Genomic DNA, 71,557 nt, shown 5'->3' on the forward strand with positions numbered 1-71,557 from the left:
TGAGTTATCAAAAACATCATCCACCACAAGTCGGCTATGTATCACAGAATCTCCTTTATGTTGAAATGGAGGATAGCTCTGAAACCCAGTTCATGAACGGCTTCCTTCTGCCGTATAGTTAGGCTTTTTAAACAGTTCAGGAACTCGGTTGGGGTCCGTCGACAGTAGAGATGGTCGAATTTCTTCCCCCTCGGCTTCCTTTTCTCTGCGTCTTCATGAGAGGTACTCGTCTCGGCCCTTTGCTCAGCCAATCTCTCCCTGAACTTTTGCGCAATCGCAATTGGAAGAACACCATCCACCACTTCGTCAATGTCCAACCTAGGTTGCTTCGCTGCTATCCAAAAATCAATAATGTATCACATTAATATTATATAATGCACACTACTAACTGTATAATGTACAAAAGGAAGCAAATAATGCACGAATGAATATAACATTATCTCAACCATTGACCTTTTACGAAACCGATTGATGTAACTTAAAACAAAAAACATAATGTACACCACTCCCTACAATAATGTACAAATGGCGGCAAATAATGCACAAATGAATATAACATTCACTCAATTACATGCATTTTATGAAACCGATTGATGTAACTTCAAACAAAAAACATAATGTACAACACTCCCTACAATAATGTACAAATACTCCAAGAATTCAAAAGGAAAATGCAAGAGATTGCTCACCTGCAGTCTGGGTGGGTTGGCTTTTGAAAGGTCGGCCTCTTTTCGTCATTCTGGATCTGTGAGTCGAACTAAAAATAAAAAACGAATAAGATTTTCTCTACCAAATCGCCCAATACACAATTGTAAACTATTAATTACCTAAACTTCAATAATGGACAGAACCCTAGCAAAAATGCACACGATTTCATGCTTTACAGAAAAATCGACAACATATGTTAAAAATCGTAAGAGTGTGTCGGATAACTAAAATCGACCAATACACACATCTAAAGCAACAATGAACTAAAAGGGATGAATAATGAAGAGAAATCTACAACAAATGAACAAGCTGTTATGATTTTACCAATCAAATCGACCAAATGTTTCCCAAAATAGTGACCGTGTTTAGTATAAAACTCTGAATCGTCAACTTTATGGTATTTTTACGACTAAAATCGACTATGGGACTGTTCTATTACCGAAAATCGAAACTTTGGAACCCTGCCTTGTTGTCGATTGCAAATCTGCCACTGATTAAAACGCTGATGCGCCGAACGAAGGGCGTTAATCCTGCAGAAATCGACTTTTCCAGTGAAGTTTCTCAGATTTTGCAGCGGCTAGGGTTTAGAAATGGGAGAGAAAGGGGTAGATCGTGGGTTAAGGGATGAGAGAGGTATTGTGAGAGAGAGAGAGTGATTGGATGGAAGGTCAATCGGTTTCAATGAATCCCCTATTTTGAAACGTGTGGAATCCCCTATTTATTTACAGTTATACCCTTATAATGTACAAAATTGAACTAATAATGCAACACGGGATCACATATCTCCTCTTAATATAGTGCATTCATTCCATCAATCTAATGGTTGATATTAAGTAGGAACTTAACACTAGGGGGACAATAGGACCTTAATACTCCCCTATAACACACACACACACACACACACACACATATATATATATATATATATATATATATATTATACCAATAAAAATAAAATTTAGTGGCTGATAATTAAAATTAAACATATCACAACTAACAATGATTTAAAAGTATAAAACTAAACACAAATTATTAATTTGTGTAGATGAAAAATTATAGATTTAATGTATAACAATAATTAATGTTCACAATATTTCATTCAAGATCATGTGATGGAGTCACAGAAATGTTGGTATCTTACCTAGAGGTCTAGGGTTCAATCCACTAGTCTCATATTTTAAACAAGCATTTTAAACATAAAAACCGGTTTTCGGTTCAACCGTTCTGACCGGCTGGTTCTGACGATTCAAGGCTGCCTAACATACTAACTGTTTTTGGAACCGGACCGGACCAACTGTCGGTTCGTGGTCCGACCGGTCGAATCGGACGTCCAGACCGATTTTTAAAACACTGGCTAAATCATTGGTCCATTTAGTTGTTAATTTTTATTGTATATTACTCCATCCATCCACGAAAAATAGAATACATTTAAAAAAGAAAAGTTTTCAACAACTTATCTCTTACTTTTTTTTCCTTCTCTCTTACTAATAATATAGACCACATATTCCACTAATACTATTTCTCTCTTACTTTACCAATTCCACATTAAAACTCGTGTCATTCACCATGTGTCCTATTTTTCGTGGACGGAGGGAGTACTAAATATTAAGTATTTAGTTTTAAATTCATTTTTTCGGTTAATTTAGTTATGCCGATCGTACCATATATAGTTTGCTATACAAATATAAACAATTTAACTGATTAAGTCATAAAATTTGAGTTAGTGTCACTTCATTTATTTTTTAATTCGTCATTTTATATCAATCTCTAATTCCATATATTAATTTAAATTATGATAAGTTTACGTTAAAAATAATTAAATTATAAAAATTATATAATTCAAATCTTATTTTTTGAAAAAATACATAATTAAAATAGTTGATATGATTGTTTGAACATTACTATGCATGAACATATTCTCATAGCCGATTATTTTTCACATAAACACTAAATTAGTTTGGTTCACATGTTAGCATTTCATAAGAAATTGTGTTGAGCAAGAAATGGTTTTCTTTTTCTTAAGTTACAAAAACTGCATTTCTTGTTTGGTTTCACATTTATCATTTCTTGAGTTTTAGTGTATGTTGTTCGCTATCCATGATACTACAAAGTGAGATAGAGAAATGACATTTTTATCCACGAGGAAGGAAAAGATCTAGGTTGAAAATAGGCAAAATTGGAGTTCTCGAGGTAATTTCCTAGATATGAATTCCTTTACTCACCTGTGCAGAAACGCAAAATCACCAATTTGGAAAGATTGGGTAACTAAAGAATGACTTATTTTTGCCGGACCTTATAGAAATGGAAAGTGACCAATCAAACATATGATAGTTAAAGATAAGACCGAGTTAGGGGCTCAATTAAATGACCAACCAAAACACCAATATCAGTGGATTCAAAAAAGTTCTGATTCTTCAACCAGGTGATTGTTTCCACTATCTCGGGACGGGGTTAGCTCAACTTCTTTTCTTGATGTTGGAAAAATAACTTTTAAGGACTCTTCAAAGTAGGTGAATTCATTTCCCATTTTTTATGGCTGCTTTATCCACTCTCTCATTCCAGTTATCTTATATTGATGGAAGAGACGACGATGAGAAAAGAGGGTGGGCAGGGCTGATGGAATTCAGAAATATACTAATGCATATGATCTTGAAAAGGGCTGAGGCATGTAAAAAGATGGTGTATTTTCTGATTAATCAAATTGATCGGTTTTAACTTATAACTACACAACTATTTACTTAACTGAATTCTTAATCGATTCAATTTTGATCACTTACTAGTGATGTTATTTATGCAATCAATCGATTCAATTATATTTAACACTAATATCAATCAAACTTCACTCAATATTTTCACAAAGTTACATTTCCTCTCTTACCACTAATTTTTAAACAATAAAAGCAACCAAACAGCACCTACTAAACGCGCGGGAAGATCCCAACTGAAATTTGAAAAACTTCACCCGAGACTAACTGTTAAACCCTCTGTTAAATCATCAATCAATCTTCTCCTTTCTCTCCCAAATTCTACCAAAATCCCCCAATCAATGCAATCACAATGGAAAATCCCCCAAAATTCTACGGCTTCCACACCTTCGCAGAGCCCGGCTGCCCCATCACCCTCACCGCCTCCTTCCGAGACAACATCCGCCACTTCCTCCAAGAATGCGCCTCCACCGAGGCTTCCCTTATCGACGGCATGCCTATTTGGCGCACGTTTCTCGTCTACGAGGCCAAATCCGCGGTTCTCCCCCTTTACACAGTCGAAGAAAACGCAGAGGATTCCGATCGCCCATTCTGCGATTACTGCCGCTGTGTTGGTTAGTTCAAATCTCATCTCCACCGAATTGGGGATTTTTTGTGAAATTCTTGATCGGTTAATTCATCGTTCCCGATTGCAGGATGGAGCCATCACTTTGTATTGAAGAGGAAATATCATCTGATTATCCCGGCGAATGATCAGTGGGATGATCCGATTGATGAACGCGTTTTTGACCTGCAAACACACCTCTTGCACGGCTTGATCCATTGCAATGGCTTCGGGCATTTGATTTGCATCAACGGGATTGAAGGCGGTTCCAAATTCATCTGTGGTAGAGAGACTATGGATCTATGGGATCGAATTTGTACTTCTCTTAGTGTTAGGTAAAACTATGTGTAAATTTTATTTTCTTTAATTTTTTTTGTTTCATGATTGATATATATTTGAATGAATGAAAATCTTCCAAAATTGATACCAACAGTATTTATTCCAAGGTGTTACACTTTGTTTGGATCTTTTCTGTGATATGTGATGAACATAATTTGTTGGAAATTATTAGGATAAAACACCTCAAATTTGTAGGAAATTAAAGAGAAAATAAAATGACTAGTTGCTTGTTTTTCGTAGGCAAATTACGGTGGAAGATTTGTCGAAGAAGCACAAAATGGAGCTCTGGTTGCTTCATGGAGTTGCGTACGGTCAATCCTGGTTCGGTATATGGAGGTACTGGTTCTGCCACGGGAGTTTTGGGGTAAATGAGCACAACTACAGAAGTGCGATTGATCTTCTAAGCTCGTTGGAGCTCGACCGAATAATTGTCGATTTCAGTTTTGTGAAGGCTTGCTTTGATATCAAACAGATGATTCAGTACTACAGAGACAAGAGTGGCAGCAATTTGACATACGACTACGGGCCATACGAGGGCTCCTTTGTGGAAGAGTCATTTGTCTGATGTTGGTTGTGCATAAGAATTGATGAAGTATTGACAACATTTTGTCAAATCAAGAAAGTGTAGCTGTATGTTTGTTTACAAAGAATTGAATGAATTCTACAAAACTATTGTGGTTGTATAAGTAAAAATTAGTTAGACCTTTTGAGATACTTGAATCCCATGGAGGAATCAAAGCAATCCAACTTATCTCTAAACAGATTCATTAGTTTGAGCAAATCAGTGAGTTTGTCCTTAAATCTCTCTCCACTCCCAATTTGAAGCGCAACCAAGAGCTTCTGAAAAGCACCAAGCTGCACTGCCTCAACCAGAGCACTCTCCTTCTCTCCCAAGCAGAGCTTCCAAAGAGTGGAGACGGCGAGCTCTGTCGCAGCGTCTGACACACGCAGAATCTTCTTCACGAGCAACGGGACCGTGAGGGCGTTCTCGTTGGCGCTCTCCCTCCCTTGCTCCGAGTTGCAGATGGCGTCCATCACAGCCAAGGCCTTTTCACAAACACTCTTGTCACCATCAACAAGGATTTCTAGAACGAATGGGATTAGCCCCAATTGGACTAATCTCAAAGCAGTGTTTTCATCCTTCTCAATCATGTAATTGATCACCACCAAACATGCCTTAGTGGCCTTAGGGCAAATCGGTACTTTCACAATCTGAAACAGAGCTTCCTCAACACCTTCAATCCCCATTACTCCATCAATCGCAATTCCACCTTGTTCCGCAGAGATGAGCTCTCGCAGCACACACACCGCGTTCTGCCTCGACGACAGATCGTCCTCGGCCTTCAACAGCCGCGCTATCGATCGCAGCGAAACCGCCGATTTCAGCCTCGAGATTCCGTCCTGATCGGCCGGAAACGACCACGTCAGCGCGGATAGGATCAATTTGATTAGGTTTTCGTTATCTCCGGCGGAAAATTGCGCCAAGGACTCGAACGATTCGGCCAGGGCCGATCCGAAGCCGTTGGCGGCGATGCACTGCTTGTTGTGCTCGCTCTCCTTAGCGGAGTTTCTAGTCCTGAGAATCAGGTCCTGCAACTTCGCGGCGTCGGCGCATCGCGCCGCCGCCACCAATCTGGCGCAGATCTCGGAGACCTCGTAGCGGGAGATCGGGATCCGCGGCGTGGGGATCCGCTCGACGCCGTGGGACTTGTTGGCGACGCACCAGTCCTGGATCATCCTCCTGATGGAGTGGTTGGGGATTAGGTCGAAATTGCGCAGCACCTGGTTGGTGACGGGGCAGGTGACCTTCCCGGCGTCGATCCACTTCTCGATGCTGTCGCGGTCGTAGGTGATCCCCGTCGAGAGCGTTACCGGATCCTTCATCAGATCGAGCGAGATCGGGCACCGGAAATGCGTGGGGATTGTGAGCTCGATTTCGTGGGCGATCGCCGTGATCTTCCCCCTCCTCCGCCTCCATGAAAACGTCATCGCTTTAGGGTTTTGTTTGTAAACCTTTTATTTTCTGTTTTAATTTGTTGCTTGAATTGAATTGGATTGGATTGGATTATGGGGTTTATATATATATATATACTATATGAGAGGTGATGGTCAAAGTGGAGGGAGTTAGGGAAATATTCAAATTGGTAGGAATTTGGAATATAGATTTGAATATTTGACCGTTGATTGCATAGCCGGCTTTGACTGGTAACGGGTCAGCGTGGGAAGTCGGTGATCAAATATCGATCATGACTTGCGTTTGGTAATCCCTGCGCTAATGTGCCACCATTTTTTTAATTATTTTATTTCACCTAATATATAATGAATTCATTAGAATCGTTCTACATAAATCGCTGTCCATGTTATACGGACTACTTTATTACAAATCTTTGTTTATTAACACCAATTTTAATTTTTCCTCTTTGTGGCCTAACAATTACAAAGTATTCTAAGAACAAAACGGAGAGAGTTTTGTTCAGAGAGGACAATGTTATACTGATGTGAGTTTAAGTGTGCATTGTCGAACCCTCACAGTAGTATCAAATCGAGATTTGGTGAATCTGTGTGGTCCAGGGTTTGATTGATTGCTTACACGTTGTTTAGTGTTTCTATGCGAACTCGATCAAAACCTATAATGACTTGAGATGTGTGTAGTCTTAATTGTTGGGGGTTCAAAGAATCCCACATCGGAGAATTATAAATAGTCAAGCAGTATGTGAGTGTAAATTTACTACATTAACATGAGCATAGTCCAAAACGGACAATATTATACTAATGGGGTTCGGGTGTATATCAATGAACTTGCGTTCTACAACGATGACAATATTAGTATTAATGGAGTTTGGGTGTGCATCACCCCACATCGAATGAGTGAGGTATATTGGAAGCTAGCATGTATTTTGCAATGCGGATAATATCATACAAATAGAGTTCGGGTGTGCATCATTCAACATCGGATAAGCAAGGGAGGTTGGAATCTAGCCTTTATGACTTGGGTTAGCATTCCACTAATGGTGGTTTATTATTGTAAAGAGTTTTAAGTCACCTCATCTATCCACATTTATTCCAATGATAGCTACCTTGCTTTGTTTTTCAATGTTTCTAATAATAATACAATTATAATTAATTCAATAATTTTGTTTAAGTAGCTTAAACACCAATATATCTTTATTTGAACCGAGAAAGTAGACAATTTTTTAATTCGGATATTATGGCACTACAAAAAAATCGCGATTTAATGGCGGAAATATACAACACTAATATTCGCCGCTAATATAGACATTTTTTGTGTGTGGTGCATAATAATGTTATCAATTTCATATTTATAGCAAAAGAATGTAACATGGATGACTAGATAAAATATTCTCTGATCATGACACACCAAGGTGCTAATGTGATTTGGTATGTCCAACCATTACATTTTTAACAAGTGGAAATAAATAAGGTGCCATTTACAACTAGATATATAAATTATGGAAACATCGTTAATTCTCCAAATAAAAAGGTATTATAGTCGACTATTGAAACTATACTAAAATGTTGGCAATCACATATATACATAATATATATCGTGAATTAATAAAAAAATTATAGTATCGTTCTACCCATTTAAAATTTGATAGAATTACTTTTTTTCTTAATTTATATAAAAATATAATCATAACTTAAGTTTTGTTAACTTTAATTATATTTTACATATGAATGATTGTATAGTGTAATTCTTATTTTATAATAAAATATAAATTGCAGTATATAATCATCATATATAAAATTTAATTTAAATTTAACAAAACACTTTCATCCATTTAATGCACTACATATATAAAATACTTAATTCAGAAAATAAAGCAATTTCATCAAATTTGGAATGGGGTAGAACTATATGATCATTTTTTTATTATTCACGATTATTTATATGCATATATATAATGTATATGTGGTTGCTAGTATTTTGGTAAAATTTCTAACTTTCTATAGTTGACATAATGCTTTTTTTATGGAAAATTAACTATATTTCCATAATTTATATATCTAGTTGGAAATAAAACTCTATTCATTTTTACTTGTTAAAAATGTAATGATAAGACATACCAAATCATATTGCCACCTTGGTATGCCATGACTACGGAATATTTTCTCAAAAAGATGAGACATTGTGTGTTGTCATAGAATATATTAATCACTTTAGATTCCTTGTATATAATTATATTTATAAGTATTAGTTAGGAATTAAGATCTAAATATATTAATACAGTGACATCTAAATATGTTCTGTTATTATTTTATTACTAAAATAATGAACATGACATATATGATACTGACACCCTTATCACAAGTGGAGAACCTTAAAAACCAAATAAAAATAAAAACAAAAATAAAAGATAAATAATGTGGATATAGTTGTAGTCAAATAAAATGGTCCACGTTCTGAACTGTATTTGTGTAAGCATACTTCAATTGACAGCTGGCTAATTTAGTAAAATAAATGGCAAACACCATGTGAGCCAGCCTAAATATTCACATGTTGCTTTCCTAACATAACTTCTTTTATATTTTCAAACCTCTCTCTTCACAAATTGACTGTACTTTTGATTTAGCAACGAATCAATGTCGGAGTTTCAAAATTTATGGCTAAAATTACATATATATGCAAGAAATAGAAATAGAAATAGAAATAGAAATAGAAATAGAAATAGAAATAGAAATAGAAATAGAAATAGAAATTGCAAGAAATAGAAATGCAAAACTGGCTTCTATGGAACTGGAGATATATATCAAACAATAAACACATAAATACAACAAAGCTACAAGCAACAAAAACTAGAGTTTCAGAGTGCTTTCAATGCCACTGCTGAAAATGAAATAATCTTCACATCCAAATAGAGTTTATAAAAAAAAATGGTAACAGACACAACTAAATTGGGGAAGGAATACAGAATAAACATGTAAAATTAGTTGCAACAACAAACAAAACGACACCGTATGTCAACCTTCTTGATCACCTTCCATCACAAGATGTGAACGACTCCGCGAATCCAAACGGCAGTGTCGGGATGCTCGTCTGCGTGCTGTCCAAGCTCGGAAGATAAGACGAGGACGACGAGTCCATGTGGCTCGTTGCTCCTTCGAACGCCTGCCACTTCTTAAGAGCCTGGGGCAACGACATCTCGAGATCGATGCCATACATGTCGTCAGGGCTCTGATCCGTCGGCTTCCACTGCTCCACCAGGGACGAGAGCACGTTCACGGCATGGCCCATGTCAGGCCTCTGGTACGGCTCCCTCGCGCAGCAGTGGCCAGCCAGCTCAGCAACGGTGCTGATGTTGGTCACGGTCTCTTCATCGAGCTCGATGGTCGGATCAATGGCCTTGCGGAAGGTCTCCTTGTTGAGGTGCATCCTTCTGAACCACGTCACGAGGTGCATGCTCTCCTCGGGCTGGCTCTCGTCGAGCGCCTTCCTTCCCGTGATCATCTCCATCAAGATCACACCGAAGCTGAAGACATCGACTTTGGTTGTCACTCTCCCTGTCACTGTAGATAGCATACAATAAGCGCATGGAACAATAGTTGAAGGTCCGTCCAAAAAAATAGACTAATTTTACTATTTTGGGCCGTCCACCAAAATTATACCAATTCTAAATATGGAAACTTTTAAACAGATACTAACTCTACACATCATTCTAAATGTGGACCCCACAATCCACTAACACTACTCCAACCATCTTTTTTCTCCTTCTCTCTCTTACTTTATGAATTACGCATTAAAACTCATGTCATTTACAACTTTTTTCTATTTTTCGTGGACGGAGATAGTACGTTGGATGCCTAACAACTAACTAATCATATCAAATGATCAACTCTAACAACTTATCAAGTTTTACTTAAGCATTGATTAAAACAATAATGATTGATGATAGTATTAGATTTTGAGTTATTTCAAACATATGCTCACATCAATCAGAAAAGTAAGAGAATTCAGCAATAGAAATATATTTAGGGAGATAAATTATACCTGCATATTCGGGTGCTAAGTACCCGAACGTTCCAGCTATTCTCGTCTCGATGGAGGCTTTTCCTTCAGGGGCAAGGCGCACGAGACCAAAATCGGCAACCTTGGCCCTCATATCATCTCCAAGAAGAATATTGGAAGGTTTGAGGTCCCTGTGTATGAAACTTTGGTGAGCTAATCCGTGGAGGTATTCGACGCCCCTGGCAACGTCCAAGGCTATTGTCAACCTCTTCTTCCACTCCAACGGCTTCAAGCCCTCCTCGCCCCAGTTGAAAAGATGGCTGCTCAGAGGTCCTTGGGGCATGTACTCGTAAACAAGGAGCTTCTCATTTCCATCGAGACAGTAGCCAAGAAGCGCGACTAGATGCCTATGTCGAACCTTTGTCAAGACAGCGATCTCAGACTTGAACTCAGCGATTCCTTTCCCTGCAATGACTCCACACTCCATTCTCTTCACGGCAATCTTGGTTCCATCGTGCAGCTCGCCTTTATAGACCGTGCCAAAACCTCCCCGCCCGAGTATGTTCTCTTCATTGAAATTATCAGTCACGGTTCTCAGCACTTGGATAGAGATCACCATGTTTCCAGCCTCGACCATCTGAATGTCGTTAGTCTCGCTGGCAGAGACGGTATGCGCTTCACTCACAGCACCCACACTAACGCTTGACCCTGCAACCGTGATCTTCACACTCTCGTTGTCTGATCCAGAATGGCGAGGATGGACCACCATAGCGTTCGGGCTCTGCACTCGGCTGAAACGCTTCTGCTTGCTCTTGTACAAACAGAAAGCAGCCACACCAATCAAACAAAGCACAAAAGCACCTCCAACTACAGAAAACACAACAACTCCAACAACGCTCTTCGACTTCCCATCATTCTTTCGCATAACATTATCCGAGCCAGGACCAGCACCAACTCCAGAAGTTCCACCCGGATCAACCCTATCCTTCCCAATATCCAGATTGCCATCGATTTTCACAATCATGTTACTTCTAAAAGAGGGAACTTTCCCATAAAGATGGTTGTTCGACACATCTAACTCGGCAAGCGCAGGCAGAGACGCAAGCTCCTCGGGGATGGTCCCAGTAAGATTGTTGTTCGCTAGAACCAGCCTCTGCAGAGACTTAAGCGAAGCAAAACCTGGCGAAATCGTCCCTGCAAGCCCCATATTCTCAAAGTTAACAATAGTGATATTCCCTTTGTTGCAATTGATCCCAAACCAATCAACACATGGATCATTCCCCTTCCAATTCTCAGCAAACTTTCTAGGGTAATCCATCAGCTTCACAATTGAGAGCAACACATCAACTCTAGCATCACAATCACCAGGCTTAGGCAAGCAGAAACTATTAGTATCCGAAGTCATGTCGACCGCAACAGAGCCCTTAAACTCAGGCATTGGCCCTTGTAGCAAATTATTAGTCAAATTAACAGATTTCAAAGATTCAAGCTTCACCAAAGACACAGGAACAGGCCCAGTAAACGAATTATCCCTCAAACTCAAAGCCTCCAAACTATTCAACCCAGAAAAGTCAGGCAATGGACCTGAGAATCCATTCCCATGTAACCAAACCTCTTTCAAGAATGTCATATTCTGCAACACATCAATCCTCCCACTAAGCTTCTGCCCATTCAGCCACAGAGACTCAATCTGAGAGCCAGAAAAAAACCCCGGCAGCTCCCCCTCCAAGCTATTCAGAGCCAAATGCAGATTAATCAAGCCAGGAAACGCATCTGGGCCCAAAAAAGACGGGATTTTTCCACTAACATTGGCTGAATTAGCTGAGAAATTGGTCAAAGTCGAAGCATTTCTAAGGCTATCAGGAATCTCCCAAGCGGAAAATGGATTATTATCGATCTCAACAGATAGCAGAGAAGACATCCCCTCAAAGAAATCAGGAGGAATCGATGTGAAGTGATTGTTGCTAAGCATTAGAACTTGCAAAGAATCCAATCCTTTCATAGAAGGCAAAGGGCCGGAGATGTTGTTCCATTGCAGCTCTAATCGCTCGAGCTCGGCCAGGGAAGAGAGTTCTTGAGGGAGCGTACCAGCGAGGTTTTGGTGGCCGATTTGGATCCGTTTGACCCGATTCTCGGCGCAGAAGACGCGGGCCCACTTGTAGGGATCCGGGTCGGACCAGGAGAGCTGATCCGGAGATGGGTTTAGGCTTTTCTTGAGCGCGAGCATGGCGGCGGCATCTTCTGAGGTGGGCTGCGGTTTTACGGAGAGAAATGCGGAGAATAGGAGAAGCCCATGTAAGAAGGGCAAAGATTGAATCTTTAGCCCTGAAGTGGGCTTCATTTGAAGGAAATCTGCAGAGATGAAGGGTGTCTGATGCTTTCTTTGTCAATGGCGAAAGATGAATTTTTTTCTTTGGTGGGAGAGAGAGAGAGGTTTGGACGAAAATGGAGGAAAACTGAAGTGTAAAGGAAAATGGAAATGGAAATGGAAATGGAAATAGAAATGGAGGCATAGAGAAAGGAGCTGGAGCACATGCAAAGGTGTCCCCACAAATTGCAGATAAATTTTGTGAATAAAGATGACAGACTTTAAAAGCTGTATAAACATGGACACTCTGCTCCTTTTTTAAGATAGATGAACAAACAAACTTAGAGCATCCGCAGCGGTGGCGAAAGTCGCCACCGCCGTCCGCGCCGTTGGCAAGGCGAAGGACCGCCGCCGCTGCCGCCGCGCCGCTGGCACGGCGCTGCTCGATGTATCGAACACGTCCGTGCCAGCGGACGCACACGTGTCGCGCTCCCATTCGTCAACGGCATAGCCGTTGTGTTTAAACTTTTTTTTATTTTTTTTTAAAAAATCGGTTTTTTATTAAAAAAATCGATAAAAAATAAAAAAAAAATTTCACTTCCCCAAAAAAATATATCCGTTTATGACCGTTTTTTACACCTTTTTAATTTTTTTTCATTTTTTTTACCCCAAAAATACACACTTTCATCTATAAATACCCCCAATTTCACCCCAAAAATTCACATCAAACTACACAACTCTCATCATCATTCTCCAATATCCATTCTCATCTCCATTCTCTCATATCCATTTTCATCTTCATTCTCTCATACCCTACAACATCACTATATCCGGCCAAGACGATAACCCTTCGGGCTCCCACGGTTGGAACCCCGAATGGTTCGGTTCACAACCGTTTCCTAGTCCGGAAACGGAATATTCGGCCCCTCCTCAAACCCAAGATTCGGCCGTTCCGGGTGGCTATCGTCCATACCCAATCGACGACCAAGGTGCCTCCGAAGAGCGCTACGGGTGGACACCGGAGCCTAGGCATCGCGCCCCTTCCCAAATGCCGATTCCTCCATCTCGCGCCGGTGTTCGCACACCGTACTCACCGGCGGAGATGGAAAGATTGTTCAAGGCGTACTTGGAAATCTCCGAAGATGCGGTGGTTGGAACGAACCAATCCGGCAATCACTTTTGGTGGAGCGTCTCTAGCCGGTACAATGCAAACCGGCCGCCCGGAACGATCGAGCGCAACGAGAGTATGGTGCGCAACTGCATCGGCCGAGCCAACGAAGAAATTGGCAAGTTCAACGGCTATTTCATCCAGGAGTCCCGGAATGCCGGGAGCGGCCGAAGCGAGGTCGACATCATCACCGCCGCGCTGAGCACCTACCAATCCATGAACGGTAAGTCGTTCAAATATCTTAACGTTTGGCAGGAGACGCGGACGCACCCGAAGTATAAGGGAGGCATAACATCCTCCTCTAGCGGCTCCTCCAAACGATCAAGGTCGGTAGCTCTATCCGACTCCGGCTCGGAAGAAGTGGCTAGCCAACTCGCCGGAGCTAACTTGGGTAGCCCCGACGCCGGACCGAGCGGTTCCCAACGCCGCCCCCAAGGAAGGAAGAAGGCGGCGGCCAACCGTCGTCGCGGCTCGGCTCCCGAAGCCACTCCTGAAGCCGCTCCCGCTCCCTATGTGCCACTTCCACCCCCGAACAACTCGCTGTGGATGCTCTTAAGCCAACTCAATATGGCTGATAGGTCATCTATGACCCCCACGCAACTTGAAACACACGAGACCATGATAAAAGGTCTCCAAAAACAATTGGGGTTGATCTCGCCGGATGCGTAGTCTTATTAGGAGTTTAATTATGTAATTTTTAATTTTTAGGATTTTATTTATGTAATTTTTAATTTTAAGGAGTTTAATTATGTAATTTTTAATTTTTAGGATTTTAATTATGTATTTTTTAATTTTATTTGTAATTTGTAATATTTATTATGGTTTTTAAATGAATTTTAATATTATGGAAATGTTATTGTTTAATTGAATTTTAAATTAATTGTGCTCGTCCTTGCGGAAGAGCACAGTTGTGGGTGTTGTGCTCTTGCCAGAGAGCAGGCATGAATAGTACCGTCCGGGCCCACAACCGTGCCGCTGGCAAGAGCACGGTTGTGGATGCTCTTAGTGTCTGTCCCTAATATACTGCCTCCGACCTAACCTTATCTAATTGAGACGTTTTTATTTTAGGGCACCCGCAACGCTGTGCCGTTGCGGTTCCTATGCCGTTCCGGCGGAACGGTTCCGTGGCGGCACGCGTTGCAGGCTCCGTTCCGTCGCCATTCCGTGCCCATGCCGTTCCTATGCCGTGTCGCGTTCCGTTCCGGAGGAACGCGGAACGAAACGTTCCGCCACGCGCCGAGGCGACGTGGCGGCCTCCCATTCGACGCGTGAAGCCCACTCGCTGCCCCGCGAGTGGGCTTCGTCCCGGTGACGCAATAATTCAATTTTTTTTTAAAATTCGAATTTAATAAAAAAAAAATTGCAACGGTAATGTGACCGTTTTTTTATATCCGTTTTGTATTTTTTTTATTTTTATTTATTTATTTACTCTATAAATACTCCTATTTCATACTCATTTTAATCACAAACACACATCTATTCCTCTCTATTTCCACCCCAATTTTCATCTCAAATCAACTCTGCTTTCCTTCTCCCAAATTTAATCAAACTAATGGATCCTTTTGAACAAATGCGTCAAATATTGCAACAATCACTTGAAGAAGATCGACGACGGGAGGCCGAAGAAGCCGCGCCGCCGCAACGACGCTCCCGTACGTACATCCATCGTAACCGGGAGGAAGCCGCTGCAAGGTTAGTACGCGACTACTTCTGCGATAACCCGGTTTGGGGAGATACGTACTTCCGTCGCCGTTTCCGCATGGGGAAACCTTTATTTCTCCACATCGCAAATTTTGGTGGATGAAATTATTAAAATTGTGTACTTTTATTTTTTTAGGATTTTAATTGTGTGCTTTTTATTTTTTTAGGATTTTAATTGTGTGCTTTTTATTTTTTTAAGTTTAAGTTGTAATTTTTTTTAATGTTGTGTGTTTTTTAATAAAGTGTGTTTGTTTTTTAATAAAGTGTGTTTTTTTAATTGAATTTAGTTGGAAATAAAAAAATGAAATTGAATGAATAGTAATTTAAGGAACGGTTAAGGAACGGAGGGTTGCAGGTTCCGTTCCTTAGTTAAGGAATGGAGTAAAAAAGTACAGTGGGGCCCTCAAATAGTAGTTTAAGGAACGGTATATGAACAGTATAGGAACAGCGTTGTGGATGGCCTTAGAGCATCCACCATAGTGGACGTCCGGATGCATGAGCGATCGGCTAGCAGCTCGTTCGTCGCGGACGTCCACTATTGCAGCCGGGGAATGGATGATGGACGAGCGCGGCGGACGAGAGGTTGTCCGTGATGGGAAGGCATTAGCCGGTCGCTCGTCCGTCTACTATTGTGGTCAGGCGACGGACGAGAGCATTTTTCAAAAAAAAAAATTAATGATATTATTATTGCACTTTCTCCGTCCATATTCATGTTGAAATTTTATTTGTGAATTTGTTATTATTGTGCTAGTATATTGGTTAATTCTAATGCTAGACTATTATTGTGCAGTGGGATGTCATAGTGACGTGGCAGGAGGTGTTTTGATGTCCTAATGCTAGGCTATTGGGATGTCCGTCCTACTGTTGATGCTCTTAGCACCGGAATTTAGGTAGAGTAGTTTTTAGTTGATTAAATTATTAATAGTATACTAATAAAAGATAGAATAAAATAAGAAAGAGCAAAAAAGAATAAAGTTAGGGAGAGGTAAAATAAGAAAGAGCAAAAAAGAATAAAGTTGGAGAGAGGAAGAAGTAAAAGAAATAAGAGGATAAAGTAGGAGATATGATTGAGTTAATTATTACTCCCTCCGTCCGTGAATAGGAGTCCCGTTTTACCATTTTAGTCCGTCCGCGAATAGGAGTCCCGGTTCACTTTTACCATAAGTCCCAGTTTACCATTTTAGTCCGTCCGCGAATAGGAGTCCCGGTTCACTTTTATCATAAATGATAATAGAGTCTCACCTTCTACTACCTCATTCCACTCACATTTCATTTAAAACTAATATATACAAGTGAGACTCATATTCCACTAAATTTTTTCCATCTATTTTTTTTAACATTTCTTAAAACTCGTGTCACTAAGGAGTATGACTCCTAATGGCGGACGGAGGGAGTACTTATACAAAAAGAAATGTCTTACTTAGATTAAGACATACTACTAAGAGAGAAACGTCTGGTTTAGACAAGAATGGAGTGAATACTTTGTGGGGGAAAATTGATTGGTCTTTTAAATTATTCCTTCAGAGATACAATTATGTACTTATAAACTACTATTACACGCCAAAATTGCAGAACCCAAGCAAATAGCTCGTGAGATGTTTGAATTACTACTACTAACTACTACTAAATACAATACATGAAAACAGTATAGAGTTAATTTGTTTCCTTAATGCTTGCGGCAACGAGCTTAGACATTATTGTAAAAGGTCCCGAGTTTGAGCCCTTTTAACATCAATTGTAATTTTCTCTTTTTTATAAGAGTTTATTTGTAATTACCTCCTTCTTAATATTGAGTTTAAAAATTATAAGAGTTTATTTGTAATTACCTCCTTCTTACTATTGAGTTTAAAAAAATAATTTGTTTGCTTAAATAAACTAACTAATTATTGTTGGAACTTGACTAATCTACATGGCCACTCTTATTACGGAGTAATTAATTATAACTCAAATAGAAAAGAACATTGTTCAATTTGGGCCTAAATTTGAAATTAAAAGGCAACGCGAAAATATAATGACCTCCAGAATTTATAAGACCAATCAAGCCCACCTATCGACTTTTAGATCAAACTTATTTGCATTGCATTTTTTTAAAGAGTGAACTACGATCTGATCTTTCACTTTCGCATATAAATGGTACCTGATCTTTTTTTATCATTTTTGGTACCCAGTGACAAAAATAACCTTATGTACCAAATATGTGATTTTTTTTATTATGGTGGATATTTTTGAAAATGTTCAATTAAATAGTACCAAACATGTTATTTCTTTTTTCTTCTTTAGTTTCTTCTTCTTTCTTTTTTCTTCATTTCTTCTTTCTTTTTAGCATTTTATCTTCATTTCTTCTTTCTTTTTTCTCCTTAGTTTATGTTTCCTTCTTTTCTCTTCTTTTTCTTCTTTATTTTTAGTGTTTTATACATACATCTAATTGCATTCATAATATAAATCAAGAACAAAGCACCTAATTAAATTAATTATCTAAACTAATTAAATTAATTGAATATTTTTAATTAAATTATTTTATACTCATTTTAGGATTGAAACACCTAACTAAAAATATTCAATTGTTTATATCATTATGAATACAATTCACAATTTTAAATTTTTATTAAGACTATATTGATTAGTTATTAATTTAATACTATAAAATAATAATAATAATAATAATAATAGTTATTATCATATAATATTATTATATGATTCATGATCAAAATAATCGTACTATAATTATTATTAAATACTACGTAGTTTTTAGTATTATAACAATAATATTATTATATTACTAATTAAATATAATTATAACTATAATTTTAATTAAGTATATTTGAATGATATTAAAAAATAAATTAATTTTAAATTTATAATATTAAAATAATAATATTAATATTGATTAATAATAATAATAATATAAAGAGTGAGGAGAATGAGAGAAGATATTATAATATCACTTTTGGTACTAGTTTTGTGTATGCCCAAAATATCCTTTATGACACGAATGGAAAAATGTATTTATTTAGAGGGCATTTAGGAATGAAAATCTCATCAGGTCTCAAAAATGTGATTTACAGGTACCAAAATGATATAAAATAAAGATCAGGTACCATTTGTGTGCGAAAGTGAAAGATCAAGTACCATTTATGTAGTTCACTCTTTTTAAAAATAAAATTGTTTTTCTTAAAATTTAAAACTTTCTATTACAATTTTTTTTCTTATAAGGAACGACTTATTTTTCATTAACAATACTTCAATCATTTTTTTTCTCCCTTTATTTGCCAACTATGCATTTAAACCAATAACATTTCAAAAGCTTCTATATTTAAAAGACGGAGGTAGTACATATTACTACCTCCGTCCACAATTATGTATCCTAAGTTGACTTGACACGAATTTTAAAAAATATAGAAACATCACTCTCTCTACTTTTTTTTATTTATTTTATATAATTTGTGATATAATATTACAAAAAAATAGATATTTAATAATAAAAAGTAACATAACACAAAGTGGTGCTACAAGTGGAAATCACATTGCAACAAAATAAAGGTAAAATCAAAGACAAACGACAAACTACAATAACTAAAATGAAAAACTTAATCTAATAATCCAGTAAATCAGAACCAGATCCTCCAATATTATCAAAGTACGAAGGATATGTTCTAGTTGAATCGTCATTTGGTTGTTCTTGTTGTGGAGCTCTTATTAGTAAAATGTGTGTTTTCTCGGTTTGAAAATAAGCACGACTATCAGAATCGAATATGGAGCTCAAGTCCATAGCCATGATTTTAATCTCTTCCCTCATAGTTTTGAGATCATGGCCATTCTTTTGTTGTTTCAAATACTTAGTCATATTATTGTTTGCTTGTTTCATGCCCTCATTAAATTGCTTTTTTGTTTTTCTAGAGCAGCAATAAGTGATATCGGTTATCAGAATGCTTTTCTTCAGTTTATCCTACTTTACTCCGCTGGGCCTTGATGAAGAAGAGCTACCAAGGATATGTTCCTCGCCATCATCACAGCTCATAGGAAATGAAGAAAAGGTTTGCGAGCCCTACAGAGTATGAACCTGACTTTCCTAATCAGAAGATTGCATCCCACGTGATGCTTGCTGTCTAGAGCTTCATGCAAAATCTTTAAATTTTTTAAGATTTTTAATAATTTCCCAAACATGAGCAAATTTCAACTTGATTTGTAGTTGAATCTATCTTGAGAATTCGCATAGCTTCAATCATCTACATATATTTATAATCAGTTAATCACATGTACAAAGAGAAAATGAATCATTAAAATATGATTAAGCACTAACTATGTCTACATTTGAAGCACCACCTTGATTTCTTGCTTCAGCTACTCGGATACATCCGTGGAATTTCTTTGTCTCTTTCTCAATAGTTTGAATACGAGCCTGCACAGATCTTTGCATACGCTCTGGCCAAGTCAGATCCCAACCTTCATTGAATCCATCTTCCACGCGCTGACAGAATCGTTGTTCTGATTGCGATATCCCTACCATGGGATCTTATGAAATTTGCATATAAACTTGACACAAAAGTATGTCTTCATTCTCTGTATAACTTTCTTTATGAATTGACATTTTGTGACGAAAAGATGAAGATGACAATTGAGATGAAGATCAGATGATTGTGGTGTTGTGGTTTCATGAATTTATAGATGTGAAATGATTATTCTGATTATTGAAATGGATGACTAGGATTTAAATCTAGTTTTACGATGAGTGACTACTATTAAAAGCATACGGATTTTGTTTTTTTTTTTTATTTCCAGATTTTGAATGAATGGCTACGATTTAAATCTACTATTACGATGAGTGACCACGATTGAAAGCACGCGGATTGTGCTTTTGTAAAATCATTATAAATTGAAGGCATGTTTTGATCATTTAATCATATCTTTTGAATCACTCAACTTTATCTATTTTCACAATGAATCCCAATTTTATTTCCAATAGTTATTCATCTTTTGATGAAGATGGTGAAAATTCTCATATGAATTATGACATGTACTTGCAACCAATATATGCAAGATATGCAACGTAGAAATTGACAACAAAAAGATGTTGATTCAATATCATCGTGACCATCAATGTCCACAAATATATTGTGGATCAGTTCCAGGGCATATTGTCATCAATCATGATTGAAAGGGTGCTCACGCTAGATTGTACAATGATTATTTTGCAGATAATTCATTGTATAATGAAGCCATGTTTTGTAGGACATCTGGGATGTCTCATTCATTGTTCCTTCGCATTGTGGATGCAGTTAAGGAACACGATGAGAGAGAGAGAGAGAAAGGGATCGAGAGAGGGGAGGGGGAGTGTCTGGTGGGTGGGTGTTAAGGAAAATGGAAATGGAATGATTCTTTGGAACATGGCCCAAACCTAAACACTCTGCTCCCTTTTTCATATAGATACACAGATGAATTTACTATCTGTACCTAATATACTATGTCTTTGAAAAATAGAAAATTTTTAAACGACAATGATTTTAATGTACAATTGTTAAAATAAAAGAGAATAAATTGGTAAAGTAAAATAAGAGAGAAAAATAAGTAAAATAAGAGAGAGAAAGAGAAAAAACCGTGAAAATAGAGTTAGTAGATTGTAGAGTCCACTCCCTAAAATAGAATGCTTAGAAAATTTCAAATTTTATCAGACAGCCCAAAATAAAAATTGAAATAGTTTCTTATCTTTAATAGACGGAGGTTGTACAAATTAGGTAGACTATTGATTTATGTTTATGGGAAAAAAATGGTCTTAAGTTATATTTGCGTAGAATTATGTAGTGGAGTACTACTTATAAACAATTAAACGCCAAAATTCAAAATGCACGTGATTGAATTTATAGTAGACTTTTATGGAGTATAAAAGTAATGCGGTCTGTTGTTTTAATTTCTATTAATAAAATACTGAAAACAGGATAGAGTTTAATTTGTTTGCTTAAATAAACCAACTAATTATTGTTGGAACTTGACAAGTCTACATTCGTAATAAACAAACCCTCTTGACGCAGCTAGCGATTCCCACTATTATTATTAAATACTCTCATGTTCCATAGTAATAAAGTCATTTTGGTATTTTGGTACGTTTCATAGTAATAGAGTCATTTCTCTTATTTAATAAAAGTTAGAATCATTTCTCTTATTTAATAAAATTCAACACATTTCTCTTTTTAAGTAAAAGTCAACTCATTTTTCCACACCTACTTTACCCTCCCTTACTTTTTTCTCTCTTTCTCTCTACTTTTTTTCATTTTCCACTTTATTCCCCCTTTACTTTAATCACCTAACACAATTTTTCTTAATCGCGTCGAAAAGAAACGTCTCCATTACTATGAAAGCGGAGGGAGTAATTAAAAGAGAACGTTGTTCGATTTGGGCCTTTTGCAGTCACTTGGGCCTAAAATTTAACATTAAAATGCAATTCAATAATATAATGGGCTCCAGAAAGAATAAGACAGACTAATCGAGTCTGATAACGCCATTTTTTTATATCACTAACTACAATTCAGTATGATGTCTGATAACAATACCAACTGCATTTAAAAAACTATGCAGCAGGCTGAAAAATAAACTATAACCCGATTTAAATGGAGTAACAATAAATCAGAAACCAACAAACATTTCGATGAAAACCATGGTCTTCTACTTTTTCTTCTCACAAAGCTTGACAAACACTTAGACAACTTCCACAATATCTTGATCCCTTTAAATCGGAGCATCTCACTCATGCACCTACCCATCCTCCTCATGCCCTTGTCGCCATCACTACCTCCCTCTCAAGCATTATCCTCGGCGATAGGGGTCCAACCCTTAATAGAGCACCTGCTTGAGAAGGGAGGTGGTGATGGCCGACAAGGGCGTGAGGAGGAATGCTAGCAGCATGAGTGAGAAGATCCAACTAAAAGGGGATCTAGAAGTCGAGGAGGTTGTAGAAGTGTTTGTCATTTGTCAAGCCTTTGTTTGTTGGCTCCTTTCGGTCAGGCCACTGACCAATCAGCCTCACCGTCTGCTGCAGAAACTCCATTTTGGAGAACTAGGGTTTAGCGAGAATTTGAGAGAGAAGTATTTGGAGAAATATCAATTTTATTATTGTATTTTTATGTCAACTATCATTGATGTTCCTCATATATATAGGAAAGGAAAAAGACCAAGTCCTAGACTCCAAGGCCCGTGAACTCACTACATATATTAAATAACAAAATAACTCAAAAGGATATACTTCAAAAGGAAAACCAATAATTTTTCCCCTTATATAGGAGGATTCTAGAATGTTTAGAATATCTTTTTTTATCGTTAAGGAAGGTTTAGAATTAAGATCATAGCCTCCTGCCCCCAATTAAGGTTTATATATAATGATTTGCATGGGAAATTAGTTTTTTGTCATACGAGTTTATGATTCTTGTAAATAAATCCAACGGTTGAGAAACAATTAAAAGGTATATTCCGAGCAAATATATACTTGAGTGATTGAATATATCTAGTAAAATCTTTGTTTTATCTGGAAAGAAATCTTGATGTGGATATGTGAACGAGAATACGATTTAACGTGACAATATGAATTAAATTCAAACATTAAACTACATTACTTTGATAATTTTAATTATACACATTAACTCAAGCCCAACCTGATTCAAATATTGTGCATCTAGTCCAATAAAAATGGGCTAAATCTATATATTACAAATAGCCTTTGTCGGCCCAAATTATTTTGAGCCCAATCGGTAACGGGGACCTTCCTCTTATGATGATATCGTATTATATATTTTCTTACTTTGAAAAAATATTTTTACATCTCCAAAGAGACGGTAAAAGAGAGAAGAAAAGATAAATCTACTGCACAATATCCTTAAATTTTTAAATTTAATTGAATTTAATTAAAATTAGTTTTTTTATTTATTGTATTATATGTAGCAATAAGAAAGAATTGATATATAATTTTTTTCTCAAATCGTAACATGATTTCGAGCTTGATTCGGATTAATTATACAATATTTAGGAAAATAATATTTTTTTTCTAAAATATACAAATATTTAAGTTAAATTTCAATTTTTTTTCAAAGTGGTGTAAAATGATTAGTATGAAATTTATTCTAAATCAATCAATTTTTATAAATCAATTTTCAATGTAAAATGTTAAAAAAAATTTGATTATGTACGTACTATTATTTACATTTATCACTATCCGAAAGAAAAATCTGTTTTTTTTTTTATCTTGGCAGTAGATAAATAAGCCAACAAAATCTCTACAAAAAATTTGCCGTATATTGAAATTGACTGGTTATGAAATTAATTCCACCAACAAGAAACAGGATACCAATAAATTCCGACCCTAATTTTTTACATAAAAAACAACAAGAATCATACTCTCACCTCATTCACTTTTGCTCCCAAAGCCAAGTAATTCCTTTTCAATATCAAGAAAAATAAAATAAAAAAACAAAGCTACAAATCTAGAAAAGAAGTGGGAAGTGCTTCGGTTCTTTGTTTGAAGGATTGAGATTAAATATTAGAGATAGTAGGGAATTGGGTTCATGAAGAACAGACCATTTTATTTGATTTGTCTGGGGCAGATTTATGTTTTAAGTATTTTTTTAACAATTTATATTATTTGTTACTATTATCTGTTAAATATATCGTTTAATATTAATTGGTTCATATAGAGTACGCTTCGGCCTTTTTAATTGATTTGGTTTATGGCTAATTTAAGTTTAACATACATTTTTTTTAAGACTTTATATCATTTGGAAATATCCATTTACCTTTTTCTATATATCTTTTCGTCTTGCCGTTGGTTAGTTTTTGAAAAGGTATATTTCACTTTTTAAGAAGATAATAAATGAGATACTCTTTTCATTTACATCTCCTTTTTAGAAATGTTTTTGTAGTACCTTAATCTTGTACTTCATCCGTCCTAAAAAAATGACTAGTTTTACTATTGTGGACACTGGACGGTCTCTCGAAATTAAGCCCAGTCTAAATGGGCAAAGTTTTCAATAAATAATTATCTTACACATTATTTTATAATATGAACCACATTATCCACTAACATTTCTTCTATTATCTCTCTCTCTTGTTTTTTCTTATCTTTATACTTATCAATTGCACATTAAAACTCATGTTATTTATAAGTTCGTCTATTTTTTTAAGACAAAGATAGTATATATTAATCTTAGTAAATAACCCGTGATATTTCAAGATATTAGGAAGCTTGTCTTGAAACTTATGTTTCAATCTAAAAAGATTAATCCACTATTTTGATAGGTTAGACTTACAGCTTTAGAAATCATACCTAGATAGTAAGATCAAATTACCATGTTGTCATCTATCTCTCACTGTTTATTTAAGAAAATATAATGTTGATGTCATTTTAGTCTACACAAAAATGATTTTATCTTTTACATCAAACATAAATTAAAGATATAGTACTAAATTTTAACTAAAACACCAAACACATCATAACTAGCACAAACCATATTATATGCTTCCTCTATTTCTTAAAAATAGAAATTCTTTCTTTTAATCGGTTTCCTATAACTGAAACTACAATTCATTAACACTAACTCTACTATTTTTTCTCTTTTAACTCTCTCATTTTACCAATTTTTCTCAATCTTCTTACTTTAATAATTTTTCATTAAATTTATGTCATTTTTAAAATTATTATTTTTAGGAAGGAGGGAGTATGACATTATTTTACATAAATCGAAATATGGATAGTCAGGATAGTCAACTGAGTCGGTAGTGTGGAATAATAGACTAACCATTTGGGCTTATTGTTTAAATCAGCTGGACTGATTTATTGATGGCCCAATTATAATTGATGGCTTGATCCATTCTGGACTTGGCCCGTTACTTAAGTGAGCTACCCGATGGCTGCCATGTGTCACCTCCACGCGGATCACGGCGCTGAGCCGTTGGATTTGAGGTGTGTTTTCTCAGAGTCTATATTCAACTCCTTGACTCTTCACTCTCTCATTCTATCATATACACTCTCTCTCTCTCTCTCTCTCTCCTTGAGTCGATTCTCTGACTTCTCTCTAGAAACCTCTCTCTCTGAAACTCCGGCCGTTCTTCTTCTCCGATGACTCCTTTCTCTTCTTTTCTGTGAGGATCAAGTGATATCTCTCAACCTTTGAGTTGATCTGGAGATTTGTGTGAGTTCGAACGGTAGAGTTCGTCCTCTTGTTGTTTCTGGGAAGTTATTCGATGGATTTCATAGATCCGTGAGTTCTAAGGGTTCTTGAGGTGTTGTGGTTGTGTCTGTGAGTGGTTGAACGCGTGGGGTGGCTTTGTGTGGTAGTAATCAGGTAACCCTAGCTCAGGGTTAGATTCTTTCCACGGTGCTCCCTTGTGACTTGTTGGATAAGACGGAGGAGGTCTTTGGCCCTTGTGAAGTCGTGTGTGCCACCTGAGCCATTCTTTGGTGAATTGCAGTGTAGGAACCGGTGCTATTGTAAGCAGTCAAGGCTTAGCAATAGATTAGGGTTTCTGTAATTCTTGCGGTTGTACTCCGATTATCTTGTTTTAACATCTGGTTTTGTATTTGGCTTGTTCTTACTGAGATTAGCCATCTCAGTTGTTCCATAATAAAAGAGGTCCCGGTAATTAGTGAATCCTAAGTAATCTGATCCTGTAACGACCCGCTAAGCCAATATTATTAAAATAATATTATTAGCTTGATTATTTATATAAGTGACTTTTATGCGATTAAATCCTAACTACGATAGATTGTCGTCGTTATTTGTTTTGACGATAGGCAAGTGAATAGAACACGTAAATATATTACACCTATATTAATATAATAAATTTAAATAAATAAATAAATAAGGTCCCATAATCAAAAATTTAATGTATGATACATCCGATAAAAGTCCAACAAAAATTTAATTTAATACATCATTTGTTCTAAAGAAAATCGGGTACATCAACGAGAACAACTCCGAACTGGAATTGGATTTTTTCCTGCACCAAATTAAACAAATAATATATATATAAAAAAGGGGGGAGAGAGGGCCGATCATGAGGACGATTTTTTTTTCAAAACATTAAATGCCTCATTTAATGAGGGCAGGCAAATCATATCCCTTCTGACAAAAGAGAATAATTAGAGATAAGAATACCATGCAACTTGCTACACCAACTTGCTACACGTCACTTTCAATGCCACCTTTTATGTATTGTATACAATCATTTTTCTTTACCTCACACACACATCACCCTCAAATCCTAAGTAATCCTAAGTTGTCCGCACACACCAAGCCAACATGGATATTGGAGTTTGAGGAAGGAGAATTTCACACAATTCGTAGAGTGAAACACTACCATCCAACAACACTTAACTTCCACATCAAGAGGTAAACACCAAGCCTTTCTTTTCTTTCATCTATGTACAAGCATGCATATATGTAGTTGGAAGAAGAATCTGCCCAAATGTTAACAATAAACACCAAGATTAACTTGTTTCACCATTAAGTCTTCTCGGTAGACACGATTGTTTAAAATTCACCAAATTTATAAAATAGACAATTAAGTCCTACAACTAATAATAATCACTTAGTTGGAAAACTTATCTCGTGAGTACGATTCTGTGCTCTTCGGCAGTCCGGAGTCGACGGTGACAGCCCCCAAATCCATCACTAAAATCGCAGCCTTGAGGATCTACAATTAAAAACACTAAACTTTTAAATTCAAGATTAAGTCCTTAAAGATAAAACAAAAAGGGGGAAATGATAAAATTGAGCAATACTTACCTGTCGGAAATCGGCGTCGGCGGCTGGGGGAAGAGATTCTCGGCGACGTCGGCTGAGGCGGACCCGCGAGGACGACGGATTCACAGCGACGGCGGCGTAACTGTGAGGAGAGGAGAGGAGAGGAGAGAGAGAGGGACGAGAGGGAGGAGCAGGCGCCGCCGGAGAGGCGGCGCTGGCAGGGCGACGGATCGGCGGCGAACCGATCGGGAGAAGAGAGAAAGAGAGAAGTGGAAGAGAGAAGAGAGGGAGAAAGGGCGCCGCCGGAGTGGCGGATCGGCGGCGACGAGAGAGGGAGGGGAAAGAGAGGCTGCTGTCGTTCATTTGATGAATGGGGGGAGGGAGAAGACTTAGTTCTTTTTACAGAGGGTTTCTTTTATTGGGCCTAAGTTGTGGGCTAGTGAATTAAATGGTTTTGGGCCATTAATATAATTAGCAATAGGCTATGCAAAATAAATCTGAGCCCAATCCGAGCCCAATCCCCTTCAAATTAATTTGGGGTTGCAATACATAGTGAGTGATGCTCATTTTCGAAATTATTTAATTTATGGGCTAAATCAAAATGACTTTTAAATGGACGGAGCCAATTTCGAAATTGACTTATATTTTGGGCATAGGAATAAAATGGTTAAGTAAGCTAAAATAATTAGTTGTGACCCAAATTGTTTTATTTATTTTTAAGAATAGTTAGTAAAGTATAGAACACCAATTTTAGTTGGAACCGAAATAGCAAACGAACTAGTAATAAATAATGTAAGTTAAAATAATGTAAGTAGTAATAATAATATTAATAAAAAAGTGCTATTAATTAAATTTCCCAATTTAATTAATATGAAAATTTCTAAAATTTTTTAACGGTGAACAAATGATAAAAAAAATAAAGTAGGGGCATGCATTCCTATAAGTATGTGAATTTCTCGAGTCTTATTAGTACGTTGTTTGTTTTCAAAAGGTTACCTCCGTAAGTAAAGTCGGAACAAAAGATTCAAATTAAGGAGTTTTAAGCGAACGAGGTGAACTTTCCTATCCTACATACTAATGTGGATAAAAATGCAAATTATTTTGAGGTGATATGTTATGAAAACTCGAACCTATGTTCGTTGCTGTTTCAAGTGATGTTGTTCTTGCCATAAATGTTTTTGTATGATACCTATCTGTTTGGCTAAGGCCAAAGAAATTATGAATGATGATATATGTGAATCGAATTCGGGTCCCAGTGAGGGTGGTGTCCCCGCTCGGACTAGTGTACACAAGCTACCTCTGTCATGTTGGGCAGAGCAGGTGACCGTGGAAGGTGGCCACCTTCCCGGCACAAGGATACCTCTGACATGTTGGGCAGAGAAGGTGACCGTGGAAGGTGGCCACCTTCCCGGCACAAGAATACCTCTGACATGTTGGGCAGAGAAGGTGACCGTGCGAGAACACCATCTCGACGGAACAATGTGATCAGATATGGCTAAGTACCGAAAAAATGGGTTGCAACCCAATGTGATATTTTTAGTAAGCTCAGGCCTTTTCAATAAACACCCCCGAGTGTTACTGTGATGATGGCTTGACAATATTTTCAAATGTATATGTGTAATTTTCGGCAATGTGTTCACTGTGTACTTTTTGTACTCAGCCCTGCATATATTTCTAAATGCGCAGGTTAAGCAGCGAAGTGGTGGAAGAAGTGCTATTGAGACAAGACACTTAATTCAGTCAGATTTTGACTCTCGGAGGTTCATGTCTTCATACATGGAACCGCGTTCATTTGCTTCCGTTGTGCATCTTAAAAGACTCAAGTCTATTTTGTTCAAAACTCTGATTTATTTTGAGCTATTCCCATTTGTTTCGGGCTGTGGTTGAGTTGTGTTGATTTTCCCCTTTCTACCCCGCTTCTTTAATCCCCCCTAGTCGCGATCAAACGTGTTTTCTATCCTTAGAAAATGCGGTCGTGACAGAGTGGTATAAGAGCATTCTTTCTCGCTCTGAACCCGAGAGTCTTCTTTGAAAATCTTTGGTCTAGCCTCGTTCCACTAGACTATCTAATCGATGAAAATGCTCTTAGCACTCCCACCACTCGCACTCAACGAGGAAAAAGGTAACTTGTTCTTTTTCAAAAGAAAGTGAAGATGTTTAAAAGTTTGAAATGGAGAAATAACTCATGCAGTTAATTTGAGTGAACAGATGAAAATACTAAGTTTAAAGAAAGAGTTGATGTTTCTTGATTTGGTAGCGTGCTTAAAGAAAGAGTTAGTATGTCTTTTCTGGCTAAAGACTGTGAATTTATAAATAAAAGAAGTGACTTTCCTTAATGGAAAAAGGTACTGAAATATGAAAGTATAAAGTATATGAGTCTGGTACCAATTGTTGAAATGATGTCTCTTTTTGAGTTTGTGAAATGATACCTCTTTTTGAGTAGTCATTGAATCATGTTGCTAGAATGAGGAAATCAAAATTTCCAAGAACTTAAAATACTTAGTTATGCGTTCCTTCTAGAACCTAATATGAACTCGAACTTAGAAGTACAGTATGAACATTTCTCACTTTCCCGAGCGACGAAAAGAAAGTACGCGATAAGAAAGAAACTTCGTCACTAGAAAAGCAATCCAACATAAAACAAAACGATGTTTTTACGTCCCAATGACATGAATAATCTGGGTTAACCATTGTCTTTCTTGACAATCCAATCACTCCAAAGGGTAGTACCTTTGATCCAACTAAGCGATGTACACATACATAGCAAGAGAATATGATTACAATGTAAACTAAGAACCTAACTCTACAATATAAGTAAGCAGAAACGACGTGTTACGAGGATGAGCGTTATGACGAACCGAGAGTACCAAAGAGCCATAATCCCCACATATGGTCATCTGACGTGATCGTAAGGTGAATGTAGCTTGTGACCAAAGTTTTCCATAACTTATTTATTATTCTCTATAAAGAGTTAAATAAGGGAGTATCACCATCGTAGTTAATCAGGAAGATTCATCAACAACGCTTACTTGGGTTCCCATGAATTCCAATTTCTCGAATCCCCCTGATCAAAATACTTTTGTTGAATTAAGATCTTAAATGACTCCTTTTGCAAGGTAATGTGTCATTATTTTCCCTCTTCTATGTCAATGTTGTGAATCACTTTCAGTTTTGAGCTTGCTCCCTCATGTTTTCTGATAACCTCCAGTGACTACGGTCCTTCTTTACTCATTCTGTATAAAAGCAATATTTTGACTCTCTGAATTCTTGCCACCAAACTCCTATACTCGGAGCTGCTTTATTTATAGCCTTCAGAATGAACATGTTTCCCTAAACTATTGTCTCTTCAATGATAATATATTCTTCAAAGATCGTTGGTAGACCTTTTGTGATTTCAAATGTACTTATTGACAAGCTCATTAATAGTCACCTCTTCTTAATTCCACTATAATTATTCCATCATGTTTTGAGCTCTTCAGCAACTCCAGGTCTAAAGCAAATTGCTCTCTCCCTGAACTAGGTTGTTCTGATTGTCTTCTCTACTAGTTAATTTCCGTGATTTGATTATAAACGTTGTGAATTCATTAACGTGATATAGTATCACGATGTTGTTGACCCAAAAGGGTAGTTCCTTGTTATTCTTCTTTCTCAAATTCACTTGAGACCAATCATTTTCAGTCTTACTATTTTGGAGCAGCCATATGGTGAGACTTTAAACCTTTTAATTTGACACTTTGTGTTTTCAGACATACTTATTGACAAGCTCTTTGTTTTACATGAGTACTCTCATCTTCTGAATTCAAATATGACTGTTGTCTCTTGATTTGAGCTTTTCTGCAAGCTCCATGTTAAAGCTGGCACATTGCTTATCCCTTGGCTAGTTTCCTCTTGTTGCCCTCTTTATTAGTTAGTTTCCCTGAATTGCCTATAAACTCTAAAAATTTCGTTGATATGATCTCCTATCACAGTGTTGTCGAGGAAATTGCAATTGGTTGTGTTTCCTATTCTTTTCAAATCCATTTGTAACCAACCATCTCAGGTCTTCCTATTATCATCTGGGGATACTTGAAACTTTTCTACTTCACTTTTCATTTTTATTGTATTATTGGCCATCTATTATTGACATCTACATTCTATTCCTCATACCCTCACTTTCGCAATTTATTCCATCTGGCAAGCTCTTCCCATAATAAAATTCTCAAGTTCTATGGGTATAGCTCAAGCCCTTTGAAGTTGTATCTTTTCTTTTCCGGGAGTGAGCATAATGAGCCCAATTGAGACTAGTCTTTGCACTTCATGAAAACCTTTGTTGCAAGCTATTGGTGAGAGTTTGTGGTGAACCAAACACTCACGTAATTGAAATAATTATAATCGTTTTATTTTCATGGCTACCTTCGAGCCTACACAAAGCAAGAACGATTTGAATATTTCTCTTGGAATCCCAAGTTCAGTTCCTATCAAAGTTAAAACTGTTAGACCACCTCTAAATTTCCTCGCGTGAGACCCTATGAAATTCTAGAGGAAGTGGGCCCAGTAGCATATCGCTTGGCATTACCACCCAACTTTGGGAACGCACACAATGTAATATCCCAACTTTAGAAAGAATTAGAAATTAGAATAAAGAAAAAGAAAAAAAAATAATAGTAAGTGAGGTGGAAGTGGGAGTGATACGTGTAAGGTGTGTGTGAAAATGGAATTAGGATAGAAATTAAGCCTTCTCTCTCCTCACCTCTTTTCTCTTTTTCCTCTCCCTCTCCACGCTAAGTTCCTCCCTCTCTGTGTAAATTTCCAACAGCCTGCTCTCTCCCTCCGTTCAGCTGCACATCTCAGCCCCGAAATCGCCGGCGAAGTCGTCGGGAGGCCGAAAGCGCACCTAGCTTACCCAAGTCCCAATTCCCATTAGTTTATCTCTATATCAGAAATTCAAAGTCAAACCCACATCAAACCAATATCCAAAATAGGTCCATTGGGAGGTTAGATTATCCCATGAACTCTTTAATCTTGTTTTTATGTGTAGTATCGATGTTAATTGATGTTGTTTGATGTGATTCTTTTTGTTTAGTCAAAAATTAGGGTTCTTTGATTTGGGGATTTCAATTGTTGGAGATGGATCATAATTGGACTAAAACCATATAATTTTGTTGCTGAACATGAAGTGTTTGGAGAAATTACCCAATGACACACAAATAGAAAATAGCTTGTATGTGGGCTGTTCTGATGCTACTGTACTGCTCAGTTTCGGCCACCTTAACATGCTGGAATTTATGTTCTAAAAATTTTTATGCATACTATCAGGTCTTGGGATGATTTCTGCAAAATTTCAGATCGTTTCGTCAATGTTTGCTATTTTTAAAAATTCATGCTAAACCGTCGCCAGAATCTGTCACAAACTGGCAGGCTGTAGTAAAACGTTCATAGCTCCCTAATCCCTTGGAATTTTGAGGAAAACCTTTTTTGTAATTAAAATAGACACATAGGGGTTTATTTTGGTGTAGGGCTTGACCCCTAGTTATCTCCGAGCTAAGTCAGTTTATTATATGAAGTTGATGTAATGCAGTCAATATTTTTCTAAAGCTTTAAAAGTTGAGAATAAATATTTTTATGCTAAAAGGGAGATAGATAGATGTGATATTTTGGCTTACATACTTGTGCTTTAAGTGTTTATTTATAATTTGTATATGTGATTGTTTGAAATTAGGTGAACCGAGTGCAAGCACAAGCGATAAGGGAAAAGGGCGCCTCCATGGTTGACTAAGCAAGTAATAGCGTTTTTTTTAACGTGTACAGGTAGTGTACGCGTGTTCTAGAATTTAATTCCTTTAACGTCGATAAATATTACTACTTGTTTGTGTGATTCGTATGCTTATGCCATAGAATTTAAGAATGATTGTGTGGATTTTGTGTACTTCAAGGTGGAGTGATAGAAACGGTGATATCAATTGTGTTTGGTATTTCTTAGGAGATGCAAAGTGATTTAAATAGTTATATGTATTGAATAATGTGAATGTTGATATGAAATAGTTGCGTTGTGCCCCATTGCTTGAGTGAACCACAGGGTATAGTTGGCATGCCATAGGACAGCAGTACTGCACACATGTTGATCACTCGTCTTCTGGATAACCGAAGCGATGGTCTATATGATATATCGATTGTTGAAATGTACCCTATATGGGTAATATATGACAGTTGCATTGCATAGGCCATATGGAAGGTTACAGTGTCCGATACGGACTTACATGATAGACGCCCTCATAGGGCTACAGATAGTGTCCGTGTACCCGTGTCCATCACTAAGCATAACTTGGGGGCAGAATGTGATTTTCTAATTTTTTTTTGAAATAATATGGTTGTGCTTTGAATTCTTTAAACAGTTATGTTTTCCTCAGGTAAAGTTATGTTGTATGATGTTATATAGTTCTGATTGATACGTGATAGATGACTATTATTGAATGTATTGCATGATTAATGCTTGTACTGGGTGACATTGTTTTAAATTTGTATATTGATGCCGATGTAAATTGAATATGTGTTGTACGACATTCCAGGTAATAAAGTGTTTACTTGTGGTAGTGATATAGATTGAAGTTTTAGAGGTTTTATTCTGGAATGCGATTACACTACGAGCTTTTCGAAGCTCACCCCCCCTTTCTTCTCCCTCTTGCAGAGTATAGAAGCGAGTGAACTCGCTAGTTGGCAGCCGCACGTGTCAAGTCACCACCTCCCTTTTTGCTGGTACAGTCGTAGTTTACACGTGGCATGCTTAGATTATCTTTTGGTTGTAAATAGTTGGTTACAAATGTAAGGTTATAACCTTCTTTTTGCTAGTGGAGTTGTATATATGTCTATATAAATAGGTTAATGTTATTTTGTTATGTATAGTAGTAAATAGTTGTGTTATCAGGTTTAGTTTCTTTTATGATAGTATTGTATGTTGAGTGTTGCAAAATGGTTAAAAAAAAAATAGGCAGGTTTTGTTTATCGATCGTACCGAAAGGTAACGTCACTTATTTGGTTAAAACTAACCGAGTAAGGGGTGTTACACACAACGTATTCCACATCTCCCAACTTCGAATGCACGTGTTTGAAAAAAAAATGTGATGCGCCACGAAAAATCGCTCTAGAGTCTGACCTGAGTTACGAAGAAAAGCCGGTGGAAATACTAGATTGAAAGACGCAACAGCTTCGGAACAAGTCGATTACTACAGTGAAGGTTTTGTGGAAAAACCACGGACCAGAAGAGGCAACATGGGAGCTAGAAGAGAAAATGAAGGAGAAATATCCCGAGCTTTTTGTCTAAATACATCCTAAATTTCGGGACGAAATTTCTTTTAAGAGGGGTAGAATGTAACGACCCGCTAAGCCAATATTATTAGAAATAATGTTATTAGCTTGATTATTTATATAAGTGACTTTTATGCGATTAAATCCTAACTACGATAGATTGTCGTCGTTATTTGTTTTGACGATAAGCAAGTGAATAGAACACGTAAATATATTACACCTATATTAATATAATAAATTTAAATAAATAAATAAATAAGGTACCATAATCAAAAATTTAATGTATGATACATCCGATAAAAGTCCAACAAAAATTTAATTTAATACATCATTTGTTCTAAAGAAAATCGGGTACATCAACGAGAACAGCTCCGAACTGGAATTGGATTTTTTCCTGCACCAAATTAAACAAATAATATATATATAAAAAGGGGGGAGAGAGGGCCGATCATGAGGACGATTTTTTTTTCAAAACATTAAATGCCTCATTTAATGAGGGCAGGCAAATCATATCCCTTCTGACAAAAGAGAATAATTAGAGATAAGAATACCATGCAACTTGCTACACCAACTTGCTACACGTCACTTTCAATGCCACCTTTTATGTATTGTATACAATCATTTTTCTTTACCTCACACACACATCACCCTCAAATCCTAAGTAATCCTAAGTTGTCTGCACACACAAAGCCAACATGGATATAGGAGTTTGAGGAAGGAGAATTTCACACAATTCGTAGAGTGAAACACTACCATCCAACAACACTTAACTTCCACATCAAAAGGTAAACACCAAGCCTTTCTTTTCTTTCATCTATGTACAAGCATGCATATATGTAGTTGGAAGAAGAATCTGCCCAAATGTTAACAATAAACACCAAGATTAACTTGTTTCACCATTAAGTCTTCTCGGTAGACACGATTGTTCAAAATTCACCAAATTTATAAAATAGACAATTAAGTCCTACAACTAATAATAATCACTTAGTTGGAAAACTTATCTCGTGAGTACGATTCTGTGCTCTTCGGCAGTCCGGAGTCGACGGTGACAGCCCCCAAATCCATCACTAAAATCGCAGCCTTGAGGATCTACAATTAAAAACACTAAACTTTTAAATTCAAGATTAAGTCCTTAAAGATAAAACAAAAAGGGGGGAAATGATAAAATTGAGCAATACTTACCTGTCGGAAATCGGTGTCGGAGGCTGGGGGAGGTTCTCGGCGACGGCGGCTGAGGCGGACCCGCGACGACGGCAGATCCGCAGTGGCGGCGGCGTAACTGTGAGGAGAGGAGAGGAGAGGAGAGAGAGAGGGACGAGAGGGAGGAGCAGGCGCCGCCGGAGAGGCGGCGCTGGCAGGGCGACGGATCGGCGGCGAACCGATCGGGAGAAGAGAGAAAGAGAGAAGTGGAAGAGAGAAGAGAGGGAGAAAGGGCGCCGCCGGAGTGGCGGATCGGCGGCGACGAGAGAGGGAGGGGAAAGAGAGGCTGCTGTCGTTCATTTGATGAATGGGGGGAGGGAGAAGACTTAGTTCTTTTTACAGAGGGTTTCTTTTATTGGGCCTAAGTTGTGGGCTAGTGAATTAAATGGTTTTGGGCCATTAATATAATTAGCAATAGGCTATGCAAAATAAATCTGAGCCCAATCCGAGCCCAATCCCCTTCAAATTAATTTGGGGTTGCAATACATAGTGAGTGATGCTCATTTTCGAAATTATTTAATTTATGGGCTAAATCAAAATGACTTTTAAATGGACGGAGCCAATTTCGAAATTGACTTATATTTTGGGCATAGGAATAAAATGGTTAAGTAAGCTAAAATAATTAGTTGTGACCCAAATTGTTTTATTTATTTTTAAGAATAGTTAGTAAAGTATAGAACACCAATTTTAGTTGGAACCGAAATAGCAAACGAACTAGTAATAAATAATGTAAGTTCAAATAATGTAAGTAGTAATAATAATATTAATAAAAAAGTGCTATTAATTAAATTTCCCAATTTAATTAATATGAAAATTTCTAAAATTTTTTAACGGTGAACAAATGATAAAAAAAATAAAGTAGGGGCATGCATTCCTATAAGTATGTGAATTTCTCGAGTCTTATTAGTACGTTGTTTGTTTTCAAAAGGTTACCTCCGTAAGTAAAGTCGGAACAAAAGATTCAAATTAAGGAGTTTTAAGCGAACGAGGTGAACTTTCCTATCCTACATACTAATGTGGATAAAAATGCAAATTATTTTGAGGTGATATGTTATGAAAACTCGAACCTATGTTCGTTGCTGTTTCAAGTGATGTTGTTCTTGCCATAAATGTTTTTGTATGATACCTATCTGTTTGGCTAAGGCCAAAGAAATTATGAATGATGATATATGTGAATCGAATTCGGGTCCCAGTGAGGGTGGTGTCCCCGCTCGGACTAGTGTACACAAGCTACCTCTGTCATGTTGGGCAGAGCAGGTGACCGTGGAAGGTGGCCACCTTTCCGGCACAAGGATACCTCTGACATGTTGGGCAGAGAAGGTGACCGTGGAAGGTGGCCACCTTCCCGGCACAAGAATACCTCTGACATGTTGAGCAGAGAAGGTGACCGTGCGAGAACACCATCTCGACGGCACAATGTGATCAGATATGGCTAAGTACCGGAAAAATGGGTTGCAACCCAATGTGATATTTTTAGTAAGCTCGGGCCTTTTCAATAAACACCCCCGAGTGTTACTGTGATGATGGCTTGACAATATTTTCAAATGTATATGTGTAATTTTCGGCAATGTGTTCACTGAGTACTTTTTGTACTCAGCCCTGCATATATTTCTAAATGTGCAGGTTAAGCAGCGAAGTGGTGGAGGAAGTGCTATTGAGACAAGACACTTAATTCAGTCAGATTTTGACTCTCGGAGGTTCATGTCTTCATACATGGAACCGCGTTCATTTGCTTCCGTTGTGCATCTTAAAAGACTCAAGTCTATTTTATTCAAAACTCTGATTTATTTTGAGCTATTCCCATTTGTTTCGGGCTGTGGTTGAGTTGTGTTGATTTTCCCCTTTCTACCCCGCTTCTTTAATCCCCCCCTAATCGCGATCAACTGTGTTTTCTATCCTTAGAAAATGCGGTCGTAACAGATCCCTACGTGTAGATGTAACATCTTGTGTCCAAAGTTATCATAAACACCTTATTAACAGAGTTGTTGTCAATTGTCATGTCAATTTAGAATATTAGACATGCAAATCATAACATGAAGAGCTAGACTTGTAAGACAGACAACCTAGTATTTATATATCCTTAAAAAAAGTGGAGAGAATCTAATGCCAAGGAAAGGCATATTTGTGGAGGCAGCATATGCCTCTCCAAAGTAGGATCAAACTCATCTACGCATAATCCCATTATTAATTTCTTAATTAAAGTTTCACAAAAAGGTAAAACAAGCATGTGTGAAGAAATAATAAAGCCATAGCACCAACATGGTGGGAGGCTTTTAGTAATACAGTTTAATTAGAACCGGTGATTAAACTAAATTATCTTGCTAATCACAAACTACATCCAATTAATTAGTGGAATTGGCCATTTGACGGGTCTACTCCTTCATTCAAGGGCCAAAAGCGGCGCCTCGAGCACTGTTTTTTTATCTTTTCTTTTCCTTTTATTATACATTATTGTATAAATTGAATGATTGTTTTCAAATTAGATATATTAGGGGCGTTCGGTTTGCAAGATTATATCCCAGAATTAAATATGAGTGTGTCTGGTTTATGAGATTTAATACTATAACTTTATTATAGATGGATAATCATGAGATAATTAGTCATAGCTAACCTTCTATGACTAAAATAGTTTCACTACTCTATCCTATATTGTATTTTAGTAGTCCCTTGTCCTTAAAGAGTATGCACTATTTACTTTTTCATCCGTGCACAAAGAGTATAAACATTCCAATTTTGGAAACTATCTGCTCTCTAATGAGGTATGACTCATTCTCCACTAACAATACTTAAAAAACTTTGTCTATCTATCTTTCTCTTACTTTATCAATAATGCATTAAAACTCGTGCCGAATCTAAAGTTTATACTCTTTGAGGATGGGAAAAGTACAATTTTGTTTAGAAAATCGTACACCACCTAGCAGTATTATTTATAAAGTATTAGTGAGTTTTTTTCAATTATTATTCATATTATTCGAATTCATTCTTGGACTAGGGGATTTTGATACGTATAGGACATTCTACATTCATTGAAACATAAAAAAGAATAAACAAGAAATTATTTTGACCTAAGTTTTTAAATAATTCAGATGTGACAGTTAATACTTAATAACAAACTTGTATGGCCACGTGACTACACTGGCTATTGGATTCATCTTGGAACTTCCCCATTCCCATATCTGCCCCTAATTGAATTCCTACTTACTTTAATTAAATACAACTATGCAAGAAAATTAAATGTTTAAAGATTATATATAATTAAATGGATTGGGATAGTTAGATAAAAACAAAACAATGTTAGTATCTTTCAAAAATATCTATGAAATTTGCAGAAGTATTTTATAGTTGAATATTAACAGTCTACATCGAACATGAATTTCAAGAATGTTAAAGTAAAAGAAAAAAAAATGAAATGATTTAGAAGAATATAGAAGTGTTGCATGGGGCATGTTTGTGACAAAAGAAGAAGCAGTAGTTTGTTATGGGGAAAAGAAGCCAAAACATAAACAAACAGAGGCCGTGGGTGACATGCTGACACTTAGATCACTTCATTTCATTTCATTTTTTAGCTATTTATTCACTAACAAAGAGCCTCCACCACCTCTCTCTCTCTCTCTCTCTCTCTCTCTCTCTCTCTCTCTCTCCTGTGTGCTTTGACAAAATGCTTTATCTGATGGACTGAGATTGGTGGATTTTTGCAAACATAAGGGTGGTGAGTGATTTTTGCTTTAGCATTATGTGTAGTCACTCTTTTAACTTTCATCTTTCATAACTATAGATTCTTTTCTTTGCCATGGACTTAGGTGTTTCATTTCTTGAATTGATCTTATTTTCTGTTTATTGTTTGATATAGTATATGTCTTGAATTGGATTTCCATAAACATTTTTTTCCATAGAATTCCATCTCTAGATGAGTTATCTACCCTACTAAACATAACATGCGATGAAGCAGAGATGTTTGGTTAATCTTGTGTTTTAAGTATACATAATCTCTCAACAGGTTTCTTCATTCAGGCCCCACACACACACTCTCTCTTTGATATGAAAACCTCAAAATCTGATCTTGGAGAGGAAGCAGCCACAGAGAGTGATAGTGAAGCTATCAACATGTCAATTCAAGACAGCAGCAGCCTAATCGAGCCCACCTCCGGCTCACTCTCCCTCGACCTATCTCTAACCTTCAACCCGAGCCAGGACGCAGGCGCGGAATCTGTGGGATTCTCCTCATCCCCAACCCGGACCACAGCGCCTTCACCAAGAGCATTCCCGTGCAACTTCTGCCAGAGAAAATTCTACAGCTCGCAGGCGCTGGGAGGCCACCAAAACGCGCACAAACGCGAGAGAACGCTAGCGAAACGCGCAGTCAGAATGGGCGTCTTCTCAGACAGATACGCCGGCCTGGCTTCCCTCCCTCTACACGGATCCCCATTCAAGTGCCTAGGAATCAAGTCACACGCCTCCGCGCACCACCAGTTCCTGCCCCCAGAACAATCTCGAATCACCCCAAGATTCGGGGATGCTTACCTCTTCCAGCCTATCTACATGGAGCAGGAGGAAGGCGATCGCCTCTTCTGGCCGGGTAGTTTTAGCGCTGACATGTCGTCCCCTACGAGTTTTGTACATGATGCAACCTCACATGTCACTTATCTACATAAAACAGCAGCATTTGCCTCAGAATCGACACCAGACCTCACGCTCCGGCTATGAAAGCTCGGTGTCGAGTCAATCAAACTGTAGAGTAGTGTAGGGTGTGCATCTTTCAGCTTCAATGTGTGAGTGACTCTGTTTTTATTCTTCTTAGATATGTTAGCAAGATTGGCTGAACCTTCTAATTTTCATGAAACTTGATCTGCTATGCGGCACGGATACGGATACGCGTATCAGTATCCGAAGGATACGGATACGCGGATACGGCTCTTTCCCAAACAACCCGATACGCGGATACGTTTTAACTATTTTTTTAATAAATAATAATAGTGCATAATAAATTACAAAATAGATATTCTAATGTTATTATACAAATAAAAATAATAAAATTACAAAATATTAAAAGCTAAAGTCAATTTCTTTTATGGTCGATTACACCACATCGATTTTTTGGTTATACTTATCCATATTACCAATAATATTGATCAAAATATTTATTTCTAGTTACAAAATTAGACAAAGTTAATGGAGTAATAAATTGGCCCAAAAAATGAGCCCCAAATATACTCCTTTTCCATCGTGACTACTTCTTGCCCAATTCATTCTCCCATTTCCAATTTTCTTCAATCCCTAGTTGAGGCAATAGCGGCGCCTCCCCTTTCTTCTTCTTCTTCTTCTTCATATCCGATTAACTGTCGATTTTGTTCCCAAATCGGATTGAAGTTCGTAAATTGAAAGTTGCGAAGTTCTTCGACAGAGATGGACGTTGATTTCGAAGAGGAGAACCTCAGATCTTTGCAGATAGAGGAGGATGAAGGCCCAATACGGCCCAGCTCGCGGATACGCCGAAGGATACGTATCGAATCTGAGGTTTCCCGGCCCAATACGGCCCAGCTCGCGGATACGCCCAGGATACGTATCGACGGTGTATCCGTCGCGTATCGGTATCGGATACGTATCCGATACGCGATACGGCAACAGGGTGGCGTATCGGTGTTATATAGTTGATCTGTATAAATGAGATTTGATCATTTCCTAGTGATCAGGTAGTCCCTGCTTAATGCATGGAAATCGAGACGCGGACGGTCCGGTATATTCCATGCCACAATATTTCATCAATTGTAGCATCCTAAGCGAGGCGCTACTTTTTTCCACTCGTTTTGGAGTATTCAATAGTTAAAGTGAAAAAAGAGTAAATTAAGAGAGAATAACGTAGATTCTCTATATGACTCTTTCTCTTACTTTACTTTCACAACACTGTAACTATTAAATATAATTTTTCCAAAACGAGTGCAAAAAAGAAGAGCAAGGCGTAGAGTTAGTACTACACAAAAAATAAAAAATAAAAATTCTACCATAGTTATATCCAGTGTATTATATATTGTATATTCAATAAACGTTACAAAATGAATATTTTTCAAATTTCAACTTCTCCACAAAGATTTCATGCGAAGAAAAAGAACCATATCTCACTCATATATATATAAACATCAAGTTTAGGCACATAAAACTTACATCTTGATAGCTTTGTAACCATCATCTATGGAATTTTTCACTGCATCCATCACAAGCTGAGTGCATCTACTGGTTTCAGCCCACCTCGTATCCGGTCGAGCTCCAAGGTATTTAACACCCCTCACAAGCCCGGAGAATTCCTGAATCATCAAAGCCTCCTGAGGCAGCTTTGTCTCCACTCGAACGTGTTGAGGCTTCACGGTCCACCCAATATGCAGATCGGTAAACTTAGCACCCGACGTGTAGCTGAATCCAGCAGCAGTCTCCTCGTACGGGATTATGAAGTCATCAACATTAAGAGTCCCGTTGGAGGCGGATACTGCGAGGGACATGGTTTCATGAGCGAGAAACGAGCAAAAGAAGGTTGCAACAGTTTCCTCGTCGTCCCACAGCATGGAGGCGCTGCACGTTAGGATCACTCCAGCTGAGTTTTTAGCGGTGTCGGGCAGAGCAGTCACGGTTGTGGGTAGCTTCTGGTTCATGCTCCACAGTATGGCACCGATGCAGTACCACCCTGCATCGCCTAGGGCACCAAGGGCGTCGAGCTCTGGTTTCACTCTAACGTCGTTTTCGAGAAAATGAGGCGGTGGGTGGTACGATGAAGAGCTGTGGATCTAAGAAGCCACATAAAAATATAACTAGCTGATTAGCAGAGACAATGGCATAACATAGTAACAAAGTTTATACATATAAATAGACAATGGAGTGAAGGCATAAAAGCAATTATGTTTATACATATGAAAAGAGCATTATATAGTAATTGGATGTAGAAAGCATCCATTTTATACAGATCAAGCTTATAAGGAACCTAATCCTGTCTATCAATCAATCAAAGATCATATCCCCTCAAAGGCTTTGCTAAACTCAGTTGGGCTTAGCTAACAAAAGTGATAATCATCTTCAAATCAAAGCACATTGACCCATAATATCACGAAACTTTTCAAAAATTGTTTTTTCCCACAAACTTTAAACTTGACATAAAATAGTTGTTGAATTTTTTCACCGGTGACGGAATCCAATTACATCCCATTTTCCATCACATCACATCAGATATAATTATCGCTGAAAAATGACTTAGAAGGTAGATATGGTTATCCATCTCATTTTAATGTAGTCAGATTCTATCACCGGTGGGAAAATTCAACAAATATTTAAGCTCGTGATATAAGGAATGTATTCATATTCTAACTCTAAATATATGCAAAACAGAAAAACTTGCAGTCCATTGGATCATGTGATCTAACAGTTAGATTAATGTCATGTATCATCTAATAATGTAGCTCGGCTAATAATGTAGCTTTTTAGTCTAATAATGTAGTTCGGCTATTATTAACACAATCATCCAATTCAAGGATCCAATGGTTGTGATTTGTGTTGTGCTTTTACGCTAAAACGATGTAAAGAACCCTAATACACCCCCGTGATATTATATGTCAGGTTTAAAGTACGCGAGGAAAGACAAATTTTTGAAAAGTTTCGTGATATTAGGCCTCAATAATACAGCGAAATATTGAAATATAAACCTTCCCAAAAGGAGAATGTGAGAACTCAAAATGTGAAATTGCCATAAAAAATAGTAATTGAAATCTAGTACTAATAACTAGTAAAACCTAATTTGCATATAAATCACCAAAAAAGTAAAGCAAAATTCAAGAAAATGGAAAGTAAGCATATACAGACAGCTTTAAGACGGCCAAAAACATGGGAATCCGACAGCAGCTCCTTCATCTTGGCGGTCCGCGGGTGATGATACCACATGCTCCCATCCATAAACTGCAATCCATTCCTCCGACACGACTCAAGCATTTCTTCGAGCACCTTCACGTCAAGAGCGGTGGGCTTCTCCAGCAGCAGATGCTTCCCCTTCTGAGCGGCCGCGAGCGCCCATTGCAAGTGCAGAGCCGTGGGCAGAGGCACGTACACCGCGTCGACGGAAGGGTCGTCCAGCACTTCGCCGTAGCTGCCGTAGAGCTTCACGTTTTCGGGTAATTTGTTGCGAGCTGCGAATTGGCTGGCCTTGTCGATGGAGCGGCTGGCGACGGCGACGAGGGCGGCGTTGGGGGATAGAAGGATGGCGCGGGAGATTTTTCTGGCGATCTCGGCGCAGCCCATGATCCCGAATCGAATTGGGTCTTGTTTTTCCGCCATTTTTGTTTCAGTGCGAGGAAATGAAAACGATGAAATTAATTGATTCAGTTTCAGTGTGAGAGTATGAAGACTGTGAGGGGCAAATGTTGTCCACGTTTACTTATCTACACCACACCATTGTTTTATTTTACTATCTTCCACTTTTCTACTCTTTTTTATACTTCCTTGGTGGCTTGGTCAACTTATTTTTTATACTTCCTTGTGGCTTGGTCCCAATTAAGTTCAGTCATATTCGTTTTTCAAATATCTCAACTAAGCTATGTCGTTTCCTTTTTTTACAAAAAATAAAAATCCAATCACTTTTACTTTATTTTATCATTTACTTTACAATCTTTATCTCTTTTATTTTATTTCTTTCTCCTATTTTAAACATAATTTCTTACCCTCTTTTTTTCTTCTTACTTTATTAGGTGGGTGAAGGGAGTGTAAAAATAGTCTCATTTTATCAATTAAGAGTGTTCATAAAAAAAGTCTTATTACAAAAATGGAAATTGCATCTAATACTTTATCTATTTTTTTCTTTCTATTTTTTACTCTTTCTCGCACCTCTTATACTTTATTCACTTTTTCTCTTCTTATTTCTCATTTTATCAATTTCTTATTAAAACTTATGTCAATCACAAATAAGACTATTTTTCGTGGACGAATGGAGTATTTTGTTACTACACCCATTTATTCAAGCTTAACTATTAAAACTCTACATGAATGTAAAGAAATACTTCCTCCGTCCATGATCTTATATTTGATTGGCATGAGTTTTTAAGAAGTTGTTTGACTTTATAAAGTAAAGTGTGTAGAAATGTATGGCCTACTTGTTAGGGTTTGTATACTAGAAATCACCTTTCGAGTGATTGAATACTGTAAAACTCTAATAATTATTTTCGAATGAATGCAACAGATTATTTTTGTCATAATGTTGTTGTGTTTTACATTTAATGGATGTTTATTGCATATTTAAATGTATAAGCGAGCATAACATAAGTCTAAGTCTTTGTTCTAGTAGACCGGTTGTGGGCTGCGCTCAATTTAAGGAACGCGGTCAGTTCTGAACAAAGAAAAATAAGAATGTCACAACCCAGATAAACCTAGACTACCTATCGTGAAAGGTTGCAATGTCAGTCCGATTATTTCTAAGCCTTATTGAAATATGATGACGTTGGTGTGGTATAGCACTGAATGGATCTAACAGCAAGACGAGTCTTTATGCTATCTACTGAAAGACGAGGTCTTGATAATTAATTTTTTAATCAACGTATATTAGCATTGAGCATACGATATTGAGTATCTACTACTTTGACTTACCAAAGGTGCGGGTTTTTCATCACCCAACGATCCAGGTATATTGGGTAGTGGTGATCATTGTCTAGCGGTGCTAGGATTGCTATTATGTTGAATCGTGCGCGAGGAGAGTCTCGTTTGATAACATCCACAAGAGGAGCTCGAAACGAGGTTTTATTATTCGGAACCTAGCTAGTTGGAGTTTAATTACTCTATGAATAATAAATAAGAGTTTCTTGCTAAGTCCACTCTTGGAGAATAAAATATGTTAATTAATTAAGTCAATGGCAGACATTAATTAATTAATGGATGTTTCTATCTTAAGCGCGGGAAATGAATTAAACAAATAAAAGGAAACCCGAAATACTTGTAATTTCGGATTTGGAAAGGCAGTGCAATATTACTTCTGTAGTGGCTGCTTGTAATATTCTAATATAAGCTTATATTAAATTGTGGGTTCAATTTAATTAGTAAAAAGCTAATTGGGTGAGGCCATGTCCAAATTCTTCCTTAGATCCCTGACTGGGCCCAATACGTGACTTAATATAAATATGAGAATAAAGGAGACAGAAAAATAATAATTATTGCTAGAATTTTCGTCCCCCTCTAGAAAGAGAGAGAATTCAAAAATTGCTCCATCCGTGAGCTGAGTTCTGTCTTCGTTATTCGAGTCCTAGTATTCTGGTGAGATTTGCCCACACAAATATCAGTATACAGTCCGGGACACCAGTCAGAAGATCAGAGGTCGAGTACTGAAGATCTTCACGTGGAGATGGAGCAAGCCATCATCGATTCTTGATTGAATCAACGAGGTAAATTGACTAATTCCGTAGTGAGCATGTTTTAGGGATTTTATATGCTAAAGCATGTTTTAATTCAAGTTATGAGCATGATACATGTGATAATTACGCGAATAGAATTTGTCTAAATAATCTGCTAAATAGATCAATTTTATGTGATCGGATCTCGTGCACGCTTCCGCTGCCAACCCCTTCACTATTTTTATATATTGGTTTTATAATAAAATGTGAGTGGAATGAGTTAGTGTAATGTAAGGTTCACTTACTAAATCTAGTAAAAATGAAATGATGGACGGATGAAAAAGAAAAAAATAAAACATTTAATGGCTAACGGAGGGAGTAATATAAAAAGAATTTACTATTCTTTTTTCAAGATTAAACTTTTCGACTATACATGAATCACATGAATGTTAAGTAACACGGTAAGAACATCTCTTAATGAAATAATCGAGAGTGTTTATTTCTTATATATTTTTTAAAAAGGTAATATATGCTTCTTGAAAAATAATAAGATACAAAAGAAGAAGGTAAATTTTAAAATGCAAACAAAAATAACTATTTTCTTCGTCCTAATAAGACACACATATTTTAGTCAACATATAATTTTAAGAATTGTTAGTTAATATATTTAATTGAAGAGAGAAAAAAAAGGTGATATAAGGATTAAATGGAGAGAGAAATTGAATTAGATATTTTAATTGAAGAGTTAAAAAGTGGTTAGATATACCATGTATTAATAGTAAATAGACAATTACTTTATTGTTTAACATGTGACACTTTGATGTTATTTGGCAATAGTAAAGAGAAGTTTTCAAATTTACGTGATAGTAAATTGTGAAACAAGGCAGATTACATGTTGTAAGGCTATTGTTTGGGTTAAACTCACATCCTCGTTCTCTGAATCTATGACATTAGAATAAGGAATTTTCTTCATTTTCTGAACCTCATTCTCATTCTTGGGACTCTGATCTTTGCTAAGAACAAAGTGAGCTGCCAATGGAACAATACATGGCTTTGCATCAGCCATGCTAAACTTGCTCAAAATTTTCTTCACATAGGAACTTTGGTGAAGTGTCATTTGGGAATTCTTCCTATCCCTGACTATATCAATGCCTAGAATTTTCTGAGCATCCCCTAGGTCCTTCATGTCAAAGTTAGAACAAAGCATCCCCGAGAGGATGCGACACCCGACGACACGCTGGCTGAGAAGATGCGACACCTGACTACACGCTGGCCGAGACGCTGGCGCGCCACCTGCGCGCTGGTGGCCGAGACGCTTCGTGCGTCGTGGTCCGACGAAGAACTCGTCGGATTTTCATCATTCATCGTTCGTGCGAACCTCGTACGATGAGATAACGATGAAAGATTATTTTAATAATTATTTAATTTTTAATTAAAAGATATAATTAAAATATTTTTATTTAATGGAAATAAAATCTTTTTGGAAGATTTACCTAGATTTTAGGAATATTTTTATTATTATCTATATCTATGGAAATAAATAATTTTATTTTATTCCTAGATGATATGGATGAGAATAATTTTATAGTTTCCTAATATTTATCTAGATTTTAGGAATATTTTTATTATTATCTATATCTATGGAAATAAATAATATTATTTTATTCCTAGATGATATGAATGAGAATAATTTAACAGTTTCCTAATAGTTATATATCTAGAATCCTAATTAGGATAGATATGTATGAATACATTAAATAATAAATCTTCTCTTCCTAATCTTAAACACAGAAATAATTTGAATTTAATTTTTCATGTCTTATTAAGAATTAAATAATTTAATTATTTTAGATATATCTTATAGTATACATGAATAAGAATTAAATACTGGAATATTATTTTCTTAATGGAAGACGCCAATTAAAGGATTCAATTATCCAGCATATTAAATACCAACAGAATTTAATTAAGCCTTAATCTGCCTCAAGGCTAAGTATAATTGAATAAAAACCATAACCTAAATATCTAAGCTGTAATTACGAACTCAACGTTTGTATATGGTCTCCACCAATTGGTCTGTAATTTATGAAGCTGTTTCCAATATTATCGCCACCTACACTGTGGGGACAATAATCCTAGGAAATAGCGAGTTCATAAGGCGGACTTCTCAAATATAAATAGTATGAACTAGAATGTGGTTTCCAATATTATCGCCACCTGCTCTGTGGGGACAATAATCCTAAGAAACTGCGAGATTCAGAAGTTCACACAGGATTTATGAGATAGCTTGATCTTGTTAGCAGCATATAAGCATTGTTATGGGAGTGTGTTGTAGAAATGAGACTCTGTAATGCTAAAGAGGTGGTCTTGCTTAGGCAACATTAGGAGGCCATGCCACTCTGTGGTCTCTGGACTATCCGTCGGTGTTGTGACCAGTAAAAATTGTAAGGAGGATACAAAATTTTAATTTTACTGTTGTAAGATTTTAAAAAGTTTTATGGTTAATCTAATCAAACTTCTTACACAAGTTTATGACAAATGGTAATTATTCTGTGTTACAGTGCAAATCAAATCGTCAATATGTCGTTCAATCCTCTTTCTGCAATACTTAAAAAAAAAAACTCGAGGGCCAAAATTACATAGAATGGAAACAAAATTTGGACATCGTTCTCACAGCAGATGAGTACATCTTTGTACTCACAACCCCGCGACCTCCAGTGCCACCAGCTAACGCTGCGGCAGGAGTCAGAGATGCACACAGATGGTGGCATAAGGCGAATGAGTTGGCTAAGTGCTATATGTTGGCATCTATGTCATCAGTACTCAAGCATCAGCATTCAGCCATGGAAACTGCCGCCGAGATCATGCAGAATCTCAAGAATCTTTTTGGTACTCAGAATCGAACGGCTAAGTCTCAAGCCTTTCGGAGTATCATGTCGAAGACTATGAAGGAAGGCTCGTCTGTGAGGGACCATGTCCTTGAGATGATTGGCCACCTCAACCAAATTGAGGTCTTGGGAGGGACAATCGATCCCGAGTCCCAGGTGACTATTATCCTTCAAAGTCTTCCCCCTAGCTTCCAGCAGTTCAAGCTCAACTTCGAGATGAACAAAAGGAACTACACCTTGGCAGAGCTGTTGACTGAACTTTAGTCGGCAAAGGACCTTATGGCCCAGGTTAAGGCGGCCATGATGACTTCGGCTCCTCGTTCCTCTGGCTTCAAGCCTAGCGCGGGAAAAAGGCAGGCACCGAACTCAGGACCGGCCAAGATAGCTAAGGGAAAGAAGAAGAAGAAGAAGAAGAGGGCAAACAAGAAGCCCACGGGGAAGTGTTTCAAGTGCGGAGAGAAGGGGCATTGGAAGCCAGATTGTCCTAAAAAGGGCAAGGCTACAGGTATGCGCCAAGCTTTAGTAGTCGAGTCATGTTTGGCTTTGAAGTCTACTTGCACTTGGGTTATTGACACTGGAGCCACTGATCATATTTGTTTTGATCCTGACTTAATGCAGGTGACAAGACGGCTACGTGATCGTGAGATCGAGGTCCAGCTGGGCGACGCTACAAAAGTGGCGGCCGTAGTAATGGGAGACATTTATTTGCATTTTAGTAGTGATAGATTTTTGATTTTGAAGAATGTTTTGTTGATACCTTCTTTTAGAAGAAATTTAATTTCAGTTTCTAAATTAGTTTTTGATGGATATTCAATTTCTTTTAAAGACAATTGTGTTATTAAGAAAGATGGTTCTTATATATGTCGTGGTATCATGGAAAACAATCTGTACACAATCACATCTACACAGTTTAATAATCGCAAATCAAAACTCAATACAACATCAGAAATTTCAAAGAAACGAAAGGAACCTTCAAGTTCAATGAACGAAACGTACTTATGGCACCTTAGACTTGGTCATGCCAATGAAAGGAGGATTCATTCTCTTGTCCAACAAGATCTTATTAAAGATCTAGAGGAGGAACCTTTTCATAAGTGTGAGTCATGCTTAGAAGGCAAGATGACCAAGAGGCCTTTTCAGGCAAAGGGCAATAGGGCCGAGGAAGTACTTGAGCTCGTTCATTCCGATGTATGTGGTCCAATATCTACTGAGGCAAGATGTGGTTTTCGATACTTCATCACATTTATTGATGACTTCTCGAAAATTGGATACGTCTATTTGATGCGCCACAAGTCATAGTCTTTTGATAAGTTCAAGGACTTTAAGACTCTTGTGGAGAAGTATCATGGTAAGAGTATCATGGTAAGAGTATCAAAAGCCTACGATCTGATCGTGGAGGCGAGTACCTCAGTGCTGAGTTTTTGGACTACTTGTCGGAGTCGGGAATTGAATCCCAACTTACTGCGTCGGGCACGCCCCAGTAGAACGACGTGGCTGAAAGAAGGAACATGACCTTATTGAACATGGTCCGATCGATGATGAGTTATGCACGGGTACCTACTTCGTTTTGGGGACATGCCTTGCTTTCTGCAAGCCATATTTTAGACAATTTACCATCAAAATCCGTACCTACTACTCCTTATGAGTTGTGGACTGGGCGCAAGCCCAATCTAGCACATCTCAAGATTTGGGGTTGCCCGGCTCATGTATTGGAAAAGGATCCACCTAAGCTAGGATCAAGGACGGAGGTATGTTTGTTTACAGGGTACCCCAGAGGAACGAAAGCTTATGAATTCTTTAGTCTCCGAGATAAGAAAGTTATTGTGAGCACTCACGCTACATTCTTAGAGGAAGACTATGTAATGAATCATAAACCCAGCAGTGAAGTGGCTCTTGATGAGCTAACTTCTGTCACAAATTCCATTAACCAAGAACGAGTACCAAGTGTACAAACAATTCCAGAAACTTCAACTTCTATTCCAAGAATTGTAGTGTTGCGCCGCAGTGGGAGGGTCTAACATGAGCCCGAAAGATACATTGGTTTGGGGGAATCTATGGATCACTCCTCAGACAGCAATGTATTAGATCCATGGAACTTTACGGAAGCGCAGGCAGATGCCGATCATTGCGAATGGGTGAAAGCAATGGATTCGGAACTACAATCTATGATAGACAAAGACGTCTACGATTTGTCCGTCCTACCCGAAGGTTGTACTGCCATTGGGAGCAAGTGGATATATAAACGTAAACGTGGGCCCGATGGACGAGTTAAAGTCTTCAAGGCAAGACTAGTGGCTAAGGGGTATACCCAAAAGGAAGGTGTCGATTACGACGAGACTTTCTCCCCAGTGGCCATGCTCAAATCGATCCGGATACTATTGTCTATAGTAGCTTATATGGATTGGGATGTGTGGCAGATGGACGTTAAGACTGCGTTTCTAAATGGCGGTCTTGAGGAGACCATCTACATGGAACAACCCGAAGGATATGCCATAAAGGGCAAGGAACACATGGTTTGGAAGCTTAAGAAGGCTATTTATGGCCTTAACCAAACATCTAGATCATGGAACCAGTGTTTCGATCAAACTGTTCGCAAGTTTGGATTCGAAAAATGCCCAAGTGAAAGCTGTGTGTACAAGAAGGTTGAAAAGGGGAATGTAGTGTTTTTAGTTTTATATGTAGATGACATTCTTCTAATTGGAAACAATAAAAAGATGTTGTCATCAGTACGAAACATGGTTGTCAAACCAGTTCGAGATGAAGGATATGGAGACGCGGGACACATCCTCGGGATCAAGGTTCTTAGGAATCGAGAAAAGAAGATGACCTTTTAGACATGGCATCCATCTATCTCAAGAGATGTGCCCCAAAACGCCGTCTGAGATACAAGCAATGAGAAGGATTCCATATGTTTCGGCAGTTGGAAGTCTCATGTATGCTATGCTTTGTACGAGGCCTGATATTTGCTTTGCTGTTGGCATGGTGGCAAGATATCAGTCGAATCCGGGCCAAGGACATTGGACTGCCGTAAAGAACATACTCAAGTACCTTAAATGGACTAAGGACTATGATCTAGTTTACAATGCAGTCGAGCTCTGTCCTTTGGGATATTCTGACTCAGACTTTCAAGCTGATCAGGACTCGAGAAAATCTACTTCAGGATATGTGTTCACCTAAGGAGGTGGAGCCGTAATTTGGAAGAGTGTGAAGCAGAAATGCATCGCGGACTCGACCATGGAAGCTGAGTATGTGGCCGCTTCGGAGGCTGCAAAAGAGGCAGTATGGTTCAAGAACTTCCTTATGGATTTAGGTGTGGTTGAGAATCTGCCCAAGAGCATCACGGTTTATTGCAAATTCGAAGGAACCAAGAGCTCACAAAGCGAGCAAACACATAGAGCGGAAGTATCATATCATAAGGGATATAGTGCAGAGAGGAGACATACAAGTGGTCAATATTGCGTCAGAGAACAACCTGGCAGATCCTTTTACAAAGGCATTGGCTGTAAAACCATTTGAGGGTCACGTTGAAGGGATGGGAGTTCGACTTATTCAAGACCTCAACTCGCTTTCAGTATAAGTGGGAGAAATTTGACGTGTGCACACTATTTTGTATACTCGAAAGCTATTTTGAGTATAAGTGGGAGATTGTTAGGGTTTGTATACTAGAAATCACATTTCGAGTGATTGAATACTGTAAAACTCTAACAATTATTTTCCAATGAATGTAACAGATTATTTTTATCGTAATGTTGTTATGTTTTATATTTAATGGATGTTTATTACATATTTAAATGTATAAGCGAGCATAACATAAGTCTAAATCTTTGTTCTAGTAGACCGGTTGTGGGCTGCGCTCAATTTAAGGTATGCGGTCAGTTTTGAACAAAGAAAAATAAGAAGGTCACAACCCAGATAGACCTAGACTACCTATCGTGAAAGGTTGCAATACCAGTCTGATTATTTCTAAGGCTTATTGAAATATGATGACGTTGGTGTGGTATAACACTGAATGAATCTAACAGAAAGACGAGTCTTTATGCTATCTACTGAAAGACGATGTCTTGATAATTAATTTCATAATCAATGTACATTAGCATTGAGCATACGATATTGGGTATCTTCTACTTTGACTTACCAAAGGTGCGGGTTTTTCGTCACCCAACGATCCAGGTATATTGGGTAGTGGTGATCATTGTCTAGCGGTGCTAGGATTGCTATTATGTTGAATCATGCGCGAGGAGAGTCTCGTTTGATAACATCCATAAGAGGAGATCGAAACGAGGTTTTATTATTCGGAACCTAGCTAGTTGGAGTTTAATTACTCTATGAATAATAAATAAGAGTTTCTTGCTAAGTCCACTCTTGGAGAATAAAATATGTTAATTAATTAAGTCAATAGCAGACATTAATTAATTAATGGATGTTTCTATCTTAAGCGCGGGAAATGAATTAAACAAATAAAAGGAAATCCGGAATACTTGTAATTTCAGATTTGGAAAGGCAGTGCAATATTACTTCTTTAGTGGCTGCTTGTAATATTCCAATATAAGCTTATATTAAATTGTGGGTTCAATTTAATTAGTAAAAAGCTAATTGGGTGAGGCCATGTCCAAATTCTTCCTTAGATCTCTGACTGGGCCCAATATGTGACTTAATATAAATAGGAGAATAAAGGAGACAAAAAAAATACTAATAATTATTGCTAGAATTTTTGTCCCCCTCTAGAAAGAGAAAGAATTTGAAAATTGCTCCCTCCGTGAGCTGAGTTATGTCTTCGTTATTCGAGTCCTAGTATTCTGGTGAGATTTGCCCACACAAATATCAGTATACAGTCCGGGACACCAGTCAGAAGATCAGAGGTCGAGTACTGAAGATCTTCACGTGGAGACGGAGCAATCCATCATCGATTCTTGATTGAATCGACGAGGTAAATTGGCTAATTCCGTAGTGAGCATGTTTTAGGGATTTTATATGCTAAAGCATGTTTTAATTCAAGTTATGAGCATGATACATGTGATAATTACGTGAATAGAATTTTTCTAAATAATCTGCTAAATAGATAAATTTTATGTGATCGGATCTCGTGCATGCTTCCGCTGCCAACCCCTTCACTACTTTTATATATTGGTTTTATAATAAAATGTGAGTGGAATGAGTTAGTGGAATGTAAGTTTCACTTACTAAATCTAGTAAAAATGAAATGATGGACGGATGAAAAAGAAAAAATAAAACATTTAATGGCCGACGGAGGGAGTAATATAAAAAGAATTTACTATTCTTTTTTCAAGATTAACATTTCGACTATACATGAATCACATGAATGTTAAGTAACACGGTAAGAACATCTCTTAATGAAATAATCGAGAGTGTTTATTTCTTATATATTTTTTAAAAAGGTAATATATGCTTCTTGAAAAATAATAAAATCCAAAAGAAGAAGGTAAATTTTAAAATGCAAACAAAAATAACTATTTTCTTCGTCCTAATAAGACACACACATTTTAGTCAACGTATAATTTTAAGAATTGTTAGTTAATATATTTAATTGAAGAGAGAGAAAAAAAGGTGATATAAGGATTAAATGGAGAGAGAAATTGAATTAGATATTTTAATTGAAGAGTTAAAAAGTGGTTAGATATACCATGTATTAATAGTAAAGAGACAATTACTTTATTATTTAACATGTGACACTTTGATGTTATTTGGCAATAGTAAAGAGAAGTTTTCAAATTTACGTGATAGTAAATTGTGAAACAAGGCAGTTTACATGTTGTAAGGCTATTGTTTGGGTTAAACTCACATCCTCGTTCTCTGAATCTATGGCATTAGAATAAGGAATTTTCTTCATTTTCTGAACCTCATTCTCATTCTTGGGAGTCTGATCTTTGCTAAGAACAAAGTGAGCTGCCAATGGAACAATACATGGCTTTGCATCAGCCATGCTAAACTTTCTCAAAATTTTCTTCACATAGGAACTTTGGTGAAGTGTCATCTGGGAATTCTTCCTATCTCTGACTATATCAATGCCTAGAATTTTCTGAGCATCCCCTAGGTCCTTCATGTCAAAGTTAGAACAAAGCATCCCCTACACATGTTTAACAACATTAGAACTAGGACTCATAATCAACATATCATCTACATATAACAGAAGAAAGATGAGGACAGAATCAAGATTTTTATAATATAAACAGTGATGAAAGGCACTTCTTATGAAACCATAAGATCACATGCATTGGTCAAACTTGATGTTCCATCTCCTTGTGACTACTTCAATCCATAAAGGGCTTTCTTCAATAGGCAAACATGATTATGGAATTTTGGATCTACAAATCCATCTAGTTGCCTCATATATATATTCTTGTCAAGATCACCATGCAAAAATGCTGTCTTGACATCCATTTGCTTAAGTTCCCAGTTGAAAATTGCACACAAAGCAAGCATTAGCCTCACAGTAGTGAATTTCACCACAAGGGCAAAGATCTCAGTATAATCTACCCACTCTTGTTGAGTGAACCCCTTGGCTACATGTCTAGCCTTGTACCTGGGGCCATCGATCTCCTGTTTCAGCTTGAAAAACCACTCGCACTCAACAATAGTACAGTCAGTAGGTTCAGGAACAAGTATCCAGGTTTTATTCTAGATAAGGGACTTCATTTCTTCCTCCATGGCTAAGAGCCATTCTGGATAGAACATAGACTTTAGGGCTTGTTTGTAGGACTGGGGCTCATCCCCATCGGCCTCATGTACATTAAAGGCAAGGGCAACCAGGTTCATCTCATCAGCAAATCTCATTGGTTTGTTGACTGGTCTTCTACCCCTGTCCTTACACAACAAGTAGTCAGTTAGATCATTTTGAGATGTATTAGACTGATCATCTATAACTGGAAGTTCTTCCCTGTTAGAAGCAGTATTGATGTATGTCTATTCAGCAACAGGTTTAGGGACCCCAGGATTGGAGACTAACTCCTGGATTGCTAGACCCTCCATCTTGCTTGATGTAACATCCACCTCAGTGGAGGAATCATTTTCCTCAGTTGTCACAGACTCAGAGAGACATGGTGAAGTCGCAGAGTTTTTTATGTGTTTTCGTTTGTTGTGAAAATGCGATGCTAGGTAGAGACACCAAGTCCTATGAATCCACTAGATCACTTGGTCTAGGAACCCAATGTAACAAGGAATACTCTGTCGTTGTACACACAAACTCTCCTTCAAAGATCCCTCAACCCGAATACTATGGATTAGTATAGAGAAGCAGGGGTCGATCCCACGAAGATGGATACGTAAGAAAGCATTTAGAGACTCTTGACAAAGGCGGCTGCTGCCACGCAAACATGGTTGAGATATAACTACTACTAGACCTAGGCAGGAAATGTAAACACTAGACCTAGAAAGCTGTAAACATGCTGAGATCAAACATCATCAAGACTTCGGTATATTAAGCTTACTTCCTAGACCGTGTAAACGACTACCTAATTTAGCTAGACAGAAAACAACTAACAGTGGGGACCATGACCCAGAAATAGCAAGTACGGCAGAAAAGCTGCAAATAACTAACTGAGCATTCAACTCACAACGGCATGCATTTCTTCAACGGAATTAAACATGAAGATGAAGTAAACAGAGCACATACCCAGTTCGAACAGAATGTAAAAGTTTGGTCGTCGGAAACTTACGATAAACCGGAAATAACTCAGATCTACATATACTAGACGAAGCAAAATGAAAACACGAAGACTAGGCATCAAAATAAACCAACTCTGCTCAGATCTCACGTCGAACGCTTAATCCACTTCGGATCCAAGCAATCCGAAACCAACAACAACTAGATTCCGCTTCATAACTTCTGATCTAACAGATCTACTCCGATCAACTCCAATTTCCAGCAATCGCACACAACTTAGCAACGACACCAAACTTAAATTCTCCGATTCAACCTCTAGCAAACTCCGATCACCCAGATTCAACCATTAACCTGCATAAGTTCAGAAAACATTTGCGAAACGCATCCAACACTGGCAAACTGACGCAAACTCCAGAAAATCTCGACAACCAAATCAGAAATCAACACCAACTTTGTTAGGATTGGCACACACAAGGCTTTCACACACTCAATAAGATCACACACACACTCACTGTTGTATGAGATCACACAATGCAGAAAACACACACACTCACACTTTGAGTATTGAAGATGATAATCTTGGAGAGAAAACTGGAAAACTCTTTATTGATTAAACTCCTTTCTAAACTACATACACGGTGAGCTATTTAAAGCTCTATAATCAAGTAGCAACTGCTACTAACTAACTACAAGAAGAATCAAGAAAGCAAGAAGAATAACCGCTACATCTCAGCTAACTAACTGCTGCTCCAACGGCTAGTTCGGCTAGGTTGCTTCTACCTTCTCGGTTCAAGACCGAACTCCTTCCTCGGTTCAAGACCGAACTCCTTCCTCGGCTTACAACCGAACTCCTTCCCGGCTTACAACCGAACTCTTCCTTCTCGGCTCATTCCAGCTCAACGCCGAGCTTCCTTACCGAGCTTCCTTACCGAGCTTCCTTACCGCTGAGCTTACCGACTTCTGCCTTCTTCTTCTCGGCTAGTTCCAGGCTAGTTCCAGCTCGGTAAGCCGAGCTTACCGAACTCCTTTCTAGCCGAGCTTCTTCCAACTGAAATGAGCACTCCATTATTACAATTCTCCACCTGAGGGCTCATCTCAGTTCTTGCACAAACATTGATCAATTTCTTGCAATGATCAAACTTGTCTCTACCTAGAGACTTTGTTAGCATGTCAGCCGGATTGTGCAAGGTGTTAATCTTAATCACCTTCACTCTCCCCTTTTCAATCTCATCTCTAATGAAATGCAACTTTATGTCTATGTGCTTGCTCCTTTCATGAAAACCCGGATGTTTAGCCAAGCACATAGCTGAGCTGCTGTCACAATGAATCACCATTGTCTTTTGGTCAAAACCAAAGTCAGAAATCACTCCCTGAATCCAAAAACTCTCCTGTACAGCTGCAGTGAGAGCTATATACTCTGATTCTGTTGTTGAGAGAGCAACAACACTTTGCAACCCTGACTTCCAGCTGATTACAGTTCCAAACATGGTGAAAAGATAACCTGTTTGGGACTTTCTGTTGTCCAGGTTTGCAGCATAGTCTGCATCACAATAGCCCTGCACAACCTCCTCAGATTCACCTTCCCAGCCATTGAACCTGATTCTGTCTTTATCAGTGGTTTCTACCTTCTTTTTAAACAACCACTTGCAACTGATCAGCTTCCTCTCCTTTCCATCTGTATTCAGCTTGGATTTGTCCACCAAAATCCATGTTTTGTTCTTGAGTAAAGACTCTATTTCCTCATTCATGGCTTCAATCCATCTTTCTCTATCTTTACTATGCATAGCTTCTTTATATGTGAGTGGATCTGCACCATCAATACCTTCAGCTGCACACAGAGCATAATACACAACATCAGAGAACTTTGTTGGTGGCCTTGTTTCTCTTCTAACTCTGTCCCTTGCAAGCTGATAGTCTCTGATAGAGTCTGATATAGACTCACCAGCCTGGTTGCCCTGAGTTGGAGCCTCTTCTTTATCTGAATCAGACTCACTCCCTGAGTCAATAACTCCACCTGCTCCTAGGCCAACCCCCACAGGCTCCACCTTGAAGAAATCACCCTCATCTTCATTGGAGTCCGGCTTATCTTTCAGGAATGGCATCTGATCCTCCAAGAACACCACATCCCTACTCACCAAGACCTTCTGCTTACCGGGCTCAATACACCAGAGCCTATACCCCTTAACACCCCTCTGATACCCCAGCAAGATACATTTCAGAGCCCTAGCTTCAAGCTTACTTTGCCTAGCATGAGCATAGGCCACACACCCAAACACCTTGTATTTTGAGTAGTCACTATGAGCTCCATACCACATGTAATCAGGAGTTTCAGATTTCAGGGCAGTAGATGGGCATTTATTGATGAGATAGGCTGCTGTATACACAGCCTCACCCCAGAATCTGCTGCTCAAACCAGACCCAAGAAGTAGGCACCTCACCCTCTCTAGGATTGTCCTATTCATCCTTTCCACAACACCATTTTACTGAGGATTACCAGGAACAGTCCGGTGCCTCTTCATACCCTTCTATTTACAAAACAGATCAAACTCAGCAGACAAGAACTCTAGGCCATTGTCTGTCCTTAAGCATTTAACACTTCTACCCTTCTCTAGCTCAACCTCCTTACACCATATTTTGAACTTTGTGAGTGTTTCAGATTTTTCTTTAAGAATATATACCCACAACTTCCTTGTATAGTCATCAATGATAGCTAGATAATACTTTCCTCCACCAATTGAACACACCGGTGAAGGCCCCCAAAGATCACTATGTATGTAGTCTAAAGGGGCTGTAGAAGAGTGGATACCTGTAGGATAGGGTGCCTTCTTAGCCTTTCCAAGTATACATTGCTCACAGGGGTCCATCTTGTTGAAATCTCCAGAGATCAGACCCTTCTTGATGAGTTCTTTCAAGCTTCCTTCAGCTGGGTGGCCCAATCTCTTGTGCCATAGCATTATGGAATCATCTGACACTGCATTGCTTTCTCCATCAACAGCCTTAGCCTTCAGATAATAGAGAATATGCTCTCTGTCAGCCTCCATCATCACTGCATCTCCAGATTTCACAAACAATTTTCCTTGACTCATCAATATGGTGAACCCTTTCTGTTCCAGCATTCCCAATGAGATGAGGTTCCTCTTTACTTCTGGAATATACCTCACCCCAGTTAGGATCTTTATAGAGCCATCTTGTAGGCTTAACTTTACCTTCCCTATTCCTTTGATCTGACAAATGTGATTATTACCAAGAACAACCGTACCCGATGCTTCTTGAAGATCATGAAACCAGCTTCTATTTGGGCACATATGGAAGCTGCACCCCGAGTCCATTATCCACCTATGACTGACCCCACTATCACTGATATTCATGAGTTGAGCCGGGGGATCAGCACTCTCCACACAATCAGATTGATTGTGTCCCTCAGAGGCCATCTTTCTCTTCCATGCATGACAATCTTTCTTCAAATGTCCAGGTTTCTTGCACCAATAGCAAGCTCTGGTTTCCTTCTGAGCATCAGAACTTGAGGGTTTAGGGCCCTCAAACTTCTTCTTGAAGTTCTGCTTCTTGAACTTCTTCACATTCAAGGCCTCTGCAGCTTGAACATTGGAGCTTGCAGAGCCTCTGTTGGCTGTCTTCTGGAGTTCTTTGGCCATCAAGGCTGAATAGACTTCTGCATAGGTGATAGGTTTATCTCTTCCATAGATAATTGCATCACTTAGCTGGTCATACGAGCTAGGCAAGGCATTCAATGTGAGAATGGCCTTATCCTCATCTGAGATCTTGACATCAACAGATCCCAGGTCATCAATGATCTTGTTGAACTCCTCTAGCTGCTCAATGATGGACCTATCTCCAGAAAAACTATAGGCATACAGCCTCTTCTTGAGATACAGCCGGTTAGCCAAGGATTTGGCCAAGTAAACTTCATCTAACTTGTCCAAGATCTCCACCGCAGTCTTGGCTTCTTGAACTTCCCTCAAGACCTTATCTCCAAGGCACAGAATCACTGCAGAATGTGCCTTGAGCTGCATTTCCTCCATCTTTGCCTGAGCTTTTTCATCAAGCACTGGAGCCTTTCCTTTCTCCTCTGGTTTTGCAAGAACTGCCGCCAAGCCTTGTTGAATTAAAACCGCCTTCATCTTCATCTTCCACAGGCCATAATCATTCTTGCCTGTGAACTTTTCTGCATCAAGCCTTGCTGCCATCTCTGAAACCGTTTGATCCTCTGCAAATCAGCTTCAATATCCGTTTCCCACAGACGGCGCCACTTGTTAGGATTGGCACACACAAGGCTTTCACACACTCAATAAGATCACACACACACTCACTGTTGTATGAGATCACACAATGCAGAAAACACACACACTCACACTTTGAGTATTGAAGATGATAATCTTGGAGAGAAAACTGGAAAACTCTTTATTGATTAAACTCCTTTCTAAACTACATACACGGTGAGCTATTTAAAGCTCTATAATCAAGTAGCAACTGCTACTAACTAACTACAAGAAGAATCAAGAAAGCAAGAAGAATAACCGCTACATCTCAGCTAACTAACTGCTGCTCCAACGGCTAGTTCGGCTAGGTTGCTTCTACCTTCTCGGTTCAAGACCGAACTCCTTCCTCGGTTCAAGACCGAACTCCTTCCTCGGCTTACAACCGAACTCCTTCCCGGCTTACAACCGAACTCTTCCTTCTCGGCTCATTCCAGCTCAACGCCGAGCTTCCTTACCGAGCTTCCTTACCGAGCTTCCTTACCGCTGAGCTTACCGACTTCTGCCTTCTTCTTCTCGGCTAGTTCCAGGCTAGTTCCAGCTCGGTAAGCCGAGCTTACCGAACTCCTTTCTAGCCGAGCTTCTTCCAACTGAAATGAGCACTCCATTATTACAAACTTCATAATAGAAAATGAAACTTGCATTAAACACAGAAATATTCGGCGAAATCGGAAGGCCGAGCTTCGAACAGCGAAGCTCGGTGAAATACGAAATACGAAAGCAGTAAAGTGGAGCTTGTTTCTTCGCCCTCAACAGGACGGTGTTACAACCCAACAACAAATGTACGAAAGTTAAAGGTGAACCCAAGTGCGAAACCCCTGAATTTCCCTCTAAGAACCCAAGTGTATAGAAAAGTGAACTAGCTGCAGACTGTTAGTGAGGCCTCCACCGAGAAGGTCCCTCCAAAATGCATGCAACCTTCCTTTTATAGATACGAACATAATCTTCTAGAACCTTCGTAGAAATCTCCATTCTACCCTTCAATTCTGAGATTTACTCCGTCTTGCAATTTCTTTCACAATGTTCACTTATTCGCCGGTTTCCTCGGGTGTGTGATTGCCTCCTTCTTTTCCTGGACCTGGCGAATTTCTTCTATACACCTGGCTTAAAACATGTGTTAGACCCAGCAAATTCACGAATTTATCCCCTAGACCTATGCATGAAATTAGCCTTATCACATGGGAACTCAGATTCATTAAAAATAACATATCTGCTGATAGTGACTCTAAAACCAGGTTCATCCCTCAGCCAGACCCTATACCCTTTCACACCCTCAGGGTATCCTATAAAGACACATTTTCTGGATCTAGGCTCAAGTTTATCAGTTTTTTGGTGTATAAAAGCACTACAACCAAAAACCATTAAATGAGAGATGCTGACTTGTTTACCAGTGAACACAGACTCAGGGCACTTGCCCTTAACAGGAACAGAGGGAGACCTGTTTACCAGATAGGTTGATGTATTGATGGTCTCACCCCAGAATTTTTTAGATAGGCCACTCAAGGATAACAGGCATCTGACTCTTTCTAGCAGGGTCCTATTCATCCTTTCTGTAACCTCATTTTGTTGTGGAGTGTAAGTGACAGTCTTGTGTCTCCTGATACCTGCACTAGAACGCATGTCATCAATTTGAGAATTACAAAACTCTAAACCATTGTCAGTCCTTAGAGTGCCAATTTTCATTCCAGTTTTGTTTTCAACCAATTTCATCCATGTCTGGAACTTTAGAAACACATTAGACTTGTGCTTCAGCAAGAACACCCAGACTTTTTTGGAGTAGTCATCCACAATAAACAAGAAGTAAGAGTATCCCCAATGTGTAGTAACAGAGGCAGGGCTCCAAACATCAGCATGTAAGTATTCAAGCACATGAGTACTGGAGCTAGTAGGCACAGAAACAGGGAAAGAAACTTTATGTTGTTTTTCTTTTACACATGTATCACGGAAAGTGAGAGGCAAGTTCACATCATCATTCATCAAGTAACCATGTTTATGCAAGATATGCATGCCTTTCTCACTCATATGTCCTAGTCTATTGTGCCACAAAATAATATTTATTAACTTTCACAGCAAGGGCAGCAGGTATATCACATAAGGGTTGGGTAGTGCAAACATACAAATTGTGCTTTTTCTCAGCTTTGAATAGGCACAAAGAACCCTTAAATATTTTCATCATCCCATAAAAGCAAGTTATAATACAAACTAGGCACATATTTCACATTCTTCAAAGTATACTCACAACCAGAGTTAAACCTGATGCAGATAGAGCCAATGCCTTTAATCCTGCACTGCTTGTTGTTAGCCATAGAAACAAAACCTTTAGTGACAAGGGTTAACTCAGTGAAAAGGTCTTTGAAATGAGAAATATGATATGTACAGCCTGAATATACCAACCATTCAGACTTATTGTACTCATTGCCAAGGGAGGCATTCATAGAAATAACATCATGCAGCTTTGAAACAGGTGCCGTCATCATCTGATTTGACAACATTTGCAACCTGCTCAAACTCATCCTTCTTATTTTTCTTAAGAGGGCATTCCTTGTTGTAGTGACCCAATTCATTACACTTAAAACACCTTCTAGCCTTTTTAGGGTCTTGAGATGCAGATCTTGACTTATTTCTGTGATTTTTCTTATTTCCTTTTTCAGAGGATTTACCATTTGACTGCTTGTCCTTCCCTTTGGTGTTGGATCTGCCTCTGACTTTAGCCCAGTTGCAACCACACAGTTTCAACAGACTTCTAACAGTGATACTTAAGCAAAATCACCCAAAGATTAATATCAAGAGACACACAGAAAGACAGAAGCACAGCGAAAGCAAGAAAACACCAAGAAGAATACAATACCATCCAAGAGACCGACAAATCTCTTGATTTTACCAGATATCCACGAAAGGAGAGAAGGCTTTGTGAATATCACAACCTTGACTGATCCTAACGTGGCTCTGATACCACTGTTAGGTATAGATCAGCCGAAGGCTAGATACAAACAAGGTACTGCTACTGTAAATGTGAGGAGATCAACCCTCACGGAACAGATCTGATACAAGATCTACAAGTAATATCTGCAACCAAGTATGATAGCTCCTGAAACACTAAATAATCTGTTAGTAACTTCAAGACACAATTAATAACTATCAAGAACAACTTAGCAAGCAGAAAACAGAGATGTAGAGTAGAAAACAAAGATTCAATGTGGCTCAAGTTGCACCAGGTACAACTACACAGATCTATTATATTCGGCCCTCAAATATCCAGCCAACTCCGATTTGCACCAAGGGAGAACACAGATCGACCATAGTCAATCAAGGAAAGTCACACCGGAACCCTAGATCCATCACCGAACATGAGGCTCTCCACAGAAACCTCAAGAACACCACAAACACTCTCACGGTCTCAACAATCTATCTCAGAGCACATGAAACCCACTATCTAATCACAACCGAGGACCAGAAACCAGAGGTTCCCAAAGTTCACCTACCACCACCTATCACCTTCACACTCACACCGAAGAAGAAGGAAGAAGGTATAACACTCAAGATTTCACAAAGAGAAGGTATATCATCTAGAGAAAACCCTAGATCTGAGAGAGAGAACAACAGTTACAGCAAGGTGAGAGAGAGAGCTAAAGCATCGAATGAGAGAAGTTAAGAGTCTCTCACCTCTAAAAGGAGTCGGTGAGAATACAATAATCACACACTGCCATGTAGCTAGGGTTAGGAATTGGGCCAACAATTCAGTTAATGGATGTTGGGTTCGAGACTTATACACTTGGGCCTCCTGCATAAGGGCCACATCTCCACAGGACTCTGTTATAGTATAAAAAGTGTATTTCTCGAAGTTGATTATGTTGGGAGAAAAAGTGTACAAAATAACGATTTTGTAATCCGATATGCTTCTCTTGATTCCATTTCAAGAAGGTTGATCTTGACGGATTGGCAGTGATCTTGACGATTTTTCTAGATTAATACTACCTCCGTCCTACAATAAGAGTCCACTTGTGCTATTTTAGGTCGTCCCACAATAAGAATCAACTTTTACTTTTACTATAAATGGTAAGTAAGTCTCACATTCCACTAACTCATTCCCCTCATATTATGAAACTAACAAATAAAAGTGAGACCCTTACTCTACTAACTTTTTCAACTCACTTTTCTTTACCTTTCTTAAAACTCGTATTGAGTCAAATGTGGACTCCTATTTTTGACACTTTTTAGATATGCACATAATTGAGATTGTTCCATCGTAACTTCATCATGCATTATAATAAAGTAGGGAGTTTTTTTAGGGTTAAAAGCCAAAATTAATCAATTCAGTTTTTTTTTTCCACTAAATTTGAAAGTGGTGAAAAATACATGAACTTTGAGTTTGTTGTCAGTTCCACTTAAAATTCAATTTCATCCAGATTTAATACTACGTACTGCATCATCATTATCATGATGTCTATGTCATCTGACTGCAGTTTGCGAAAATATGAAGAAGATTTAATATTGTAAGATACTCCTACTTGTGAATGTTGTCGAAAATATAAGCTAATTTGTCACGACCGCCCTTTAGGGTTAATAAATACGGTCGATCGTGATATAAAGGATTTAATAAACGGACGAAGAGAACTAGGGTTTCAATAAAGAATTTGACTAATAATTAATATTTCATAACAAAGGACCAAGAGGTTGACGTTATGCAAATAATTAGGTTCAAAGCTAAATGAATGATGAGTAAAAACAATGTCTCAGCGGAAGCGTTCAAGAGAAAGAGTGACGTCATGTGTGGAGACACAACGACACTCGTAGTTCACAACTAACCAAACAATGCTTCAAGGTTTAAATTGCACAACACCACCAATTGCTCGTCGCCGCTCAACCTGCACATAGGGAAAACACATGCAGGGCTGAGTACTATAAAATATACTCAGTGAGCTCATGCCGAAGCATTTTCAATAAAAATATTATTTATCATGCCATACATAAGTAACCATCGGGGTTTAGCTTTAGAAAGGCCCGAGGCACTCAAAATCATTTCCCATTGTAAAAGTCGACTGATCAGTCATTTTCCCATAGACGTTAGCCATATCTGCCAATACATGACTTGGAATGTGGCCACAAACCAAGCCACTAGACCGGCCAGCCCGTACGCTAGCACACGATCTACCATAGGTGTACACTAATCCAAGTAGGGTTTGCGGCCCTACGAGGACCCGAATTCGATTTATATAATAATGGCATAAAGCCACATCAGATAGGCACGTTAAAAATCAAATCACGGCATGATAAATACAGTTTCATTCCCATCGATAAAATATTTAGGACGTTGTCCGTATTTAAAAGAAAGCCCACCTCGACTGCTTAATTCACAAGCACTTTCTTCCCCTTGGTATCACGGTTCACCTGCGATGATTCACCTTTAACATTTAGGTAATACATAAATCAACACACTTTTCCAATAAATAAATAAAAAAGCATGCATCCTAATTAAAGCTATTTATCTCGGTTTTCGATTATTCGGCGGCCGCTTGCGCCCATAATTCCTTTGTTGGCTCCTCGTACTTTCCACCAAGATGTCAAATAAATTCCTAAAATTTATTTAAGCGCAAAACTTGAATTATCGCGACTATTTTCCCTTTGTTAAGAAAATTATGTATATATTCCGGACTTGAGATAAATTATTCATACTTCAAACTTAATTCGGGATTTAATTAAATAATTTCATCACGATTAATTATCGGCCCAAAGATTTATTTAAAGGCCCCAAAGCTTAATTATTTATCCACCTTATATCTCTAATTTATTTAAGAAGCCCCAAATAAAATTAGAGAGAGCCTAACTAACAAAACATCAATTTTTTTTATTAATGAGGCCCAATTTCTTTTAAAATCAAAAGCCCAACCTATTCTCCTCCCTCCTTCACGCCTCACTCTTTCTCTCTCTCTCTAATTCTCTCTCTCGACAAAATTTAAGAAGTTTCCCCCAGATTCCCGTCAGCTTCTCCAATTCCGCCAGCCACCGCCGTCGTTCCTCCGTCGCACGCCGTCTCTAATATTTCTTCGACTCTATCTCAGATTACAACAATCCATTTGATTTTATTTTTCCAAACGCCCGATTCCCTTATTTGTCATGTCTCGCCGGCGGTCAGCCTGTTCGTCGCCTCCGATTTAGACAGCAGCGGACCCAGCCACGCGTCGCCATCGCTGCTGGTCGTCGTCCGTCGCTGCTGGTGTCGGCTTCTCTGCCGGTTCCGTCGCTCCGAAGCAACTGCACAGAGCCGTCGGCTCCTCCGCTGCGCGTTTCTGCTAGAAGGCCGCCATCTGTTTTCCGGCAGTCCCGACTACACTCGCACAATCCCAAAACAACTCCGATTCAACCCGACACAGCCCCGCAGGTAAGTTCTTAAATTTGATTTCGGTTCTTTAAAAGGTCGATCATTTATTCAGTTTTCTTCGATTAAGAGATGATTTACAGATTAATAGACGGTAGTGTGGGATGTAGGGATGCAGCAGTATGAAATCGGATTTGGGTGGAAAGAGGTGTATACCTTTGAACATATTTTGAATTATTGACTTGGTGACCAAGTCAACAGGTAGAGGATTTAATTTGATTTGTTTAATTCGCAGTCATTTGTATCTTATTAAATTATACATCCCACAATTTATTTATCACGGACTGGATTTTTATATTATTTATTCAATTTATTCGATCCAACTTGCGGATTGAGTCCAATATATATTCCTCACGAAAAGGAATTATTTTAATTCACATTGTGATTTACTTCACAAATTTCTAGCTCTCATAACAAATTATCAATTACTCAAAAACATTTAATTTTACTCCACATCAATTATTCAAAGCAGCCACGTCACATATTCAACAAAGTTGACCTAGTCAAAAAATATAACTCAAAATTAGGTCACGAAAAGTATCCAACAACAATTCTACTCGACAATTAATTCACGGACTTCTCAATATTAATAGCATTAAATGCAAGTACTTTAGGGTTCGAAAATTAGGGTTCAAAAAGTGGGGCATTACATCCTACCAACCTTAAAAGAAATTTCGTCCCGAAATTTGTTACCCTAAAGTAAAGAGTTCTGGGTACAATTCCATTATCTTATCCTCATTCTCCCACGTGGCTTCTTTATGCCCATGATTTCTCAAAGTACTTTCACACAAGCAACATGTTTATTTCTCACATTCTGGATCTTTCGGTCCAAAATTGATTGTGGCCTCTCCTCGTAGCTCAAGTCTGGATTCAAGGCGACTTCTTCGTAATGGATCACGTGCTTAGGGTTGAACATGTATTTTCGTAACTGCGATACATAGAAAACGTTGTGCACATTTCCAAGGTTTGGTGGTAGCGCCAATCGATATACAACGGGGCCCACTCCTTCAAGAATTTCGTAAGGTCCAATAAATCGCGGCTTCAATTTGCCCTTGACGCCAAATCGTGTTATCCCTTTTGACGGGGATACTTTCAGGAAAACTTTGTCGCCAGTTTGGAATTGTAAGTCGGTTCGTCGGACATCCGCGTATGATTTTTGTCTGTCTTGAGCTTCTTTTATCCTTTCATGAATTTGCCGCACGATCCCCACCATTTCTTCAACTGCATCAGGTCCAAGTATTATTCTCTCGCCAACTTCGTCCTAATAGAGCGGCGATCTACACTTTCTTCCGTATAATGCCTCATACGGCGCCATATTTATCGCTGCCTGAAAACTGTTGTTGTAGGCAAACTCAATCAGTGGTAGTCCTGCCTCCCAACTTCCTCCTCGGTCGAGTACCACGACTCCCAACATATCCTCGAGAGTTTGGATCGTTCTTGTGAACTGTCCATCGGTTTGCGGGTGAAACGCGGTGCTGAAGTTCAATGTGGTTCCAAGCTCTTTCTGTAGACTCATCCAAAATCTTGAGGTGAAATTTTAGGTCACGATCGGACGTGATAGTCACTGGGACTCCATGCAATCAGACTATCTCCCTTATGTAAATTTGAACTAGCTTGTTGGATCCATAGCTTATAAGAATCGATATGAAAATGCGCACTCTTGGTGAGTCGATATGTAGTTACCCAAACGGCGGTGTTCCCTCTTAGTGTCCTTGGCAAACCTGTCACGAAATTCATGGCGATGTGCTCCCATTTCCACTCAGGAATCTCTAGTGGTTGTGACTTCCCATACGGTCGTTGATGTAGGGTCTTCACTTGCTGGCAGACTAAACATCTCTCGACGAATGACGCTATGTTCCTCTTCATACCATTCCACCAAAAGGACTTCTTTAGATCTTGGTACATTTTCGTACTTCCTGGGTGAGCGGTGTAAGGAGTCTCATGCGCTTCACTCATAACCTCATTTTTTTAGCCCCGCATTATCCGGCATGCATAGTCTTCCTTCGAAAGTAAGGACATTGTCACCTTCTTCACTAAAATTCCTAGGTTCGCCAGTTCGCACTTCTACACGAATTTCCTCCAATTTCGCATCCATCTGTTGTGCTTCAATAATCCTCGACCTTAGATCAGGTTCAACAGCTAGGGTGTCGATTCGTGCATCCACTGTTTCAGGTGCCCTCACCACTTACAAACGCATCTTGCTGAACTCGCGAATCAGGCTTTCCTCTTTGGTTAGAAAAATGGCCAGTTGGGAATGGTCCTTCCGGCTCAGTGCATCTGCCACTACATTTGCATTGCCGGGGTGATAATTGATGCCACAATCGTAGTCCTTCACCAACTCAAGCCATCTTCGTTGCTGCATGTTCAAATCTTTCTACTCGAAGAAATACTTCAGGCTTTTGTGATCCGTAGAGATCTCACATCGGACTCCGTAGAGATGATGTCTCTAAATATTTAAGGCGTGTACTACCGCTGCTAGCTCCAAGTCGTGGGTTGGATAGTTCAACTCGTGTGGCTTCAATTGTCGTGACGCGTAAGCAATCACCTTGTTGTTTTGCATCAATACGCATCCAAGTCCCACCTTCGAAGCATCAGTGTATACCACGTAGTTCACTCCAGGCTCTGGCACGGCTAGAATCGTTGCACTAGTTAACTTCTCCTTCAAGAGTTGAGAACTTGCTTCACACTCAGGGGTCCAATTGACTTTTACCCCATTCTTGAGTTGTTGGGTCATAGGTCTCGCTATCTTGGAGAATCCCTCTATAACCTTCGGTAGTATCCTGCCAAGCCTAGGAAACTTCGAATCTCGTTTGGTGTTGAAGGTGCTTTCCATTGCTGTACCGCCTCGACCTTGGCGGGGTCCACTCGAATTCCTTCTGCCGATACAATGTGACCAAGGAAGTTCACTTCCTTAAGTCAACACTCACACTTGCTGAATTTGGCATATAGTTTCTCACTCCTCAACGGTTCCAAAGTGATTCGCAGGTGTTCCTCGTGTTCCTTCTCATCCTTCGAGTAGACGAGTACATCATCTATGAAGACCAAAACGAATTTATCCAAAAAATGGATGAAATACTCGATTCATCAAATCCATGAATACAGCAGGTGCATTCGTCAATCCAAACGGCATTACCACCTCATAGTGACCATACCTTGTGCGAAAAGCAGTCTTCGGTATGTCCTCTCTTCGGATTCTCAATTGATGGTATCCGGACCTTAAGTCCATCTTTGAGAACACACCGGCTCCTCGAAGTTGATCGAATAGGTCATCTACCCTCGGCAGTGGATACTCGTTTTTTAGAGTCATCTTGTTCAACTCTCTATTATCGATACACATCCTCATCGTCCCATCCTTCTTCTTCACAAAAAGCATAGGCGCGCCCCACGGTGAAACACTGGGTCTAATGAAACCTAAGTCCATTAGCTCTTGAAGTTGTATCTTGAGTTCCTCTAACTCTTTAGGCGTCATTCGATATGGAGCCTTAGACACCCCCTGGCTCTAGGTCGATCGTGAACTCCAATTGTCAATCTGGCGGTGGACCAGACAAAGCTTCAGGAAAGACGTCTGGAAATTCTCGTACCACAGCGACATCCTCCACTTTCCTTTCTTCCTTCTCATCTCCTTATAGATAGACCAGATAGGCAGGACGCCCTTTCCTCAACATCGTAGCGGCTTGAAGTGCGAAGATGATAGATGTTTTTGTTCATCGTGATCCCATGGTACACGATTGGTTCCTTTCCAGGGGCTTGTAATGTTATTTGCCTCTCCTTACATCGGATCGCAGCAAAATTCGCAGCCAACCAATCCATTCCCAAGATTACATCGACATCCTTCATGGCCATAACTCGTAAGTTGTGCGCGACTAGCCTAAGTTCTCCCATGGAAATTTCTACGTTTGAGCATGTCCGTGAAATCTCTATTAACCCTCTCACTGGTGAGGTCACCATCATCTTATGTTCAGATTTATAAGCAGGCAAATTTAATGTGTCCACACATAGTTCTGATATGAATGAATGCGACGCGCCCGTATCAAATAACACAACGATTGATGTATCTAGTAGTTCGCCCATACCTGCCAAGTTTCCGCTCTCGTGACTCCCTTGTTCAGTCTTGGGTTGTCTATAACTCAGCGCATATGCTCTAGCCTGGGAGGGAAGTCTCGGACGGTGAGGTTGTTGTTGTCGCGGAGGTTGATCATGATTCATCCTTGGTTTCGCCGGTGGTGCTCTCGACTACTAACGGAATCCTTGATTGTTCTGCCTTGACCCCATCCCCACATTCTTGATCGGACACTATCTAGGGAAGTGGCCATTTCCCCCACAGTTAAAGCACTTGGTAGTGTTCTG

The 71,557-nt window shown here is 38.4% G+C and overlaps 5 protein-coding genes and 4 long non-coding RNA genes across 10 annotated transcripts; 4 read left to right on the forward strand and 5 right to left on the reverse strand.

Moving 5' to 3' along the window:
* Window positions 1-3,724: 3,724 nt before the first annotated feature.
* LOC121770070 (PHD finger protein MALE MEIOCYTE DEATH 1-like) lies at window positions 3,725-5,046 on the forward strand. The gene is made up of 3 exons (XM_042166864.1): window positions 3,725-4,027; window positions 4,109-4,352; window positions 4,597-5,046. Exons 1-3 carry the CDS (start codon window positions 3,766-3,768, stop codon window positions 4,919-4,921), a joined length of 831 nt encoding a protein of 276 aa, XP_042022798.1. The 5' UTR covers window positions 3,725-3,765; the 3' UTR covers window positions 4,922-5,046.
* LOC121770068 (U-box domain-containing protein 21-like) lies at window positions 4,961-6,393 on the reverse strand. The gene has a single exon (XM_042166863.1). It carries the CDS (start codon window positions 6,343-6,345, stop codon window positions 5,050-5,052), a length of 1,296 nt encoding a protein of 431 aa, XP_042022797.1. The 5' UTR covers window positions 6,346-6,393; the 3' UTR covers window positions 4,961-5,049.
* Window positions 6,394-9,105: 2,712 nt separating this feature from the next.
* On the reverse strand, window positions 9,106-12,841 carry LOC121772273 (receptor protein kinase TMK1-like). The gene is made up of 2 exons (XM_042169303.1): window positions 10,367-12,841; window positions 9,106-9,885 (listed from the first exon to the last, which is right to left on the reverse strand). The coding sequence occupies exons 1-2, from the start codon at window positions 12,663-12,665 to the stop codon at window positions 9,353-9,355; spliced, it is 2,832 nt and encodes a 943-aa protein (XP_042025237.1). The 5' UTR covers window positions 12,666-12,841; the 3' UTR covers window positions 9,106-9,352.
* Window positions 12,842-26,289: 13,448 nt separating this feature from the next.
* On the forward strand, window positions 26,290-34,140 carry LOC121772368. Its single transcript, XR_006044332.1, has 4 exons — window positions 26,290-26,870; window positions 28,216-28,276; window positions 32,923-33,011; window positions 33,889-34,140. It is a non-coding gene; the product is annotated as an uncharacterized LOC121772368 (long non-coding RNA).
* LOC121772367 lies at window positions 26,310-28,118 on the reverse strand. The gene is made up of 2 exons (XR_006044331.1): window positions 27,267-28,118; window positions 26,310-27,174 (listed from the first exon to the last, which is right to left on the reverse strand). It is a non-coding gene; the product is annotated as an uncharacterized LOC121772367 (long non-coding RNA).
* Window positions 34,141-34,914: 774 nt separating the features above from the next.
* On the forward strand, window positions 34,915-37,389 carry LOC121769942. Its single transcript, XR_006043724.1, has 3 exons — window positions 34,915-35,290; window positions 36,634-36,694; window positions 37,329-37,389. It is a non-coding gene; the product is annotated as an uncharacterized LOC121769942 (long non-coding RNA).
* On the reverse strand, window positions 35,041-35,781 carry LOC121769943. Its single transcript, XR_006043725.1, has 2 exons — window positions 35,688-35,781; window positions 35,041-35,594 (listed from the first exon to the last, which is right to left on the reverse strand). It is a non-coding gene; the product is annotated as an uncharacterized LOC121769943 (long non-coding RNA).
* A 1,726-nt stretch (window positions 37,390-39,115) lies between the features above and the next one.
* Window positions 39,116-40,760, forward strand: LOC121772625 (zinc finger protein 4-like). 2 transcript variants are annotated; one of them, XM_042169805.1, is made up of 2 exons: window positions 39,116-39,414; window positions 39,717-40,760. In XM_042169805.1, the coding sequence occupies exon 2, from the start codon at window positions 39,744-39,746 to the stop codon at window positions 40,407-40,409; it is 666 nt and encodes a 221-aa protein (XP_042025739.1). In that variant the 5' UTR covers window positions 39,116-39,414; window positions 39,717-39,743; the 3' UTR covers window positions 40,410-40,760. The 2 variants fall into 2 exon arrangements, with proteins under 2 accessions (XP_042025739.1, XP_042025738.1); XM_042169804.1 differs by having other exon boundaries at window positions 39,120-39,414; window positions 39,703-40,760.
* Window positions 40,761-41,685: 925 nt separating this feature from the next.
* On the reverse strand, window positions 41,686-44,094 carry LOC121772127 (uncharacterized oxidoreductase At4g09670-like). Its single transcript, XM_042169116.1, has 2 exons — window positions 43,545-44,094; window positions 41,686-42,478 (listed from the first exon to the last, which is right to left on the reverse strand). The coding sequence occupies exons 1-2, from the start codon at window positions 44,010-44,012 to the stop codon at window positions 41,861-41,863; spliced, it is 1,086 nt and encodes a 361-aa protein (XP_042025050.1). The 5' UTR covers window positions 44,013-44,094; the 3' UTR covers window positions 41,686-41,860.
* Window positions 44,095-71,557: the final 27,463 nt, after the last annotated feature.

Source organism: Salvia splendens, chromosome 16 (genome assembly GCF_004379255.2).
Source record: "Salvia splendens isolate huo1 chromosome 16, SspV2, whole genome shotgun sequence".
Taxonomy (NCBI): Eukaryota; Viridiplantae; Streptophyta; class Magnoliopsida; order Lamiales; family Lamiaceae; genus Salvia; species Salvia splendens.

Bases quoted from the DNA above. Each gene is read 5' to 3' on its own strand.
- LOC121770070 (XM_042166864.1), top strand. From the start codon at position 3,766: ATGGAAAATCCCCCAAAATTCTACGGCTTCCACACCTTCGCAGAGCCC. The intron at 4,028-4,108 runs GTTAGTTCAAAT...TCCCGATTGCAG, and splicing joins CGATTACTGCCGCTGTGTTG to GATGGAGCCATCACTTTGTA. The intron at 4,353-4,596 runs GTAAAACTATGT...TGTTTTTCGTAG, and splicing joins TGTACTTCTCTTAGTGTTAG to GCAAATTACGGTGGAAGATT.
- LOC121770068 (XM_042166863.1), bottom strand. From the start codon at position 6,345: ATGACGTTTTCATGGAGGCGGAGGAGGGGGAAGATCACGGCGATCGCC.
- LOC121772273 (XM_042169303.1), bottom strand. From the start codon at position 12,665: ATGAAGCCCACTTCAGGGCTAAAGATTCAATCTTTGCCCTTCTTACAT. The intron at 9,886-10,366 runs GTATAATTTATC...TGCTATCTACAG, and splicing joins CTTAGCACCCGAATATGCAG to TGACAGGGAGAGTGACAACC.
- LOC121772625 (XM_042169805.1), top strand. From the start codon at position 39,744: ATGAAAACCTCAAAATCTGATCTTGGAGAGGAAGCAGCCACAGAGAGT.
- LOC121772127 (XM_042169116.1), bottom strand. From the start codon at position 44,012: ATGGCGGAAAAACAAGACCCAATTCGATTCGGGATCATGGGCTGCGCC. The intron at 42,479-43,544 runs GTCTGTATATGC...GTGGCTTCTTAG, and splicing joins TTTTTGGCCGTCTTAAAGCT to ATCCACAGCTCTTCATCGTA.